General features: G+C 35.5%; 5 protein-coding genes across 6 annotated transcripts in view; 3 read left to right on the top strand and 2 right to left on the bottom strand.

Annotated features, from left to right (window-relative positions):
- Positions 1-11,029: 11,029 nt before the first annotated feature.
- LOC136210790 (ASI1-immunoprecipitated protein 3) lies at positions 11,030-18,433 on the bottom strand. Its single transcript, XM_066002199.1, has 8 exons — positions 17,943-18,433; positions 17,319-17,381; positions 15,544-16,278; positions 15,273-15,407; positions 13,790-13,873; positions 13,607-13,666; positions 13,423-13,509; positions 11,030-11,684 (listed from the first exon to the last, which is right to left on the bottom strand). Exons 1-8 carry the CDS (start codon positions 18,306-18,308, stop codon positions 11,133-11,135), a joined length of 2,082 nt encoding a protein of 693 aa, XP_065858271.1. The 5' UTR covers positions 18,309-18,433; the 3' UTR covers positions 11,030-11,132.
- A 4,386-nt stretch (positions 18,434-22,819) lies between these two features.
- LOC136210792 (malate synthase, glyoxysomal) lies at positions 22,820-25,339 on the bottom strand. Its single transcript, XM_066002200.1, has 4 exons — positions 24,877-25,339; positions 24,472-24,797; positions 23,781-24,111; positions 22,820-23,645 (listed from the first exon to the last, which is right to left on the bottom strand). The coding sequence occupies exons 1-4, from the start codon at positions 25,291-25,293 to the stop codon at positions 22,986-22,988; spliced, it is 1,734 nt and encodes a 577-aa protein (XP_065858272.1). The 5' UTR covers positions 25,294-25,339; the 3' UTR covers positions 22,820-22,985.
- Positions 25,340-32,320: 6,981 nt separating this feature from the next.
- On the top strand, positions 32,321-35,270 carry LOC136210793 (uncharacterized). Of its 2 annotated transcripts, none has more exons than XM_066002202.1 (3): positions 32,321-32,530; positions 33,617-33,982; positions 34,663-35,270. In XM_066002202.1, exons 2-3 carry the CDS (start codon positions 33,705-33,707, stop codon positions 35,213-35,215), a joined length of 831 nt encoding a protein of 276 aa, XP_065858274.1. In that variant the 5' UTR covers positions 32,321-32,530; positions 33,617-33,704; the 3' UTR covers positions 35,216-35,270. The 2 variants fall into 2 exon arrangements, with proteins under 2 accessions (XP_065858274.1, XP_065858273.1); XM_066002201.1 differs by having other exon boundaries at positions 33,693-33,982.
- A 16,319-nt stretch (positions 35,271-51,589) lies between these two features.
- Positions 51,590-53,473, top strand: LOC136210794 (5-amino-6-(5-phospho-D-ribitylamino)uracil phosphatase, chloroplastic). Its single transcript, XM_066002203.1, has 2 exons — positions 51,590-51,715; positions 51,829-53,473. The coding sequence occupies exon 2, from the start codon at positions 52,212-52,214 to the stop codon at positions 53,346-53,348; it is 1,137 nt and encodes a 378-aa protein (XP_065858275.1). The 5' UTR covers positions 51,590-51,715; positions 51,829-52,211; the 3' UTR covers positions 53,349-53,473.
- A 7,541-nt stretch (positions 53,474-61,014) lies between these two features.
- The window catches only part of LOC136210795 (glutamate--cysteine ligase, chloroplastic), an 11,818-nt gene continuing 1,002 nt past the window's right edge, over positions 61,015-71,830 (top strand). The window contains exons 1-15 of the mRNA XM_066002204.1: positions 61,015-61,282; positions 62,106-62,418; positions 62,885-63,035; positions 68,005-68,112; positions 68,364-68,456; positions 68,731-68,814; positions 68,969-69,037; positions 69,115-69,185; positions 69,275-69,343; positions 69,456-69,549; positions 69,636-69,725; positions 69,815-69,895; positions 70,247-70,339; positions 70,893-70,973; positions 71,065-71,134. Coding sequence (XP_065858276.1) covers positions 62,108-62,418; positions 62,885-63,035; positions 68,005-68,112; positions 68,364-68,456; positions 68,731-68,814; positions 68,969-69,037; positions 69,115-69,185; positions 69,275-69,343; positions 69,456-69,549; positions 69,636-69,725; positions 69,815-69,895; positions 70,247-70,339; positions 70,893-70,973; positions 71,065-71,134 — 1,465 coding nt within the window. The 5' untranslated portion in view covers positions 61,015-61,282; positions 62,106-62,107. The remainder of the gene's footprint in view (positions 61,283-62,105; positions 62,419-62,884; positions 63,036-68,004; positions 68,113-68,363; positions 68,457-68,730; positions 68,815-68,968; positions 69,038-69,114; positions 69,186-69,274; positions 69,344-69,455; positions 69,550-69,635; positions 69,726-69,814; positions 69,896-70,246; positions 70,340-70,892; positions 70,974-71,064; positions 71,135-71,830) is intronic.

Genomic DNA, 71,830 nt, shown 5'->3' on the forward strand with positions numbered 1-71,830 from the left:
GCAGGGTTTTATTGCCGGTTTATAAAAGATTTTTCAAATATTGCACTCCCATTGTCAGCCCTACTCCATAAGGAAGCCGAGTTCTCTTTCAATGCAGACTGTTTGAAGGCCTTTGAGCTCTTAAAGACTAAGTTGATCAACTCACATATACTAGCAGGACCAGATTGGGAGCAACCTTTTGAAATAATGTGCGACGCAAGCGATACTTGTGTGGGAGCTGTTCTAGGACAGAGGATTGAGAAGAGGTTTCGACCTATCTACTATGCCAACAAAACATTGAACGTGGCCTAGCAAAACTATACAACTATCGAGAAGGAACTTCTGGCGGTTGTGTATGCTTTCGACAAATTCAGGCCCTACTTGGTTTTATCCAGGGTGATTGTTCACACAGATCACGCAGCGTTGCGATACTTGTTCGCGAAAAAAGATGCTAAGCCAAGGTTGATCCGATGGTTGCTATTACTTCAGGAGTTCGATTTGGAAATTAAGGATAAAAAGGGAACGGAGAATGTTGCTGCAGATCATTTGTCAAGGATAGATCACAAAGGCAGGTTTGAACAAATAGAAATCGTGGAAAGGTTTCCTGACGAGCATCTGTATACGGCACAGTCTGCGCCATGGTTCGCCGATATAGCTAATTACCTTGCAACTTCACTCAAACCACACAACCTATCCACGAATCAAAAAAGGAAGTTTTTCTCCGAAATCAAATATTATTTTTGGGATGACCCTTACCTTTTCAGGTTGTGCGCGGACCAAATCATTCGAAGATGCATATCACAAGAAGAAGGACATGATGTTCCTAGCCACTGTCATAACCGTGAAGCCGGAGGACACCATAGTGCAAGCCGTACCGCGGCAAAGGTTCTCCAATCAGGTTTTTTCTGGCCCACTCTTTTTAAGGATGCTAATGCATTCGTTGGAACTTGCAATGAGTGCCAACGAACTGGAAACATTTCAGCTCGAAATGCTATGCCCCTAAACAACATAATTGTGTGCGAAATTTTTGACATCTGGGGCATAGATTTTATGGGACCATTCCCAACTTCCCAAGGGAATAAATACATCCTAGTAGCTGTGGATTATGTGAGCAAATGGGTCAAATCAATAGTGAGTCCCACCAATGACGCCCGTGTGGTAGTCAAATTTCTGAAAAGACTGTTCGCCAGATTCGGGGTCCCGCGAGCTATCATCAGTGATCAATGGACCCACTTCTGTAATGCAAAATTTGAAAACTTAATGGGAAAACTTGGAGTCTCACACAGGGTTGCCACACCATACCATCCACAAACCAGTGGACATGTGGAGATCTCCAATAGAGAAATAAAAAGAATCTTAGAGAAAACCGTTGGCAACTCTCGGAAGGATTGGGCAAACAAGCTCGATGATGCTCTATGGGCATATCGTACCGCTTATAAAACACCGATTGGAATGTCTCCTTTTCGGTTGTTATACGGGAAATCTTGTCACTTGCCGGTGGAAATGGAACACCGCGCATTTTGGGCGTTAACATTTTTAAATTTTGAGACGCAGGCTGTTGGTGAACAGAGAAGTTTACAACTGAGCGAAATGGAGGAATTCAGGCTGTTCTCATACGAAAATGCGGTGAATTACAAAGCTAGGACCAAGCAGTGGCACGAAAAAAAGCTCATGAACAAGGTGTTTCATGAAGGACAAAACGTCCTTCTTTTCAATTCCCGATTGAGGCTCTTTCCAAGAAATCTCAAGTCAAGATGGTCAGGACCATTCATTGTGAACCGTGTATTTGCACATGGAGCTGTTGAAATTTTCAAATATGGGGGTGATCCTTTTAAGGTGAACGGACAAAGATTAAAACCATATTTAGAGAACGATCACACAAGGAAGATCGATACTGTTCATTTCCAGGATCCCCCAAGTCAGTAAAGGCTAGAGAACAAGGTGTCCGCTGCAAACACCAATTGTAGCATAAGTAACTTTGCATTTTATTGATTTTTATTTTTACTTTCTATTTTTTTTTCTCTTGTGTAAATTGTGTTTGAATTTGACTTCATCCTGAGTAATTTATGCCTAGGCACAATTGTAAAACCTAAAAAAATCCTTCCAAGGGTGAGGTAGTACAATTGTACCTGTTTTGCAGGGAAGGGAAAATCGTAGAAATTTGGGCGGTAGGAATTTGTTTATTAAAGCTAGGAAAAGTGGAACGTCCACTCCTATGCCAAATAGGCAATCATACCGCCTATTTTTCTCCTCGATAAGATTGAACGGTTGGGGGGATATAAATGCTAAAATAAAATCTTGACCGTTCATCAACCCTCATTCTGATTCGAAAATACGCGCCTTTCTGCCGATTTGTCCAGGTGGCCGACTGTGATTCGGCCTCAAACTGACAGATTGGTGAGAAGACGCCTCGTTTCCCCTACTTAAAGATAATTTATCTCAGTTCAGTCCGTCTATCACCATATTTGTTTCTTTTCTTTTAGATTTCTTTTCACAAAGGCAGTTCATGATCTGTGCCCTATACCACTGGAAAACCCTACTTAAACTTGAAAGCGAAATGAGAACCCGAGGCTCGGGTAAAAACATAAAAATAGAGGGTTCTTCCAAGAAAGAAAAAGCAAAGGCAAACATGGCGGAACCGAGCACTGTGGCATTTGTCCCAGATGAGAAGCTGGTCAAGAAACTCTCCCAGTTTAAAGACGCCTCTGTTCAGGCGTACTATAATGAGCTAGCGAAACTTCAGTTCGGACCCATCCGAACAGTTTACTGGGAATCCCTAAAAAGGCTAAAGCTCGAGGATCGTGTACGCACCCTCATGAAGTCTGGTCATTTTGAATGTTTTTTTGAAATGACGGAACCGGCCTATCGGGAACTAACACTCGAGTTCTTGGCAACCTTTAAGCACAACTCTGAGATAACCGAACCTGACGAAGAGGGAAAATTTAGCTTCAGGCTCATGGGTCACTCCCAAAGGCCTTCGCTTAACTTATTCAACCAGATGCTTGGTGCTGCCGACGATGACGATCTAGAATCCGAGAGCTATAAAGAGGCATTCACCACAACGCCTGATGTGTTCGACCATGTGGCCTTCTGGGAGTCACTTTCAGGACAGAAACATTATGACGGCAGTTCGACCAAGGCGTCCAATATCGATGATTACGCTGTTCGGTATTTACACAAGTTGATCTCTGGTACAATCTTCGCCCGGGAAAACCAAGCCACCATGCCACATGCAGATCTCACCGCGTTGTGGAGTATGGCAGTTGGACCGAGAATGAATTTGGGATTCTGGTTCGGAGAGTACATCAGCGCTTTTTCCAAGAAAAACTCGTCGATCATCTGTTGTGGAAGCATTGTCACCAGAATTGCGGAGTCAATCGGGGTTTTTAAACCTGAAGACCACTCTCGTCTCACGATTGTGAATCACCCTGACCCAATTGATCTCAAGAGCCTCCAAAAGATGTTATTCGGAAAAATTGTGAACGGGAAGTGGGTCTGGATGTCTGATTTTGTTACATCTCGGCAGACTGAGAGCCGGAAAAGGAAAAGCGAGCCTACTGTATCAGTGTCGTCAGATTCCGAGCAAGTCGAGAAGCCGAAAGACTTGGACTTTTATAAGAAATGTGCAAAGATGACCTGCGAGGATGTAATGGATCGATTCAATGCCCTGTTTGCCCAGAATCTGGCAAACTGCGAAATGATATTCGCCATGGAGCAAAAGTACGCATCGCAACAGGGCGAGATCGATATGCTCAAGAGCCTTTGCATTGAGGAGCATGCCAAAGAAAGTCCTTCTGGTTTCTCTGTAAAAAGTCCGGTAAGACAAGTGCCCGAAACACCTGCCAGTGCCAATGTTAAGGTTAACGCTGCTGCCTCCTCGAAGGAGGAGGGTATTCCTGCCCCTGTGGATAGAGAGGTTAACTCCTCTCTTTCCCATCACGCCTGATCTGTCCCAATATTCGCTGTCCTAGCATCTGGTAACCTCTAACACCCTTACTCTATCATGTTTTGGTCCGCCTATTTTGTAGTCACCTTATCTACAATCTGCTGCCGTAATTAATAACATTGAGGACAATGTTTTGTTTTCTTTTGGGGGTGGGGATTGTGTGCACCACAATTTATGCGGAAATAACATGATAAATGCTGTTAATCGGTTTGTTTAATTTAGTGATTTGATGTAGAACAAATACCCCTTGAGAATCCTTGTGCATATCCTTGGTAATTATTGTCTGCTTCCATTGTTTTCTTTCCGCTTATGTTTGTTCCATCTAGAGAATTGCTCGGTGTTATGTAGGAATCATAGAGCAGACTGTGCATGCTATTTGGTGTTAGGTTGTGTTAATTGCTTGTTTGTACTTCGTGTTCTCTAATTCAGGAAGTTCCAAAAAATTTGAAATCTTTAATTCCTCTGTCAAAATTAGTAATCATGGCCTTACTGTAATTTTCCCCGAAAATAGTGAGAACTTGAGCCTTATAATGCATCTATAGTATGCATTGTTTTTTTTGAGTGGGCCAGCACTCACTATCTTTAGGGAGAATTTGCCTTGGTGCCCTGATGAAACGGTGATTGGTTCTGAATTTCATAGGAGGAAAAAGGCATTTAGTTATTCCCTCCGCTACACAAAAGGCACTTGTGCTATGCACCCCAATTATTAGGATAACCAAGTCGAGCCATTACCTGCTCTTTCTGAATAACCACGAATGATAGCCCTCTCCATTCACTTATAACTCTAAAAAAACCCTGAGTTCTGTCTTATGTTTCGAATTGCCAATTGTTTAAAATAAAAATCATGTGCTTAAGTTATGCGAATATAGGCAATTGAGCAAACATCGCTCAAAGAAAAGATTGAATGAACTAGGGAATATAATGTGGGGAGGAAGGAACCTTTATTAAAAGAGTACTGGGTTATGAGGGAACAGGTTGTGTAGATAAAGTGTGTGTAAACTGCAATCATGATAGGCTGCGTATGTTAAATATAGTGCAAAAAGACAGAATTCATACACTGAAATAGCTTTTCACTGTCAAACCAGAGCCCAAGCCTAACATTACAACCTTTATAAAGTCCTTTGGACTATGACTGGAGGAACTTTGACCCTTAGATTCGGGACCAATAGGCAAACTCGCACCCTAAGGGTGTGGTGTCTGAGCTGAGGAGTGAAATCGCATTTGTTTTCCTATGGCAAAAAGATGCCATGCGAGAGTGAGTGAATTATTCCTTTCCTTAGTGAGGCATGTCTGGCTGTTGGTAACTCCTTGTGAAAGAGGAACTCTAAATTTTAAGATTTGAGGAATTTCTTGAGCAAAAAGGACACAACTTTTAAAACAAGCTTTTACTCTTCGATGAAACCTTAGCATGCATCTGTTCATCTCCTAATTGTGCCAAGCGTTCTGTGTTTCTTTATCACTTGTATCTAGTGCACTTGCTAGAGTCTGTTGAGAGGACAACAATTAGCTCACTGGATTGGCTAAAACATATGGGATCAACTGTGTCACTGGGATGAGTGGCAAGAAGAGCCTCAAAGCACCCTCTGGAATATAGTGTGGACTGATGAAGCTGCATGGTATACTGACGAACTAGACCAATCATTGTTGTAGAACTAGACTGTGTACCAATAAGAGGTAGGTGAGTGGATGATGGAGTCGGTACAACTTTATATACCGGAGACTGTGTCGAGTGTCACATGGGCTATTAAAGTTGGCAGGTCTAGTGTAACAGCTAAGTCAGTTGCAGTAGATGTGGTGTTATCCAGAGAGTCGGCATGCGTAGAGACATAGGCCCTGAGACTGACACGTGTGTAGATGGCATAGCAAGTGATGAAGTTCGTGGTTGAATTAGAGGAGCATTGTCCATTTTTCAGAGTTCGAGGTAGCATTTTGAGCAGCAGAACCCAAGGCGGATTGCATAGGTGTAGTGGGTTGTCAAGAAGAAGAATAATTGGAAGAAGAGGGTGTGGGGTTGGGATTAGAGAGATTACCTGGATATGGGCTGAGTAAAGAAGGAATTTGACTAGATGTGCTTTCCACCAGGATGCTAGTAGATGATGTTGATGAGGAAGTTGATGCAGCAGGAAACACATCTTCATTATACTGAACAAATTTGCAAATGTATACTCGACCAGTGGCATAATCAAGATAGAGATCCCCAGAGTGAGTTGCATATGGACCCAGATAGACACACAACCTAGATCTAAAATCAAACTTATACTAATTATATAGGCAAAGTAGAGGATATATTCCACTTCCAAAGATACGTAATGATGAATAATCAGGTTGCTTGTTATAAAATATGAGATATGGGGATTTGTTTTTTAGAACTTTAATAGGTAGACAATTAATTAATCTAATGTTATGATGTATAAGATAGTTCTAAAATTTCAATGGAAGAGATGCATTAGCTAATAGAGTAAGACAAGTCTCAACTACATGTCTGATTTTTCTTTCAGTTCTGCCATTTTGAGCATGTGTGAGGACATGCAATTTTGTGCACAATGCTATGGCTTCTAAGGAAGAGTTGTAATTTTTGGAACCCCCCCCCCCCCCCCAAGCCCCCAAGATCATAATAGAAGCTTTTAACTCTTGCATTATATTGATTAGAAATCATGGCATAGAAATCACAAAAAAATAGAAAACACCTCACTCTTATTTTTCAAACAAAATAACCATTCGAATCTAGTGAATTCATCAATATGATGAGATATGCTCAAAAACTTCTTTATAAGAGTTTTAAAAGCATTGTGATACACATTATCTCATTCCACACTTAGTAATTGAAACCACAAACATCTGGTTTAGACCCACAAACATCTAGTTTAGACTTGAAAGGAGATGAGGAATCTAGGTTATAGCCATTTGAGTTACTCGAACACATTCTTTGATATTGGCCAAAAACCCTTTTACATAGTGATAATAAAGCCCTCTTGAAACCAATTATGCGCCCCATTCTTTGTTTTAACCACAACACAAGCCACAAGTCTCATAAGTACCCTTCACACCCATGGAATTACTATACTTTGTGTGCATAAATTAGTTGTAGTGTGTAAAACCCCCAAAATCTGCCCCAAGTGACTTGAACAAAATGCAGCAAATCTGTTGATATCTGTCATAGCTCGGCGAGCTCACCCTCATAACTCGTCGAGCTACTCACCCTTAATGAAAATTTCCTCTTTCAAATCAAAGCAACTTGGTGAGCTACAAAAGTAGCTCGGTGAGCAAGAAGCTGAATTTCATAAATGAAGGCAAAAAGCACAAAAAAAACAGAAAAAAGGCTTATGCACAAAAATAAAAAATCAAGTGGATTTCTGAAATAAAAAGGGAAAAACACATCTCTCAAAAGCACACTACTATACTCTAAATTATACACAAGGTCATATGTAGTTCCATAGATGCACACATTATTCCCCCATACATACCTCAGCTAAACCCTCATTACAATCCATGTAAAAGACCTTATTGATCAAATCTACAATTAGATTGGTAGAGATTAAAGAATCGAGAACCCAAACATCACATATTGCAATACTTGTAATGAATGTTCAAACACTTTAACTTTGAGTGAAAAGAAATGAATAGGCTATATAAAAACAAAAAATATAAAGCCTTGATAGACCACCTTGTGAGATTCTACATTACATTACAAGAAAAATCAGTATCACTGACGAAAAATTCTATCAGTGATGGCTTAAATTGTGTCGGTAATCATCATCACTGACGGAATTCTGACATATTATGATGTATAGGCGATAACTTCGTAGGTAAGTTGTTGCGACAGTTTTGTACCGACACAAAATATGACCGATACATTTTTCAGTCGGTGATATTGTGTCGGAAACTCCGACTGCTTGTAGTTGGAGAATTCCGTCGGACATTCCGACAATATCACTGACCCATATATGTCGGTGATCTATTTTTTCTGAATACAACAACAATAACAAAGCTTTAGTCCTGAAATGATTCGGAGTCGGCTAACATGAACCATCATATAAAACCGTGAAATCAAGTTGTGTCAGTGACACAAATTCTCTCTCTCCACTCTGTCATATCCACGCCTTCTGAATATTTATTTAAAATATATACCAACAAAAATTGTGTCGAAAATTGTATCGGTAATTATAAATTATTTTTATATTTTATTTTCATTCAATTTATTTGGATTGACGGGAACTCGTATTTATTTCTTCTAATTGTTATTATATTAGTTTTTTTATTAATTTTTTAGTTTTGTTTAATCAGTTTTTATTTCTAGAAACTATATATATATATATATATATATATATATATATATATATATATATAATGATTGTTAAATGAAGGCATTAAATACCTTCCAAGCTTTCTCAAGTTGTCTCAATACTGCAACTGACCCTCGAACTTAAACTTGTGACAACTAACCCCATCAATTTGCTTGTTTGAAACAAATAACCCTTTAAATAGGCTATTTCGGGAGTTTTTTGTCCTTTAATTAATGTATTAGTAGATTAGTTAGATGTAGCAACCAATATTTTGAAATCTTTTATTTCTGATGTAATATTATGTTGAATGTTTTATTGGGCTTAGGATTTATTTGTTCTAAATAAGCAACTTGAGAAGTTATTTGTTCCAATTGAGCAATTTGAGGAATTATTTGTTCCAAATAAGCAAGTTGAGGGGGTTAGTTGTCACAAATCTAAGTTCGAGGGGTCAGTTGCATTATTATGACAACTTGAGGGACTGAAAAGATATTAAGCCTTTTTTTTTAATTCTGAAATTCCATATGTTGAATTAAATCTAGACGTTCTTCATGTCTGAAAATTCCAGACGTGAAGAACGTCTCCAACGTCTGGAATTTCCAGACTTTAAAATGAAAAAAAAGAAACCAAACCACAAGGTAGATATTTATAATTAACCCCAAATAATATTATACTATCTCATGAATTTTCTACCAGTTCTATTTCTTAGAGTGTTAATAAGAGGATTTACTAATAATTTAGCTATAACATGATGTGTTTACTAATGTGAATTGATAAATTCGGACGGGTTTTAAAAAGTTTGTTAGGGGGTAGTAACCTAATTAAAATGTCTAACAACCTCTTTTTCATCTAACCTCTAACTTGTAATAATAATAAAAAGCTCAATACATATCTACATCTTTAAACTTGACAAGTTTTACCTATCGACACTCTAAACTTTTAAAATAACATATCACACACCTATAGTTAGTTTTAAAATATATCACACGCCTATAGTGTTCATTCAAACCTCTTGCACACAAGCGCTTATATATCATCTTTAACAAATGAGATGGCATGTGCATGCTACATAAAATAAAATAGAAGTGTTTAATTTTATTATGTATATGTTATAATGTTAAAAAATCACATTTATAAAAGAAGAAAAAGAAGACTAATTATTGTTATAAAAGTCTAATTTTTTACTGTTAGAATGCATAGAAAACGAAATTACGTGCTTTTCTTTCTTTTCTATAGCACGCACATGTCACATCGTCTGTTAAAGATGGCATATCAGTGATTTTTTATGGAAGAGATCCAACTGAACCAACTATAAGTGTATAACAAATTTTTAAAACCAACTAGGTGTGATATATTATTTTAAAAATCCAGAATGCCAATAGACAAAATTTACCAAGTTTAAAAATGTAAATATACATTAAGCCAAAAAAAGAAAATAGGACCCATTTCACCCCGAACCTTTAAAAAGAAAGTTAGGAACGGTACTAACCTTATCTCTAAAAAATAGAGCCTAAAACCTTAATTAAGATGTATATATGAAAGACCTAAATTTGTCATCTCATCTGGTCTAGACCACCAGGGCTAAAAAATATTGAGCCTAAAACCTTACTTTAAGGGGGTGTTTGGTTATGTTAAAAGATACTATGGAATGAGAATGGGAATGAGATAATCCCGTTCTTAATGTTTGATTTACTAATTTTATTCATGGAATGGGAGTGTGATTCTAATAAATCATGGAATCACCATTCCCCCTATTACCCATGTTTATCAAATTGATTCCTGCGGTTTATTTTCTATTTGTTGGTTTTTTACACTCCACGTTTTTATCCACTATGTTGTTGATGGAACTAATTTTTTTTTTTTAGAAAATAGTATAATCGTCTTCTTATACTAGCTTCCATATATTTATGAATTTTATATTACTGTGTTTAAAGGTAAGTTGATATGAGCAATATATTTTTAATTAACTTTTTTGTATTACAAATTTTCAATATTCCTGATAATTAAATTGATTTTTATTTTTTGATTTATTTATCATAAATGGCATTTCTTTTTTTAGAAAATAAATGACATTTCTAATTTATTTGTTAAATATATTATTATTATTATTTAATAAAGTTTTATCTCGTCTCATTTCGATTCCGATATCGAAATTTGAACCAAAAGTTTTTGATAATTGGATTCCGATTCCGGATCAAACCAAACAAAATAAATAAATAGTCATTCCGATTCCAATTCCGTAACATTCCGATTCCGATTCCAATTCCGATTCCGGAATTTGAAACAAACGCTCCCTAATAGCTTTATAGTGAAACCTTACTTTACTAACTTTATGGTGAAACCTATCCTCCATGAATGCTAAATTTACTTTACTCCCTCGGATAACAAAAAGCTAAATTTGCACCCTTATCCCCAAATGTATTAGGGACTTTGAGATCATAATGAAATTTAATATTGATTTGGCCTAATATCTTATGTATCCTATCCGGAATTGGCTAGAGATCCTCTAGAGTTAAAATCCTCTAGAGTTAGTGGAGTTGTATGCATCTCAACCATTAATTGCAAAATGAATGGATGAGATTTAATTGATCAATAAATGACTAATTAAATATTAAAATTTATCAATTAAATCTCATCCATTAATGTTGCAATTAATGGTTAAGATTACAACTCCACCAACTCTAGAGGAATCCTACACCCGGAATTGTATTTGGGTATTGGAAACACCCGGTTCAGATTGCACACGTGGCACAATCCCAGGGGTGTTAGCCACCTGTGTTGGAAATAGCTTCCCATCCTATCCCTGCTTTTCATCTGAGCCAGCTAAACAAACTGCAGCTACCTACTATTACCCGTGAATAACCAACCCAGCATATTTAATTCTGTACAAAACAGGGAATTGCTTTACAGTATGTACAATACTAGTACTAGGCCCGCTTCACACTTTCAGAATTCTCTTCACTCTTAGGCTTCACGATGGGTCTCTGTGAGTCGGAGTTCTCTTCACTCTTAGGCTTCATAATCGGTCTCTGTGAGTCGGAATTCTCTTCACTCTTAGCCTTCAGAATCGGTCTCTGGGTGTCGGGATTCTCTTCACTCTTAGGCTTCATAACCGGTCTTTGGGAGTCGGAATTCTCTTGACTCTTAGGCTTCATGACCGGTCTCTTGGAGTCGGAATTCTCTTCACTCTTGGGTTTCACAAATGGTCTCTGGGAATCAGAATTTTCTTCACTCTTGGGCTTCACAAATGGTCTTTGGGAGTCAACAACTGGGATAATAGGTTCGGTAGCCTTCTTGGCTACCTCCATTGTCTTCTCAGGTTCGCGGGGACTAACTAGCTTCTTCTCCACTTCTTCAAATTTGACTGTTGCCCAGGGAGCAGTGCCGACACTTTTGGCGGAATTTGGCCCATCTATTGTAAGCATGGATGCTTCATCCCTCGATGCATACCAGGAATAGCCACAGGCAATACATTCCAACTGAAAAGGTTGAAGGTAAATCATGAGTCAAACATATGCATATGCTGTAATTCACACAAGTGGACAACAAACCAACTTAAGCTCCTTAAGTGCAGCAGCGGTACCATGGGACGAACATATGATATGATTCACACAATGGACAATCACCGATAATTTAAGCCCCTTAATTGAAATGTGCTCCTCATAGACCCAAAACACATATCTATTAATTTAATCTATTTTTCCAATTATTATTCTTGATTCCCTAGAATGCAAAATGCAATTCGAAGGTTCAATGCTTCGTCATCTTCATACATCAGCAGAATTTTGGCAGACCATAGCATATGGCATAATTTGTACAAGTGAACAAACAGCAACAATTTGAAGTCCTTGGAACTGTGCTCCTCATAGACACAAAACACATCTATGAATTGCAAAGTTAAGGATTTATAAAAGTCGCCATTTTCAGATACAGGACCGGAGCCCTGAGCAATAAAGAACTTCACAAAGTGAAAAAAAAAAAAAAAAAACATGTCTCAAGAAACATTAACCTTTTCTATTTTTCCAATTACTTCTGTTGATTCTCTAGAATGCCTTAGTCCTTGAAAATTCGTTTTTTTGGGATCAAGGCCCTATCATCTTTATATATCAGCAGAATTTTAGGAGACTACTTATATACAGAAGATGCATTTTCCCATTACATTTCAATGTGCATAGGCATATCAGTAATATAACTGCTATAAATGAGATTATGGGCAAGAAATAACCCCGTACCAAACAGGACTTTCAGCAACTTAAATTAGGAAGACAAAAAAAGAGTAAACAGCTTCTAAAGCCAAACCTAAGGTAAATAATAGAAACCAAACACAAACTGAGGTATGAAACTCAAAATTTTTAAACTGATTCTCCTTCCCAATCACTGAGCAGCAAATTACAAGAGAAACCAGGAAAGAAAATGAACAGAGAAGTAGATAGAAACTTCTGCTCACACAGGGCGTGCCCCTTCTCGAAGCTACAAGCTGAATTCCTGAATACCAGTAATTCTAAAGCTACCCCTCTACTAGCTAGAATACCCCTTTATATATAACTACCACTGTACTGTCTCACCTTAGTTCCCGTTCCAACTCCAAGGCATAACTAACTCACCTTATCCCTTAGGTGCACGTGGACTCTCCTATCCTTTTAGGATATTGCTTCCCTATGTTGGGTCATGGGCAGTAGGTCCAACAAGTGGCCCCTGATCTCCTGTTCTCTCTGTCTATCTGATGTCTTCATTGCAATTATATTGTGAAAAGGACCTTCTTGCATTTTCTAATTAAATATTCGGGGTTTGAGACCAGAGCAAACAGAAACTGAGTCAAAAGTAAGTGCGTAACAGTGCACAGTTTAATTGTGATGCCATTAATCTGTTTTCCAATTTCATACTAAAACCGTTTATCAAGAATAGAAGGGGTTATCAAAAGTAGTCAGTTTCGAGTTAGCACGGGACATTTCCCATCAATTCATAACAGCAAAAAATTACAACAGCAGACCTCAATATACACTTACTTTGCTGCTTATGCATGGACTGCCTATGTGATTATGCAAGCTCAAATGCATCTCACTTGGGATATCCATTGCACGTTAATTCATAAATATTATGTTTCCACTTTGTGCTGCAGCTAATTTAAGTTGTCAATAAATAATTATGTCAAGATGGCAATCTCAGCTCATTTATGCATAGAATGTAGTACATATGCATGAAAAAATGAGAAAGAACCTGATAGCGATCTGCATGCCCTGCTTGGATGATGTCCCTAATACCTACTTTTGACTCGTTGCACCTTGAGCAAGAAGCATCTGTCATCTGCATGCAACAACAGTCAGAAAGTCAGCACAATATCTAAATGAATAACAAAGAAGGCGGCCAAAATGTGAAAGCAAAACCGAAAGTCATAATCGACCTGCATGCGCGCGGACTCATCAGGCTCCTTTGTTGTCGTCTCCTCAGCTGTCAATCCCTCCTGAAGGTATATTGATTTTAGGTATTTTCCGCATATGGAAATTGGACTACAAGTCTCCAATAGTACATCCCAGAAAAATAAAAATAAAAAGAAACCATACAGAAGGGAAAAAACAAATCATACCTTCAATTCATTGGGTGACATGTTTAATATTTTTGAAGGTTTTAACTCTCCATTGAGTAGTCGTCGGGCCAGCACTGGATTATTCTGCAAAAAGCAGAGGAAAATTTTACAGGAGTAACAACCGGAAAAAATCAGCAGCTTCAGCAACAGATTATAGCGTTCCCAGCAAGCATATCAACAGCTGTTCTACTTTTTGTTCTTATAAGGATAGAACACACTTTTTTTTTCACACCAACTGATAGAAAACAACCCAATATCAATACCCAAGTTTTAGCCCAGCAACAGATTATAGCGTTCCCAGCAAGCATATCAACAGCTGTTCTACTTTTTGTTCTTATAAGGATAGAACACACTTATTTTTTCACACCAACTGATAGAAAACAACCCAATATCAATACCCAAGTTTTAGCCCATGTTCCCAATAGCCCAAGAGTGCTCCAGGTTTATTCTAGGAGAAAGAAGAAGCCAGCTGTGAATGTATGAGGTGGCATATTCTGTTAGGAATCTTGGAATAGGGCTGTGGTTAGTTATAAGAGGGACTGAGGTGTGAGGGGAAGGTAGGAAGAATCATTATAGTAATTTGGCTCCTAGTGAGAGAGGGACCATTCCCTGGAAGGTGCACTTGTGGATCCTTTCCTTTATCTGTTTTAATTCGTTTGCCTTTCCAAGAATACAGAACAGTTCATATTCATCAATATACAGAATCCTTTGTTCTTTATCTTCTATTTTGTTACATTATTTGCTGTGTTATTTCTGGTTTCTATCACCAACCAACACCTAAAACAAAGAGCGTGTCTATACACACAGGCAAACTAGGAAGGAGACAAGCATCCAGCACCTAATGGACAAACCATAACACACAACTTACTCCAAAATACTGAAATTCTCTTTAAAAAGGGTATACTAAAATCAAGCACAACTCCTCAGCCCATATTTGAAACAAAAACCAGATTTTTAACTCTAAGAATGCTGCAGAATTATTTCCGCATGTTAAATGCACAACAACTAATGGTATGCCATCCTCCGCCAGCACAGTTATGATTCCACTATGAATCAATCTTTATTTATTTATTTTAAAAATCTCTATAAAAGTTTCTATCAATTTTTTTTTTAAATTCATTTTTTCTAGTAAAGAGTTAAATTGTCCACATTTTATATTTATAATTCACCTGTTTCCCTTTCAATTTACAAATTTAATGCAAGGTGTTGTATCAAGATTATAAACAGTGAATCATTTCTGAGTCTTCTACAGCATTAAAGCCTTTACCACTAGACAAGATGAAACAGAAGAGAACAATCTTATACAAAAGCCAAAAATTTGGCATTGACAAAACAAGTAGAAAAGAGAAATGTTAAAGTAAACAGAAAAGTCATGTCATGTGTGCATCAGCCATACATTTTGGTATTATGAAAGCAAAACAAACAGAAAAATGAATATTGAAGAAATGAAAATGAAAAATCATGTATGCATCAGCATACTGACCTTGAGATTGAAAAGAAGTTGACGCATCTTCTGGTTATATTTCTGAAAATCCGAGGAAAGAGTTTCATGAGAAGCCTTCTCAAGAGCACTTATAGCAGGAACAACAGCATCTGGCCAGCAAAAAGCCTTGTTGCTCTGCCAAAAGCAACAAAGGGAAACATCAAAATTAAGGAATTTCATACTCAATTTTGGTTTCTGCATTAACAATCACAATACAAAAATCATGAATCTTAGAGAACACACAAAGCCTAGGTATATACTCGCTACTTACTTTATGCTTCTTTTGTTGAGATCCATTTGCAGAGTCCTTGGCGTCCTTTTCATGGTCAACGCCATCAGAACCAGCTTTAACTTTGTCATCATCATCAAGAGAACTGCACATGTATCGAACACAATGAAGAAGCCTCTCCAACCATTTGTCGCGATGGGCATCTCCAGTCAGTGCATCAGACTTCTCCAATATTGCATAGTACTCTGAAGCATTGCCACAGCTTCCTGGCGTCTCAGCTCTTAAACTATCAGGTCTGCCAGTTGCTTCTTCCTCCCTTGAAACATCCAGTGGAGTGATGTTCTTTTTCCTAAAAATTCTTTTGAATTTTGATGGGTCTTCTGGTTCAGCAGGATTTTCTTCAATTTCTAAGTCAGGAAGGTCTACCAAACGTGATAGAGTTTTCTGGACAAGAAGATCAATTTCATGCTGCTTATTGTCTTCATAATCTTTATCAGTTAACTTCCAAAGCTTACGTTCTACAGTGTCATATACTTTCTGGACAATGAAACCAGGATGCTGTTTACGACTTGGAAGTTGCTTGTGAATTGGGACAAAATGCACTACACACTTGTGCATCACAGACTCAGCTGGAACCTCATCGCGATGGAAACTATAAAATAGCTCTCTAGTATCACGTGATTGCCAGCTTCCACCACCTTTTCTCTCAGCCTCTTCAGGGCGATAAAACCACTGTCCAGTGACCATCATTGCACCTTTTTTGGTCTGAGCAATGTCCTATCAGAAGAATATCATTTCGATCATATGCATGTTAACATATTGTAAATATTAATTTGTAGACTATGATGAAGAGAGTTTTTGGTTTCAACCACATATCAAATATATTTTTATATTTTTCCTATTTTTGAAGACAAGAAACTAATGGAACACAGACTAAATATAGGACCAAAAAATCAAACTATTTTAAACAAGCAGGTTGCAAGTAGCTTAAAAGAGTCACAAGTGTGCGCCAGCAGCAATAGAAGAGAGCTGAGTCCCCTGAAAATTCAATATAAACTAGCTTACATATTCAAATTAATTGGAAGTGTTTAGTAGAATTGTGGGTGCGCAATTTTTGCACTATTTCGTACCTGTTTTGCACGGAAACTCCTCTTCAGTAGCGTTTCCACATTTCGTGTCCGTTTCTGTTTTTTTGTTTTTTTAGAAATAAGGTTTCCCGGTGTCCGTTTCAATTTCAGTTTCCATGAGATATAGCAATTTACCATATGCTTTAAATGGTGTAGTTATCCTCTTGTCAACACTATGAAACCTACTGTTAAAGGACACCACACACACACACACACACAAAAAGTACTGACTCGTAACTAGAAAAGACTCCAACCTAGATCACTGATTTCCAAAATAACCTTCTTATCAACTTATCAAGATAAGATCATAGCATCATGGACCATCTAATAACTGTTAAATGACAAATAAATATTAACTTGATTTCTGATTTCCAAAAAACACTTTTATCAGATTATCAAGATAAGACCATAGCATTATACGCCACTTATCATAAAATAAGATTATGCACTACTTAAAACAAATATTTATCATGCAAATATACAGCAAATAATTAGTCAGCTCAACAACAGAGACAGGCAATGACAAATAGAATAATGCCAAAAAAGTGTAACAAAACTGCAAAGGAGATTGGCCAATCCACTCTCTTTTAGGGTGAAATAGGATAAGTTGAAAGTCTGTTATACAGAACAGTACAAAATAAAAGAAACATAAATTATTTTGAGGACTGTAAAGAAGTTCCACACAGTTACCTTGATAATTGCCACATAAGGTTTTTGTTTTTTATCCTCAGGAACTAGAAGTACAGGATCTTCCTGCAGAATGACAAAAGCAGATAATGAAGATTGTGGTTCAATAACGGAAACATTAGAGTTTCAACCTCATACTCTAGAAACAACTATTTTATGCAGTGTTAGCCACCTTGACGTACCAAATTCAACTGTAAGATACAGTGAAGCACACCACAAATCAAAGTCCGTTCAATTAATTGTTTGTTTAGTGAATTTTAGATTATTACTTCTTTGGATGGCTAATTAAGGGTTTTGTGCTGGTAGCCACCTGCTCTAGTGTCTCTTGGAAGAAAAAGGATCATTCAAAGACAATAAGAAAAGAAAACACCGTAAACGATCAATCAAGAAAAGCATTCATCGACAAAGAAATCAATAATAAAAACTTTTAAAACTCGAGTTCAAATTCTCGCCAGCAAGCGCCCACAGTTCAAAAACTTGTACGAAAAAATGTATTATTAGAAGAATGAAACAATACAGAAACAAAAACCTAATTTCCTCTCAAACGCAACCAAAATCCACAAAACCCTCAAAATTCAACCAAGCGCATACACTGATAGCACCAATCAAATTGAAAATCGAACTTACTAGTTCATACACATTTCCGTCGTACTCAAATGATTCGTAGTGACTTCTCCGTCCTCTTCCCTTCCCGGAAAACTTAACTGCTTCACCAATCGGCTTCGCGTCCTCCTGCGGTGAATCTTCTTCTTCCTCTTCGGGATCTTCATCTTCCGACTCCACCTGTTTCCCTCCCCGTCCTTTCTTCTTAGCTTTCGCTCCTCTCATGTCATCCTCTAACTCGTCGTCTTCATCATCTTCCGGAAGCTTAATTCTCTTTCTCCTCCTCTCGTTTTCTTGCGACCTGGACGAGGTTCGCGTCTTCGGTAGAGAAGGCAGAGCTTCGTCTTCCTCATCGCTAGTAGAGACCTGAGCAAATCTCCGGTTTCCCATTTTGTTTGATAATTCTTACTGTTATTGCTAGCAAACGACACTGGTGTCAAAATTAGAGGAAATTTGGCGGTGCACTTGTAGGAGAAATGACATAAAATGGGCCTTGAAATATAACTAAGTTACCAAAATAGACCTTGTGTGTATCTCTTTCTTGTTATGAGTATCTCTTTCCTTTTTTGTTATGTAAATAAAACATTTTGTTAGGTATCGATTAGAGGTCTGTAAAATACGTATTTTAATACCTTATTCCTATAGATAAATATATACTTAAAAGAAAATAATACCTTATCCCTATAATTAAATTAGAGATATGTCTTTATAAAAAAAAAATTTAGAGCCTATCATCACCTACAAAAAAAAAAAAATCTGTTACTGAAGTGATGGGCTTCTCAGAGCCCTCCACGTCAGAGCTACCCCGATATTAGAGGGCTGTTCAAGTTCCATCCATTAGGTTCTTCGATTTGTTCAGAAAAAAAAACGAGAAAGAATAAAACATATTTGATTACGATTAAAAGGAACAATCTCAAATAGACCAAGATCAAATTTCGGGTTATTTCTTGGGACTAAAATCGAAACATTAAGCTACTCTCTTTAGGGGTTTTAAACTAGAGAAATTCTACTATGGTCTCAGTCCATTGGACCTTGACAATAGAAATATGATAATTGTGTACTTTCTTTCCTTACACCAATTATCTTCTAATGAAGTAGCATATTTCTCTCTTTTCATTGGTTGGGTCTATTGCACCCGGTCCACCATATAAGTTCTTTTTAAACTATTGGTTCAGTTTAAAAACCAAATCTAATCAAATAATAACAATGGATGGTTTGATTTTCAACAAATATTTTTTAAACAGTTAAAATAAAAATATGAATATTAATTTAGTTTAATTTATAAAAATCATTTTATGAAATACATTTATCTTAGAACTAAGACCGGTTTGAATTGAATGAAAGTTTGAAACCATGGTTTTCCTAGAAAAGAGTTTGAAACCATGGTTGATTTTACACTTAAATTATGTCATTGATTTATATTTAAGAATGGCTTAATATATCATTTGTTCTGAATTTGTCCAAAAAGATTTATTGACTCCCTAAATTTTTAATGTGTTCTGATAGCTTTCTGAATTTGCGTAAAATGTAATTAGTTAATCACTCGATTGTAAAAAGTAAGTTAAATGTAGAAAATATGTTGCACGTGCCTTAAAATGTTATTACATAATCCACAAAATATATTAGAAAAAAGAAGTTCTTACTTATTCAACTATAAAACTTTTTCTTCTCTAATATTATAATCGCATATATCCGACCTTGGTCGTTTTACTTTTTTAAGATGTGATTAATTTTTTTTCGAGTTGTTAACATAAATAACTTATAAATAATTAAACTTTATTCCGATCGTTTTTTGGTTAATTTGGTAATTTTGCTATAAACACTAAGCCGGCTAAAATTACCGATATATTTTGTAGATTAAAACTGAAACCGGACCAAATAGACCGAATAACTGAACTAAAAACCGAATCCATTGGTTTGATCGGTTATTTTAGTCTAGTTCAGTTTTTAAATACATGTAACTCTCTCAACTACTTGCATGTTCTTAGATCTCGAATAAATTGTACTTGTTCACAGATTGGGTTGTGTTGAGCTCAGAGCTAATTAGATTTGATACCGGTCTTGTCCAATCCAACTTAGTTTGTATTGTATTTACATTTGGCTCAAGTGAGTCGGTCTAGATTAGACTAGAGGAGCTAATTTTGAAACTCAATCCACCAACTAATATATTTATATTAGCAATTAAAATTAAATAATATTAACAATAAAAATATAGCAAATTAAAATTACATTAATTAATTTAATGAAACTCAATAAATATAATTTTAAATATAATTTGGATTTATCATCCATTGGATGGTTTATCCTCTTAAGATTCTCTTCTCCGCTTTCATTATGTTTTTTAAGAAAAAGTAAAACTATCATAATCGTATTGGAATTTCTCAATGATTCATTTTATTTATTTATTTTCAATTCCACGATGTTAATTACAGCTGTGAGTTTGAAACAAAATAAAGAGCTCTCTAGCTCAAAAAGAAAGGGGAAGGCAACTTGATATGGATCAAACACGAAATAATAATTTTAATCATGAACTAACAAAAATTCAAACTCTTTTCAATCTAAACTTAAAGGAAATAATCTCAAATGAGTGTTTTTTATTTCAATTGATTAAAAATACATTTAATATAAAAAAAAGGATTATATACGTTCCAAACCCTAAGCTAGAAAAGATATAAAAATCCCTTAGTCACAACTAACATAACCTAAGCTACTAAGGGTAAAATGGCTACAATATAAATTAATGGCAGAATAGTAAATAGACTAATGATAGAAATTGTAAATAAGTAGTGGCAGATTTGTAAGTAAGACAAAAACACAAAGAGAAAAGCTTATTGGTTAAGTCAGCTCACACACCGCGTGGGAAAGTGACACGTTGTGTGGCCTGGAAATCCAAGAACCTAGACGACGTGTTACAAATTCCACAAGCCATGTGAATTAATGGGAAAGAAACAAAATCTCACTTTTCTGGCTACACGTCGTGTGGGTGCCTTGGCTGCGATTTCTGTGGCTACTCTTGGACCACACAGTGTGTTGTTGGCTCACACGCTGCATGAGTCCTGTTTCATTGATTCCTCCTTCTTTAGAGTGATGCCCTCATCATTCTCTCCTTCTCGAAAGAGTTAGACCTGTAATCTTTGATAGTGTATTCAAGAAACGCATCCAGTTTGAAAGGACTCAAATCTTGCACATTAAATGATGGAGACGTCCTTCCCAACAAATTCAGGAGTGCTATGTGATAAGCATTTGCATCGACTTTCTTGGTGATCTTGTATGTGCCATATCTCTTAGGTTGAAGCTTGCTACTCGGACATTGACAAAACGTTCTTGGCTCAAGTACACCATTATATTCATCCCTGATTTCAAATTACATCCCTTAGTTAAGCATAAAAAAGAATAAGAATTAGTTAAAACAATATTAAATATTAAAGTTAAATTAATACGCAATTCAACATTACAACAAGTAAAAATCACACATTTCTTCCTTAATTCTATAAATTTTCATCATCAACCGTGAAGAGGCGAAGAATTATATCAAAATGATTGGTGTGACTATTTATTTTAGAAGGAAGTGATTCAAAACAAATATAAGGACAAGTTTATAAAGGGCTAATTACAAATCTAGTCCAATTAAGAGGGGCCTTTTACATATCTAATCCACTTTGCTTCCATCTTACCAAATTAGACACTTTCAACCATTTTGGACAAAATCACCCTTAGTTCTATTCAATCATCGATCTATTTCTTCCGCTTCTTCTTCTTCTTCTGCTTCTTCTTCTTCTTCAGTTCATCTTCTTCAATTTCTAATACCAATCATTAGCGATTTTTGAGATTATTGACGTATTATGTTCAATTTCCCGTAGAAATGGTATGTTTTTAGCTTATACGCTTGCTTTTCTCGTTGGTCTTGCCTCTTTCTTCATCTGTAATGGTATCGTTTCAATTTCCTATATTTTCCACAATTATTCTCAATTTTCCTCCATTGCTGTCGCATTTGTGATGAAATTTGTCGCATTTGTGATATTTCGTCACAAATGCGACAAGAGTTATCGCATTTGTGACGAAATGCGGCCACAAATGCGGCCACAATTGTCGCATTTGTGATAAAATGCGACAAATTTCGTCACAAATGCGACAGAAATGGAGGAAAATTGAGAAAAATTGTGGTAAATATAGGAAATTGAAACGATACCATTACAGATGAAGAAAGAGGCAAGACCAACGAGAAAAGCAAGCGTATAAGATAAAAACATACCATTTCTACGGGAAATTGAATATAATACGTCAGTAATCTAAAAAATCGTTAATGATTGGTATCAGAAATTGAAGAAGATGAACCGAAGAAGAAGTTGAAACGAAGAAGAAGAAGAAGAAGAAGAAGAAGAAGAAGAAAACCAAAAGAAGAAGAAGAAGTAGATCGATGATTTAATAGAACTAAGGGTAATTTTGTCCAAAATGATTGAAAGCGTCTAATTTAGTAAGATGGAAGCAAAGTGAGTTAGATATGTAAAAGGCCCCTCTTAATTGAGCTAGATTTGTAATTAGACCTTATAAATTAACTAAACCCCAATTAATTTTTGACAGAACAGATTGACTCCCATATGGAGAGCATGGTATAATTTTCTTCTTCTATAGCCAATTTGCATGGCTGGGGAGAAAAACTAGCATACTTTTTTGGTGTAAAAGACTAGCGTTCTCTCCCTGAGGCGGTTTGAAGGCGCTGCTCAAGTGTGCAAGGTGATGGTTGGGTCCGGATGTCCCGTGTTGAGTTTTAAATGAATAATTCCATATCGCCTGAATTGATGAAATTAATACAGGAAAAAGGGAAATCAAATCTCTAATACATTAAACTAGAAATTAATCTAATTAATCGACTCAAGAATCGTGACATACTTCAAAACGGATACCAAAATACTACATAGGCAATCAATCTTATTTATGCTCTTCACTAATATCCGTAAAACCATACAAGTTCCATTCAAAAGCAGAAGGGATCATTATTCACTTATAGGCTTATAGCATATAATACCACAAAAGGAAAACCCCCAGAAAAGGGCAATAAAAACTTGTTCAAAGCCTAGAAGATAGCATAACAGGATAATGGACTACAATATTATTATAAGCATCTAAGGTGAGAAAATCATCCAGTGTTTGTGCTGTGCATTGCCTGGTGAACATCTTAGCAGCCTCTTTATACATTCCCTTCTTGAATTTTGCTTTCCCTACTTCTCTTTCAATCCTTGCCATCTCTTCTTCCACCACTCTACCAAACAGATCATAGTTCACTTTCACTCCGAGTCCATCTCCGTCGAGCTCCACGCCATACTTGAGCCATTGCCAGTTCTGAACTCGGCTAATTTCAGCTGTTGCTGCATCTTCCATCAGGTTGTAAAGAGGAACTGAACCTGTTCCGGTGAGCCATGCTTCCAAATATTGAATTCCAACTCGGGTGTTTAGGCGCAGACCTTCCATGCTTCGTGATCCTCGAGGGCGCTGTAAGAGGTCTTCCTCGGTTATGTTAGCAGCATCTTCTCTTTTGATTGTCTTAATCTGGTTTGGGGTGTTTCCCATATTGTTTGTGAAGACTTCCATGCAGGATGGGATGAGTCCTGGGTGAGCTGCCCATGTTCCATCATGCCCTGCTCTTACCTCTCTTAGCTTGTCTTTCCGAACAAGCTCCAATGCTGCCTCGTTCGCCTCTTTATCATCCCTGATCGGAATTTGAGCTGCCTGTTCAAGAATTCAAGAATTTCAGCTCTCTCCAAACTCATACTATTTAGGAAGATGAGGTCTAGAAAAGCCGTTAGGAGCAAATTTGTATTTTAACCCTATTTACAATTTCAGAAGCTTACAAGACTAACTTACCATGCCTCCCATGGCGTGCACACCACGCCTGTGGCATGTCATTATCAGAAGATCGGAGTAACTTTTCATGAAGTGCTGAGCCATGCCAACCTGAACCCTATCAGGCAGCAGGCGATCAGGGTGAGACTGGAATGTCTTGACATAGCTGAATATATAATCCCATCTTCCACAGTTCAACCCAACAGAATGATCCCTTAGTTCATAAAGAATTTCATTCATTTGGAAGACTGCAGGAAGTGTTTCAATAAGTACAGTAGCTCGAATGCTTCCTCTTTCAATTCCTGCCATCTTTTCTGCCTTCTCAAACACACAGTTCCATATCTTAGCTTCCCTGTCAATAAAACATATCAGAAATTTGGAATCTTAAATGGCCTAATACATTCCTAGCAGCACTCTGTAGTTGTACTTTATCCCCGAACTTAAGTGACCTATTGACCCTTTAAATTCAAGTGCCAGAGACAAGTTAAGTGTGTTTTACTTTAAATAAACTCAATACCAACAGATACTATAAGCGAGTTCATGGACCATTAAATATAAAAGTTCAGGAGTCAATAATTCACTATATCAAAGTTCAGGAAGTCAATAATATCAAAGGTCAGTACAGTGAGTCGATTTTAGTTCACTTACAGCTTAGAGATGTATTAAGCCAATCTTAAATTGAATTGATTAATGTTTTCAATCAAAGTATTACCTTGAATGCTCCATTTTAGGGAGGTAGAAGAAAGGACCATAACCAGCACCTTGGTTCCGCCTGAAAGCCGCGTAATTGTGGAAAAAATACAGGCCAAAGTCCACTAAGCAACCAGTTGCAGGCTCACCGTCGATGAGAATGTGAGCCTCAGGCAGATGCCAACCCCTTGGACGCACAAACAGTTTCGCCGTCTGATCATTGAGCTTGTAAACCCTGTTCCTGGCCTTATCATGGAAGGTTATAGTCCCGTTAACAGCATCCTTCAGATTAATTTGGCCTTTCATCAGATTCTCCCAATTAGGCGAGAGCGCATCTTCAAAATCAGCCTGTAAAAAATCACAATATATAGCTTAATTGCATCACAATTAAACTGAAATAAAATCTAGATTAGTAAATTGTAATCACCATGAACACTTTAGCTCCAGAATTGAGTGCATTAATGATCATTTTCCGTTCAACAGGGCCAGTAATTTCCACCTTCCGATCAGCCACAGAAGGAGGAACAGGTGCGCAATTCCAATCACCTTCCCTTATATACTTACTAGCAGGATCAAATCCAGGTAAACCTCCATTGTTATACCTCCTCTTAGCTTCTCTGCGACATTCCATCGCATACTTGATACGCGTTCTGAATTCTCGCTGCAAATCAGCAACAAATTGCAAAGCATCTCTAGTAAGTATCTTGGCAAACTCCTGATCGTAGCGACCACGGATTTCCACTCCTTGAGGAACATCGTAGACAGAACCACCACCAGAAGCACCGCCGCCTATCTTAGGGGCCGGCGGTGAGTAGTAGCCACCGGTGGTTAACGCATTTTCCATGTTTGAGTTTTGTTTAATTTGGAATTGGTTATGTTTAAGAGGTGGGATTTGGTTGGAATATATATAAAGGGAAAGGAGATGAGGAAGACATGGATTGATTCATTGAAGGTTATCGGTTTAGAGCTGAAATTCATAGAAGTGTGACGCAATTTGATGATAAAGAGAAATGGTGAAGATTGATTTTGAGTTATGTGCCTGTCTTGGAAGTTGTGATTTCTTGTTTATCTTCAACAACTTTTGTTCGTGCTATTCCAAGTTATTAGTATATTGTTGTAGGGTAAATTAATATATGGTCCCTCAATTTTATTTTAAATTCTTTATAATCTTAAAAAAAAGGACAATGGTTAAAGTAGGGGTGTCAATATGGGTTCGTGGGTTGTAAACGTATCGTGTCGACCTACTCAGGTGGTCCATTTATCCCAACCCTGACCCAACCCATTTAATAAATGGGTCGACTCGGCACGATTCGTTTAAGAAACGGGTTGAACGTGTCAACCTGGCTAACCCATTTAATTTTGCAACTCCATACTAAAAAAAAATATTCAACTAAACAAAATGAAAAAGGAAATAAAAACATGCATAATTGCATATGAAAAAATAAAATTCAATACAAACTAACAAAACAAAGTGTAAAAACAATGAGAAACTAAAAAAAAAAACAAATAAATTTAGTATCTAATTTGATTAAAGCTAGCCAAATAAATAATAGGAGCCACGATAAAAATAAAAAAAAAAAGCAAAACAACAACCTAGGTTACCAATTTGATTACTATTAATTCAATTGATTATGAAATTCATGCCTTTGATATCGAAACAAGAACAAATAGAAGTCAGGTTCAAGCTTTTGGATTTTTTTTAGCATAGATGGTCTTTGATTATTAATATTTATTTTGTTGGGTAATCCATGAATTTGTTGCGTAGCTATAGCCTACTACACTATATCATCACCAATCTAATTTTAATATAAAGAAAAGTTTAAAAATTTTTATAATAAGAAATAAAAATTTAGAGACCATAATTAACCGGGTTTAGATTGATAGCCTATTATTTATTCTTTTATATACCAAATGAATAAAGCATATTAAAAGCAACTACCTTGGTTCTAGATTAAAGGAGAGCATCACTATCCTAGAAAAAAGAACTACTAACAGTCTACCAGAGTACAAAAGTCGTCGAATCTCATGGTCTCTCAAAATCAATACCTAATTTCCTAGAATTTCTTAGGCTCACAATTTTGGATAAATGAGTGTAACCGACTGAAGCTGAATCTCATGGTCAGAAACAAGAGGCAAAAGACAATTTAAGTCGAAAATTAAATCAACAAAAGACTTACTTGTGGCTGGAGACTGAAGCGTTCACCGAATGTCAATGAAGAGAGACAGATAGCATAAATTGTTAGGGAAAGAAAGTTGGAAACCTAAAGTGTTCTGTAATGTACTGATATGTAATATATATATTAGGGTTAAAAATTAAAATTACTTTAATATCCATAAAACTTTTTTATATTTACATGATATATGGATTAGATGTGCTATATGGGCCGGGTTATATGGATTCACGGGTTGGGTTGACACGACCCATAGACTCGTTAAATTATACGGGTTACAACGAATTCGCGAGTCAACCCACGACCCGACCCGTTTATTTTACGGGTTAGGCGTGTCGACCCATTTATGACCCAAACTCATTTATCTCAACCCTAATTCGTTTAATTTCCCTGTTACGCGAATCGTGTTATCGTGTTGTGACCCATATTGACAGCCCTAATTTTAAGGGGTAAATTACACCCATGGCCATTGAACATTACCCATTTTCATATTATGGCCATTGAACTTCATTTATTCTCGGTGTAGCCACTCTACTTTATAATTTTTAACATCAGTGGCCACTCAACTCCTCAAAACGACCGTTGACGGCTAAAAATAAAAAATTCAAAGCGTTAATAATATTCTAAAGAACTTTAATTCTTGAAAATTTTTGTTTTGAGGTCATTTAAGTTTGTTTGGCTAGGGGAGAGAAAGTGAATTTTTAGAGAGAGAAATCTCCAAAAAATATGATTTTTCGAAAATAAAAAATATGGTTTCATGGTAAATATCGTTCTGAACAACTTTAATTCTTGAATATTTTCATTTTGAGGTTGTTAACGGTCATTTTGAGAAGTTAGTTAAAATTGAGTGGCACCGGTGTTAAACAGTGTAAAGTTCAATGGCCATACCGGAAAGAAATGAAGTTTAGTGGCCATAATGTGAAAATAGGTAAAGTTCAGTAGCCATGGGTGTAATTTACCCACGTTTTAAGTAAAGTACATATTTAGCATTATCATATAAAATATAAATTTAATTCTAACGTTTCCAAACAAGATCAATTTTAGACATACGTTATCGAAAATTTGAAAAGATTGGTCTGACTGTTATTTAACTGTTACATTGAGGGCCTGTTTAGTTCAGCTGTTAGCTAATAGATGTTGCGGTTGTTGTTAGCTGTTTGCAGTTGCAGTAAGCTGTTAGCAGTTGTTGTTAGCGGTTTGTTATTAGCTGTTTAATTACTAGTGTTTGGTAAAATTATATCGAACTGTTGCTGTTCGAATTTAAAATGTCTAAAATGGACATGTTTTAAATTAATCAAGATGAAATTATAAAAGGAAAAATGTGAAAAAATACTCATAACGTTTACAACTAGAAATAATTTTACTCTTAATATCTAAAATGGTGCAATTTTACCCATAATGCTGGTAGTTAATATCAATTTTATTCCTAACATTGGCAAGTTGGATCGATTTCAGATATTATTGGAAAACATAAATATTTTATTTCTTATTCTACACCAATTGCACATACAAGTAGTTCTAAAAAAAGAGATTTCATATTTTTTTGATCTAATAATAAAATTGAAAATTAATATTTATAAGTTCGATGAAATATTTGAATTTTTGTTGTCCAACTCATACAAAAAAAACAATATGTTTTTTTATTTTCTTAAAAAAAATAACATATAATCATATGTTTGTGACGATAATAAAATGGTGCACATGCGAAATGTAGGTGACAATATTCATGACCAAGAAGACAGTTTGATAAATTATTTCTCAAATTGACCTAACTTGTCAATGTTATGGGTAAAATTGCTTTTGGCTGCCAAAATTAGGGTATAATTGCACCATTTTAGACGTTAAGGATAAAATTGCTCCTAGCTATAAATGTTGGGGGTATTTTTGCACTTTATCCTATTATAAAATAAAAAATGTGTTACACAAATTAATAAAAATAATTTATATAAAAAATTCATTGAACGCAACAGAACTTTATTTTTCCGGTAATTATGTAACACCCTGGTCCTATACCATGCAGATATGGGTAAATTGCATCAATGGTGTACAACGTTTGTCCAATTTCACACTTTGGTGTACAACCTTCAATTTGTCTCATTAATATATACGAACTTATAGGTAACCTCCTACTTTAGTGTATAGCAGGTAAAAATGACCGGTCAACGCGAAGTCAACGTGCCACGTCAGCAATTTGACCAGTCAAAAAGTCAAAATTTGACAATCTAATATAAAATTACTTATTTACCCTCTTCTTCCCCATTCATCCTTCCTCCTCCATTTCTCTCTCTAACACCACTCTTTACCTTGTTTCTCTCTCTACGAAAATCAGAATTAATATTTGTCTACCAAAAACCATTATACATTCGGTTATTAGCTATAAAAGATTTATAAATCCAAATACAAGATTAGCTACTATCATAATGTTTTTCTGGACACCTTGTTTTTCATTGTGATAAACCATTTGAGAGCAGAAATATAGTTTGTATATAATCATTCCAACATCTCCTAATTCTTAATAATCCATTACAACATCTATCATTTCCTATAGCTTTCACAACCCAATTCTGATTGAATCATTCAATCCTTCAACAAAGATGAAGCCAGACCATTCAAGATAGGTTTTAATCAGTTTGCTGATTTTATTAATGAAGAATTCATCAGGACCTCAAGAAACAGATTCGTATCACCAAGTCTGCTCTTTCCGATTTGTCTTTTCTGATTGGCTGTTGCATATTTGGCGTCTTCTTATGGATACAATGGACACCGTCAATTCCTTGCAGAACCTAATCTTTCTCCTCCCAAGTCTTGTGATAGAATTATGTGGATGCCGCTGTTTTTTTATTTTCTATTGTTTTAATCTCTTTCTTTCATTGTTCAATTTATAACTTTCAAGTGTTCATAACTTCTACTTGCGGATTCTATAGTTTGATGTCATCAATTTCATGCCAATTTTCACAATTTCAACCATTACTTCGGGAATCTTACTAACCATTTCCACGAGCTCTTTCTGGCCTTTAGCAATTGTTTGAGCTCTGGAATATGGGTAATGGTTTCTGGGTCTGGGTGCAGAAAATAAAGAAGGTTGTTGAATGGTGCAGAAAACATTCCGGCGATATCCGAAATAAAGAAGAACACAGGGAATGGATGAGGTTTATTATATTCTGAATGCTTCCAATTATTTTTGAGGGGCTGAATTCTCAAAATTATCTTAAATATCAAAGAAGAAAGTCTGAATGCTTCCAATTATTTTTTGGGGGCTGAATTCTCAAAATTACCTTAAACAGCAGAGAAGAAAGAGAAAGAGATTGAGGTAAAAGGTAAAAAAAAGAAATAGATAAAATTAATTTTTTATAATTTGTGGGTCCAACTTTTATTAATTAATATGAAGAAAAATGTTGATGTGGCGCGTTGACTTCGAGTTGACCGGTCAAACAGGTCATTTTTACCTGTTGTACACTAAAGTGGGAGGTCACCCCTAAGTTCGTATATATTAATGAGACAAATTGAAGGTTGTACACCAGAGTGTGATTTAGGGTAAAGGTTGTACACCATTGATGAAATTTACCCTGCAGATATTGTCCGCTCTGGCCCAATTCCAACACATTGGGCCTCACGGCTTTAAAACGCGTCTACATGTATTGGATTTACATCTTACTAATAAGCCTCAATCACTTCCTTTCCATTTTCGATGTGGGATTCAGTTCATTCCTGCCCCCATCGCCATCCCTTAGGGCCGCTCCTTGCTCAGGCCTTCTTACCCCGGCGCCACCCACTCCGGACCGGGTCGTTACAGGCCCACCAGCTTCCGCCTGGTTCATCCCCGAACCACACATCGTACGTGGAGAGTCGGCTCTGATACCAATTGTAACATCCTGGTCCTATACCATGTAGATATTGTCCGCTCTGGCCCAATTCCAACACATTGGGCCTCACGGCTTTAAAACGCGTCTACATGTATTGGATTTACATCTTACTAATAAGCCTCAATCACTTCCTCTCCATTTCCGATGTGGGATTCAATTCATTCCTGCCCCCATCGCCATCCCTTAGGGCCGCTCCTTGCTCAGACCTTCTTACCCCGGCCCCACCCACTCCGGACCGGGTCGTTACAAATTATATTGTAGAAATATAAATAATGTTAAATAATAAACATATTTTTTATGAAAATAAGAAGGATAATTCTATCAATAATAACTAACTACAAACAATTGTTTATGAAAAGCTCCAAATAGGAGCTTTTCGTGAAACGCTCCAAAACGCTGCAGTTTCCAGAGAAAATGCTAAACGCTGCGGTTATATAAACCTAACCAAACGCTATATTTTCTGTGGTTTGGAGTGAAACGCTAAACGCTCATCCGAAAAGCTGAAACAAACACGCTCTGAATCTTGCAAACAAGTTTGTCGGTAAATTGAAACAGTTTCGTACAATTATTTTTTTTTATAACACAGTAAATATTTTAGACAGTTAGAAGAAAAAAAAATTGTGATTAACTTATAGAGAATATTAAAAAATAAATATTGTGGTTTGACTAGTTTCTAAAGAAAGTCTCGTGGTTTAAAAATTTGCAAATAAAGATTTTATACTTTCTGCCGTTTATAAATTCAATTATTTTGTCAAAAATTATTATCACGACTATTTATTCCAAACGATTTAGAGCGGTTAAAAAAATTAAAATTTGCAAACAATATATACATTACATCAAAATCAAAGAAATTTAAAAATTAAAATTATCTAGCTCTGTAATGAAAGATTAATTTAATTCGTTCTCATTCTTCTCTTCCTAAATCAAGGTGGATCTATTTTAAGGACTCCCACCGAATTAGATTGTGTGTTCTTTTTATTGTTTTTTTTATTTAGTGTTCATATATTTTGCAGATCTCTATATCTGTCTGAATTGTATCTGCTCTCAATTATTCTTTTATTTATATCTTTTTCGGATTTAACAAGTGCGGAAACGATTTATTTTATACGTGGGTCAATAGATCTATGTGGTTGTAATAAAAGAAAGGATTCTAATCTGAATATTTGAAAGGGTTTGAATGATGAAGATCAGATTGCAGTAATTCTTCTGCGGATTTTGATTTCCAAGAAGTATATGTTTCATTCTTTTTTCATGTTTTTTATACCTTTTATGGGTTTTTCATACTTTTTATAGTCTTTTCACCCTTTTATGATTTTGTTAGGATTTTATTCTTTATGATTTTTTTAGTGTATTTGTACTCTTTTCATCTAATGAAAATAAGTATGTTCATAAAAAAAAATTAACTGTAAAAATAGCCATATTTTAGTGAATTCTAAAGTTTAAGGACTTTAACGGAAGTAAGGACAAAGTTACGGGTCATATGGGTAATTTTGTCTATATTTATTTGCTAATACTGGCCCACTGGGTCGGGTTAAATAATTGACTCACCGCTTTCTTGAGTTAATGAACTGGTAATTTTAAATTGGGAAAATTACACAGAAATTCATATTCTAATTATTTATAACTATGTTAAATCATAATTTTGGATTATGTCAAACTAGTAAATTCAATACTTTTAATATATTTTAAAAATTAGAATTTATAAATTAAAAGTCTAAAAGAATTAAATTTGATGATTTAACTTAGTTGTAATTTTGTACTTAGTTATGATATTCATTGACTCTTTTAAATTTGCTTTCTTTGCTTTTTTATTGTCTATCAAACGAGGTCAATTCAAACTTGAGTTTTCTTGTGGGCTTGGACTTGATGAAGCTGTGATGCAGCAGCCCAGAAAAAATTCCTAAATCCTAATTGCCTAAAATTTCTGAAATCCCTAGAAGTAAAACGGCCGATCATCACATCGCTCACCTCCGGTCGTCCCTGCGTTTCCGTCCGTCCGTCCGTCCTTCGAAGTTCGATTTTAAAGTCTGCTTTTCTTCCCCATAAGGTAATTTCTCTTCACAGCTTCACTCGTCTGCTTTTTTCGATTTTTTTCTTTCTTTCTTAATTGTTAATTGTGATTCCTTTTTAGTGTGTAAGTGTTAATTGAAACTCTTGTGTTGCGTTAATTGATTATATGTTTTAATTGAATTTCTTGTGTCAATTGATGCTTCTGCTTCATTTTTTGCTCATTGATGCTTGAGCCTTTATGCTTCGTCAGTTCTGCCTCTGCTTCATTTTTTGCTGCTTGATTAGCTGCTGTGAGTGACTGTGTAGGAAGGAGAGGGTTTAATTGGGAACGAGAGTTTCAATGGGAGAGGGTTTAATTGAGAAGTTTGGTCTTAAAAGAACTTTGCAATTGATTAAAATATTAATTGCTTAAAGAAGAATCTTGTAAATTTGTAATTGCTCTATGAATCCTCCTGGTATGAACCTTGTAATTGCTTAAATCATTAACTTGTAAAATTTTGATTTTCTGATTAGTATTATTTAATTAAATGCGTGTGTGTGATATATATTAATGCTTAAAATACATAGTTAATTAGAAGGGGACTATGAAATGAGTCAGATGGACTATGAAATTAGTTGACCATAGAATGAGTCAGATGATGCATAGTTAACATACTTAGAGTTGGATTCTTAAAATACATAGTTAATTGCTTAGAGTTGGATGCATTAGTTGACCACAAAATGAGTAAGATGGACTATGAAACTGATGCAAAAATGGGAGACACGACATGACCGCATCTTTAAACAACTTAACAACTGTTAGTAACAGAAATTTACAAAACATTACCCTCTATGATTATAAATAATTTCAATAATCAATTCTGCGAATAAGGGAGAAAAAGGAGAGCAATGTTTTCACATAATGAAATTTCCATTTATTTGGCAGGAAACATAAACCCATGAAATGAAGTCTGAAATTCTCCTGTGATTATTTGTTTGACTATATTGTTTGTCCCTAATTAAAAAATTCTGGATCCGTCTCTGCATACGAGGCTGCAATAAATCTTCTTCAACAGAATATTTCTATATTACTTGATTTTTGTGGCTCTATTATATCTCATGCTGCTTAGTCTTTGGCATATAGCTTTGTCTACTCTGTGATATCTGCCCTTTTTTCTTTCTTCGGCTAACACTTTCATCCACCAACTGTTTGTCCGAAGTTCTAAGAGAAAATGGGCAAGAAAGGAGGTGGTAAAAAGCTACAGAACGCGCCCAATCTGCCTCGCAATTCAATTACATTAAGGCAAGAAACAACAGGCAGAATACCAACTAAAGGGGCTGCTCGCGATTCAAAGTCCTTCTTCAAATTGGATCACTTGCAAAAGCTAGCAGTATGGGCCAGCGGAGAAGCTTCAATCCCCTCTCTCACTGCCTTTTTCGGGCGCCAATATGCAGCTGCTGGGGAAGTTTCGGGAATCCCACCTGATCCTTCGTTATTTTCTTGCCAGAGGTTGGTATGCCAAAACTTCCGTGTATGCCTATTTACTGTTGCTTTAACAATCATTGTTGAAATGGGATGTAACCAGGTTTAGAGTTATATGCTTCACTTATTAATAACTATTTGGTGGATAACTAGAGCAGTTTAGATAATATATTGCTTATCATTTTACCTTGGGGAGGAAAGGAGCTGCCTTTTCGTTTCTGTGGTAAATGCTAGTGCTAGCTAGTAGCCAGGTAGCTTGGGAATGTAAATTATATGGGTTTCTCTGCATAGCTTTCATGCCTTATTCAATAGGTTTAAAATTTGACGAGTAATATGTAATTTGTTTTCCAGTATCTTGACGTTCTCATTGATAATCTGGTTTTGTACACTTTAAGTACATGGCCTGAAACAACTTCTTTCCGAGTGCATGGACTTAGAAGAACCCATATCCTTGAATATATTAGCTTTGTTAGCTTTGCAATTCATGCTTAACTACCAAGGTCCTTGAGGTTATGATGATCATATAACCATTGCACGCTGAAGTTATAATATGAAGTATGCTTCAGCTTCGAACACATAGATGTGTTGCTTTGGTTTCAAACGCTAGTAGCAGTTTCTTTTGAACTTGTAGTTCTTTGAATTGAGCTTAAGATGTTCCACTTCTAGTTGATTGCAATACTTAGCTTCATGTACATCCTTTTTGGCAGATGTGAGACAATTCTTCAGCCCGGTTTCAACTGCACTGTGCGAATTGAGAGAACTTCTGCAAAGGCGAGACATAGACGCAAGAAACCTAGTATCTCCGTGCAGAATAATGTGGTATACAACTGCCACTTCTGTTCCCACAAGAACCTGAAGAGAGGAACTCCAAAAGGTCATATGAAAGAAATATGTCCTGCTAAAGCCAAGCAAAAACCAGCTGCCAAGTCAAAACCTTCAATGCCCCTACATCAGAAGTCTGCCAGCAAGGAAGCAGCTTTGCCCCCTGTAACTGCAGAAACTTCCATTACAGACGGTCCGACAACTCCATCTGTAACAAGTTGTACAACATTATTGGATGCGAAGAAAAGAAAGAGAAATAGATCAGGATCGAAAAGATCAGAAGGATCCGAAAGCAGTAACGCTGCAAACAAGGATGAAAGAACTGCTGGTGCATCAAGTAAAAGAAGAAAATCATGGATGAGCCTTAAGGAAATCACCGAGAGTAATGAACATGGCAGCAGTCGGAATTTTAGTAATTCAATCCCATTTTTAATATAAGTTAGCCAGGCATTAAGGTGTTTATTTAAGTGAACATTTATTGTCAATTTTTTTATTGATAATCGATCTCAAATCTAAATTTAGTTTATTTAAAGAAATTATTTATTATCTTCATAATAGGAAGTCTTTGTTTTATATATATAATTAATTTAATTAACAATGGTAAAAATACCATATAAATAAGGAAAAAATGTACAAATTTGTTTCTATCACTTCTTTAAAAATGTAAATACAAAATGATAAAAATTTATCTATAACATTTTCAAACGATATTAAATTTTTTAAGTTATTAGCAATATTATATTCGTTACGTCTGGTTCGCCGTGGCTGTGTCGGACTCGCTGGACTCGCCGGGACACGGCGGCAACATGGGACACAGATAGGACTCGACAGTGACACGGTAGGGACTCAGCGGGACACGGCGGGGACTCGGCTAATGGTGAAAATATCTAAAAGTTTAGGGTTTTTTTTAAAATCTTTTAAAACCTATGGTCCAATTACAAAATTTGACAAAAAAAAAAAACCTAAACTACATCTAATTCTCATTTGTGTATCGCGATTATAAACGCTTAGAGCTTCTTTCTCTTCCTTCTTCGATTTGTTTTGTGATTTAGCAAGTTTTTTTATATATTTTATATCTAATATATATATATATATATAATTAATTATATAGAATTTGTCGTGTCCTGCCGCACCCGTGTCTCATATTTTCTAAAGCTGCCGTTTGTCGTGTCCGCACCCGAGTCTCTGCTTCATATGTCTATTTATATGTCTAACCCACTTTGCTTTCATCTCACCAAATTAGACACTTTCATCCCTTTTGGACAAGAATACCCTTATTTCAATTCATCTTCTTCCTCAAACTCTCAACGTCTTCTTCGTCATCCCAATCCGACGAAAAGACGGTGGTTTATAGAGAGAAGAGATTATGTTTTGTTCAACCTTTGAAGAATTAATGTCTGCGGAAGAGGATTAGGATGGAAAGCTCAAAAAATGAGAAAGAAAAAAAAATCTAACAATTGAACTGCTGCGATGTCGTATTTGTAACGAATTCGTTTCAAATGCGACAAGAGTTGTCGCATCTGCGACGAAATGCGATAACTGTTGCCGCATTTGTGACGAGATGCGACAACTGTTGTCGCATTTGTGATGAAATGGATCAATCGAAAAGAATTAAGAAGAAGAAGAAGAAGAAGAAGCGGGAGCAGATGGATCGATCGAAAAGAATTAAGGGTAATTTTGTCCAAAGTAGATGAAAGTATCTAATTTGATGATATGAAAGCAAAGTGGGTAAATATGTAAATGAACCCTTTAGTTGGGCTAGATTTGTAATTAGCCCTTATAATTATCATGCTATTTTGGTTGCTTTTGATTCTGCTTCAGCTATCCAATTGCTTAAAGGTGATCTAGTTTTTTCAAACTGCTTGGGTGTTGTTATAGGTAACATTAATAAGGTGGCCCGTGACTTTGAATCAATTGAGTTCGTGCATGAGAGGCATCAAGCGAACATTATTGCTCATACTTAACTGCTTTGGCACGATCTCTTTCTCACATGAAATTTCTTATTGAAGATCTCTCATTTTGTGTTTTTTCATGTATTCAAAATGATGTTAATTCGTTTGCTTCGTAATATAATGTTATTGTTTATAAAAAATTAATTTAACTCCTACCTAACAAAAACTATAAAAAAAATTATCGATAAATTGAAACAGGTTCGTACTTTTTGGTAAATTATTTATAATTATGTTTATAATATAGTAAATATTTAGACTATTTTTTATGATTGACTATGTTAATAATATAATAATATGATAAATATTTTAAAAATAATTGATGTTTGGAAAGGTATTAAAAAATTATTAAATAATGTTAATTTTTTTTTTTTTTACAACAGCAGGGAAAAAAAACAAAAAATCAACTAAACAAAAATCATCCTAAAAGTGTCATCGAAAGGTTGCAAATCTGATATACATGCACTACTATATAAGCTGACTCAAACTTTCCCGTATCTCTTTGGATACACTTCATAAGAGTATTGTGATTGTTGGAAGGCGAGTTGGTACATAAAATACTTCTCATTAACGTCGAACGCAAGATATAGATTGGGATTAAAATTTAAATAATTCTTTTATCACATTTAATAAAGAAAATAAAATATATTATATTATTAATAATATATTAAAATAGAGAACATCATTCTTTCAAATCACAAAAATCATCGGTAATTAAATTTATACTGAAACTATCAGCATCTCCTTCTTAATATACAATATTAAAAAAATTGAGAGGTAATCATCTTCTATTAAATTTTGAACTTAAATTTGATTGAAACATGGTTAAATTCAAATTTATTTGGCACAATTAAATAGCAATTTTAAAATAAGAGGTATAATCTGACTTTTACTTGTTCAAAAATCGTTTATATGTTGATTGTGGGAGGAGTTGAGAGAATGGATTGTTAATTTCAAAATAATAAGAGGTAAAATATAGTGTGTTGATAAAAAAAAACTGAAGGTGGTTTTTTTAAGGAGGAGCAAAATTAAGGAAGGAGATGAAAAGACGGAAGGAGTCACGCATGTGGCTGCACTTTGTGTAGTTGAATTCTAAATCTTGACTTTTGAGATTTCTAATTTTTAGAAAAACGTTTGTTTGACAATTAAAAGTCCAACTAATGGTGGTCGAAGTAGAGTAATCCTTCTATTTATTTTGTCTTTTGTTTGTGCAATTGTACTTATTATATTTCTTTTAAGTTTCAAACCTTTCGTTCAAATTTGAAGAAATTTCAAATAACCCATCACTTTTTTTTTCTTTTTTGCAGATTGGTACCTTTGGTCGGTAAAATTTTCATTTCTCCAAATTTAGCTTATAAAACCTTAAATTGAAAATTTTCAAGAATTAAAATAGTATTTTAAGCAACTTTAATTTTTCAAGTTTTTAGGTTTGGGGTCATTTAGGTTTACTTTTTTTTATGAGAGAAAAAGTTAATATTTAGAGAGAGAAAACTTCAAAAATGATGATTTTGAAAAATAAAAAATGTGGTTCTATAGTAAATATGATACTAAACAACTTTAATTCTTGAAAATTTTCATTTTGAGATCATTATCGGCCAAATTTGAAAAAATAAAATTTTTGCCCCAACCAGAAGTATCAATTTGTAAAAAAAAATGTTATTTGAAATTAACCCAAAACATTAATATAATTCAACTTTAAGTAAAAAAATAGAAATAGAAATCCATTATTAAATTTTATTTATTTATTTTTTTTGGTTAAATCATCCGGTACTCCGAACCACATTGGCCGACTAATCCGGATTCGGGGCGGGTCCAAGGATTACGGTATTTAAACCCCTCCCAATCGCCGTTGTGGGGGATCAATCCTGAGACCGCCCTACCAAGCGCAACCCCATGCTACCACTGCGCCAACCAACGATTGGTATTTTATTTATTTATTTGAATCACTAAATTTAATAATTAGTATATGTATGTAAAAATAAAAATAATATGAGAAAAAGAAACTATTGGGTTCGACTTTGTATAATTTTTTTCGGTTCCGACTTGCCAATAAGATAAAATAATAATCTCGCTAAATACATAAGATAATAATTTAAAAAAAATCCCTTGAAGCCTACTGAAAATATAAAATAATAATCCATTAAATACGTATGAAAATTAGGTATATAATTCATAAAATAAAAAAAAAATCTAAACAATTTTGTAAGTACAAAAGAAGGAACAGAATAGCTTATCGGAATGTAAACGTTGTGTCGTGGACAGAATCACTGCGTTGAAAACGATTACGGCAGACTCTGGTGCAATCTGGAAGTCCGATCGTCAACCAAGGTTTACACAGCAAGCGCCGACCTAGTGCACTCTAGGGCGAAGCTTTGGAACAACAAGAATTTTAATGCACAGAGAAGAAATTAATGTTTGAGATGAAAATCGTAATTGAAAATATTATTTTTGCAGAACTGCTAAGAGTTCGTTTTTATTTAGGTTGAAAATCGAATGTTGCAGTGGACAACGTTTGTGGAGAGAAAAACGTAATGGTTGAGTAAAATTAGGGATAGTGGAGATAGGCTTTTAACTTCTTAAGAAATAGTAAAAAAGGTTTAAAATATTTAATGGCCAAATAAAAATCGGGTCCAGTCTAGTCGGGACGGGCGGGCGTCGCGCGAACGAACGAGCAAGCGCGCGCGTGTGGTTTATTTTGTAAAACTCACTAAACACAATTTAATAACTCATTTGGCTCAACCCAATATAAACCTTTCAACCAACTCATAAGTTTCCCATGTAGGATACATAGAGTTACAAAACAAAAGCAATGGCTAAAGAGTCATTTTACCTAAAATCTCCAACAATTATTTCAAATTGTACGTTTTCCTAAAATATGTATCTATAGTCAATTGTTTCTTCTTTCCATGCGAACTGAACTTAATTTCATCTTTAACTTTTTAGAGCATAAACTACATTCGACATATTCTTTTCATTTTGAAGCAAGTAATATTTCAAAATCTCTACGGCAAAAAAAGCTTCTTTTGGAGAAACATGTGGTACAGCGTTACTATCATATGGATTTTGATTGTCATCATCTTCCATACTCATTACTCCTTCAATAATTGTTAAGTTGAGAAATATAATGTAGAAAATAAAAATTATTCTATAAATTAATAAATATTATCGATAAATTAATAAAATATTCATTAATTGATAAATTAATAACTCCGTATAAGATAATAATTTTTCAAGTCCCAAGAATATTTATTTATAGAGGTTTTACTGTAGTAACATGGAGCCGGGTAAGCTTTAGTTGCTCCGCAAATATTCCAAGAAATAAAATCCATAAAACAAGCAATTGAAAGGAAGCGAACTTCGACGATTAATGACGTTATCTCACGCATCCATCAGATTTTATATCACACACTCACTTACCACTCTCGTATCGAAAAAGAAAGATGGCGACGTGTCATCTTTTAGACACAAATCAAGAAAGACCGAAGGGTACTTTCAATCTTGACTTAACCAAGCTCAAGATGAAGAAAAATCCAACCTTGAGTCGAATAATAAAATGAAACTCTAAAGCATTTCAAATTTTAAGCTTCAAAGGAGGATATTTGATATTAGAATACCAATGTTATTAGAACTGGACCAGACATCAAACCGGATTTATAGCTGGGTCATGGTCATTTGATTGGACCCAATAATATAATAAATAAATAAATAATATTTTTATATATTAAATATATATAATTAATTTGAAATTATAAATTAAACTTCTCCACTCCACAAAAAAAAAAAAAAAAAAAATCACTGAAATACTGCACCGAATGATCCATTTACTATTTCATAATGTCTTGCAAGAATCTCACTTGAAAGGTCAGTTAGTGAATTATCGACATCAAATATCAATAAAAATGACAATGAAACAAAGAGATTAGTATTGATCATAGATAAATGAATTTTCATGTAAAATATGGAAACACGCACGCAAGAGACCAAATAATCAATTAAAATTGTTCCTAAAAATTCAATTAAAATTGTCGAGGCCCAACCGACATATACTTATTTCATCGTCCTCTTTTATGGGATCCAATTTTTCAACTATCATTTTTGGGAATATTACAAGATTAAATGGGAGGCCTATTTATATATTTAACCCATTTACACAACCTACTACATATCTAAACTGATTTTATGTGACTTTTCATAATACCCCTAACCTTTCCACTTCCCCTTACGCGAACGTTCTCTCCCCTCTTCTCCTTGGGTGCGCGAACGGCTGTTGGCTCCTCCATTAATGATTCGAAGACGTTTGATCTTCCTATCTTCCTTTAAATTGCACGAAATCTGCACCATTTCGCCAAATCACAATGAATTTCTCCTTTTCCTCTCTTCATCTCTTGATTCTGCAACTTCCTAATCCTAGAAAACGAAGTCATGGTTCTTCATCTTCCTGTTCCTGCTCGTTACTTGGTTTCTTTCTTCTTGTTACCATCAAAGAAATTGTTATTCTACGTTATTTCAATCGTTTTTCCCAGTTTATCATATTGTTATTGTCGCTTTTAAGGGTGAAAGGCGTGAAAAATGTAAGTATCTGCTATTTTTTCTGCTTTTTTCATGAATACATTTCGCGTAGTCGATGATTTCGCGAAGATCTGTGAAGAGAAAGAGCTTGAAACGTGACGATCATGTGCAGGGAAAGAGGTGATTTTACTTCGCTAATCGATGTTTTCGCGAGGTATGCGAGGTCTGAAACGTGACGATCTACGTCGTGAATCAATTAGTTCGCAAAGTCTGCGAGTAGAAAAGTTCATGATTTCTCTCGCAGACTTCGCGAAAGCATCGATATGCGACGTAGATCGTCACGTTTCAGACCTCGCATACCTCGCGAAAACATCGATTAGCGAAGTAAAATCACCTCTTTCCCTGCACATTTACATTCGCATGCTTCGCTAATCCTCATTTCGCGAAGCCAAAATCGTCTTTTTCCCTGTCTAACACGATTAATTTTTCCTGAAGGTGGTTGATTACATAACATCCCTTTCTAGAAGGCGGCGTCCTCGGATGCAGGGGAGATGACCTTCCTTCCTGTATAGGGAGAAATTTCCCTCAAGATTGGCACATTCACTTTAAAATGATTGGTTAGGAGAGATTGTGCCAATCTTGGTGTGCACCATGGGACATGTCCATCCCAAAAGGTCTGGACTTCCTGTAGAGAGATAAATTTCCGTCCAGATTAGTCAGGTTCACTCTGAAGAATTTGTTAGGAGTTTATTGTGGCAATCTTGTTGTAAATTTTGATAATGTTATGATTTTAATGTTGTTATTGTGACAATCTTGTTGTAAATTTTGATAATGCTATGATTTTAATGTTAGAATCCGTTATTCTTTGGCAGTTTTTGTTATATACCACTTCGTGAATTAGCTTCAAAACACATCAAGCCTTCGCATATGCTAATTAAATTCACCAAGTAAACCAAACATTAGGTTCGCAGGCTTTGCATATGCTAATTAAATTCATCAAGTAAACCCAAACATTAGCTTCGCATGCTTCACATAATATCGAATCTGTGAAGTCAGATGGGAGGGAGGGAGACGCGCGTAAATATTGAGGGTATTATGGGAAAGTCACACAAAATCAGTCTAGATATATAGTAGGTTGAGTAAATGAGTTAAATATGTAAATGGGCCTTTCATTTAACATAGTTTTGTAATTTTCCCATCATTTTTTACTTGTTAGTTAATTAGATGTAATAATTTAAAATTAGGTGAAATTTGAATCATTGGTTCTCATAATTTTGAAGTCGCTATCAAATTTTATTTTGTATTATTTCTCTGAATTATATTTTAAATTTAATATATCTTTGAGGTTTTATGTTTGAATATAGTTAATTTATCTTGTTTAAGGAAACTTAGAATATAGCTATAACAGTACATTTCATTTTTCATGTATTGATGTATAACAATGAAGTATTCAATGATTTTGGTAAAAAGCATCACGAGGCTTCCCATTTTTATGCATTTACTTCCTAATTTTTTTATTTCAACATATTAAGTAGTCGATATTTTTTTGAAAAAGAGGTATTCTTTTATCGCATTAAATTCATGTCTGTCAAATTAGTTAGTTGTGACTACGTGAATATTAAAAAAAACCATAACACATAAAAAAAATGCTTTCAAAATGTTAAAAATATAAATTTCGAATGAAGATAAAATAAATAATATTCTGTTAACCAAAGTTTCAAAAACTGACTTTACTTATTATCACGGGCTTAATAGAATAAAAATAAAAGATCATCGACCTTTATTTTTTTAAAGAAAAAAGATCATAGACTTCATATATTGAAATAACAATAAAGAGTTCAATGCACCAAAATCAAAATGATTAAAAGCCTCGTAATAAGGGGACAGCCTCAAAGCAAGGAGATAAGAAGGATAGCCTTGTTGTAATGGAGTCAAAGAGGAGAAGAAAAGAGGAGGTGATTGAGGATAAAACCTCTGATATGGTGGTGGATACAACACCAATAGTGTCTGGATCAAAAAACTTACAGCAGGCGGGCTCTGGAGACCAGACCCGCCGAGGAGAATGAGTACGTTAAGCTGGAACTGTCGAGGTATGGGCAACCCTCGAACAGTTCGTATGTTAAAGAACCTAGTTGCTAGGTTCAAGCCTGACTTTATTTTTCTGATGGAGGTGAAATGTAACCGCGAGAAAGTTGAGGTAATAAAGCGTAGTCTTTCTTATTCTGGTCTCTTTTTCATTGATCCTATTAACCAAGGTGGAGGTTTGGCTTTACTTTGGAAAATTAATGGATCAGTCAGTTTGTTACGGGCTTCTAGAAATTTTATTGATGTCAAAGTCTCTTTACTGGGTTTGTCGGAGTATCGATTAACCGGTTTTTATGGTTTTCCTGAGTGTTCTAGAAGGTCAGCTTCTTGGGAGATGATCCGGGATCTGTGTAGTAATCATTCTTTGCCTTGGGTAATTATTGGAGATTTTAATGACATGGCTTTACAGAGTGAGAAGAGTGGTGGGCGCAGACATCCACCTTATTTGGTTAATGGTTTTTCTGATGTGATTGAGCATTGTAATCTGTTCGAGGTCCTTATGATTGGGCATGCGTTTACTTGGGAAAAGAGCAGAGGCTATCATAATTTTGTTGAAGAGAAGTTGGATCGGGGTTTAGCGTCATCCAGCTGGTTTCAATTGTTTCCTTCGGCCAAAGTTATTAACGAGGAAGCTCCGGTCTCTGACCATTCAGCTCTTGTGCTGTGTCTGACCCCTAGTGAATGGATGTTTGTTCGTCGGTTCCGTTTCGAAGCTGCCTGGACTCAAGAACCGGATTGTCGTGAACGGATTGTAAGCTCTTGGAATGTGAATGCCTCGGCTGACATTTTGGTTTGGCAGGAGCAGTGCGGGCAGGCGCTGTATCAGTGGGGAGCCGAGTTACGCAGTCGGTTTTCTTCCAAACTTGTGGAGTGTCGAGCTGAGATTAAAAGACTGCAGAATCGCGTCGATGAGGCAGGTCAGGTGTTACTCTTAGAAGCTCGGGAAAAGCTAGAAAATATCCTGTACCAACAGGAATTGTATTGGAAGCAAAGAGCAAAAAAATTGTGGCTGGCTGGCGGTGATATGAATTCAAAATTTTTTCATGCAGCTGCTAATAATAGGAGGAAAAAGAATAGCTTTGTGAGGCTTCGTGATGCAGATGGCGAATGGCGCAGCTGGGGTGCAGGTTTGGATTCTGTTATTCTTTCTTACTTTACTCAGGTTTTTACCTCGAATGATTGTGTTTTGGGGCCTATTATTGAAAATGTGATGCTGAAGTTGTCTGTGGAAAATTGTGATATGCTCTGTGGTGAGTTTAATGCTTTGGAAATTAAAGAAGCCTTGTTTTCAATGCACCCTGATAAAAGCCCTGGACCTGATGGTTTTAACCCTGATTTTTATCAGAAATTTTGGGATGTAGTAGGAGGTCATGTTACTGAAGCTTGTTTGTTATGGTTAAAGTCTGGAGTGTTTCCTGATGAGATTCATGAAACCAATATTGTATTAATCCCTAATAAATCGAAGCCTGAGATGGTTTCTGATCTGAGACCGATAGCTCTTTGTAATGTGATCTACAAAATTGTTTCTAAAGTTTTAGCTAATCGGTTAAAGAAAGTCCTTCATGTTCTTATATCTCCGTCCCAGAGTGCCTTTATCCCTGGCAGACTAATCACTGATAATGTTATGCTGGCATTTGAGGTGAATCACTATCTCCATCAGAGGACTAGAAGGGTTTCAAGTGGTATGGCTGCTCTTAAGCTTGATATGTCTAAAGCATATGACAGGATGGAATGGATATTTCTTCAGGAGATGTTATTGAAACTTGGTTTCCCATCAAGCTTTGTTAATCTATTAATGCAGTGCGTTACAAAGGTTAAATATAGGGTTGTCCATGGGAAGCATGTAGTGGGCCCTATTGTTCCACAAAGGGGACTCCGTCAAGGGGATCCGCTGTCACCATATCTTTTTATTATCTGTGCGGAGGGTCTTTCCCTCTACTTATCTCGGCTAGAGTCAGAGGGTCGGATTCGGGGTTGTGTTGTTGCGGACCAAGCGCCAACAATCTCTCATCTGTTCTTCGCTGATGATAGTTACTTCTTTTTCGGAGCCAATCGATCAGAAGCTTCAGCAATTAAACAAGCTCTAAATGACTATGAGTGTGCTTCTGGTCAGAAAATAAATTTATCCAAATCATCTATATCTTTCAGTCGAAACTGCCCAGATGGTGTGTGTGCAGAAACTAGTAATATCTTGGGGGTTTCCACTGTAGCCCTCCTGGAAAAGTACCTGGGTCTACCTTCGGTGGTGGGAAGGAATAGGTCTCAAGTTTTTGGCTTTGCTGAGGACATGGTGCGGTCTAGATTGAAGAGTTGGAAAGCCAGATTTCTATCAAGAGCAGGAAAGGAGATTATGATCAAATCAGTGGTGCAAGTGCTTCCTACTTATGCTATGAGTCTCTTCCTTTTTCCTATGAATATTTGTGATGATCTAGAGAAGTTGATGAATTATTTTTGGTGGGGATCAGATGGTTCGGGTAAAGGTAGTTTACATTGGAAATCGTGGGATAAGATGTGCTGCCCTAAAAAAGTTGGTGGAATGGGCTTCAGAAAATTGCATAATTTCAACTTAGCTTTATTGGCTAAACAAGGTTGGCGACTTAGCTCAAATCCTGAATCTCTTGTGGCTCGTGTTTTTAAGGCTCTTTATTATCCGAATAGTTCTTTTATTGATGCATCGTTATCTGATGGGCCTAGCTTCATCTGGCGTAGTATTATGGGTGCTCAAGAGTTATTAAGGTCAGGTATTCGTAGGTTTGTAGGGGCGGGTGGTGAGGTCCGGATTTGGGATGACCCGTGGCTCCCTGACGATCACTTTCCATATATTGAAAGTGAAAAATTGGATGGTTTATGGGTGGAAGTGGCGGCTGATCTTATGGAGGAGGCTCGGCGGTCATGGGATGTTGGGTTAGTTTCGGGCATTTTTGCTCCTCGGGATGCAGAACTTATTCTCCGTATCCCCTTATCTAATCGGGTTGATCATGATGTGTGGTATTGGAAGGATGACCGACGGGGCAATTATACAGTTAAAAGTGGATACCGAAAGCTTATGTCTGGAGCTGGAACAAGTTGGTTTATTGATTCTCCAGTATGGAATAAAATTTGGAATCTTAAAGTGCCCCCTAAAGTTAAGAACCTTCTTTGGCGGGTTCTTGCTAACTGTTTCCCTTCTAAAGTCGCGCTGAAAGCCCGAAGGGTTCCTATCTCAGATTTATGTGAGCTCTGTCATGGGGCGGTGGAAGATTCTTTTCATATTTTTCTCAAATGTACTATGGCTCGAGCTATTTGGACTATTTCGCCTATTGGGGATGTGGGAACCCAATTTCATAACATTTTTTATTATTGGAGCTGGATTTTTTCTAAACCGATGGAGCTTGTTGAGCTTGTAGCGGTTTTATGGTGGATTATTTGGTGCTATAGAAATGACATTGTGTGGAATCGGAAGGATTCACAAGCCTCGATCCTGTACCATTCGGTCGGTTCCTTTCTACAGGCCTGGAAGAAAGCGTAGGCGCCGGTTTCTCCTTCAGGCAGTCCGGTTGTGCCAAGCCCGACGGTGTGGCAGAGTCCTCCAACAGGCTTCCTAAAACTGAATGTGGATGGTGCGTCTTTTGCAGACGAGAATGTGGCTGGATTTGGGTGTATTGTTCGGGACGAGTTAGGCCGGTTTGTTGCAGCTAAAAATGGAACCTTGCAGAATTATCAAGATGCATCGTTCATTGAAGCGCTATCGGTCCGTGAAGCTCTCAGTTGGATCAAAGACCGCGGATGGAAGGATATAATCATTGAATCAGTTTCTTTAATTGTGGTACAGTCTATGGCCCGCCCGTTAGAGGTTTCATCTCCTTTTAACGCCTTAGCCAATGATTGTCATTTTTTATTGAACGAGTCATTTAATTGCTCTATTCGTTTTGTCTGTCGTTCTGCAAACTCGGTTGCTCATTTGTTAGCTAGAAGTAGTATTTTACCTTTAAATCGGGGTGAGTGGTTTTCTGTACCCCCTGATTTTATTTGTAATATGCTTCTTCTTGATTATTAATATATGCTTCATTGGTTGTCAAAAAAAAAAAAGCCTCGTAATGACATTTGCTTATGATTTTTAATACTTCATGATATCATACAAGTAATTGTGTATATGAATACACGTGGACTAATGAGATAACTCCTCTCTCATTAGTAACCGATAGAGCCATGCAGACCTGTCAAACGGGGATTAATGTCAAAGCACAATCTTACCTGCGTACAACGTCGTGATTGCCGAAAGTTGCAGTCATTGTAATCGTTTCTGACCTTACCATTGATTGGCAGCCCCGTGGCTCCCTGCTCACGTTTAGGGTGTACAAATTAGCAATCCTATAAATATAAAGTACACAATACATGAGAGATACTCAATTTTGCTCACTTAAGCTTTTATACTATTTAGTAGCTATTCTCATCACTAATAAGGTATACAATATATCAGTGAATTGGGCTTACACCATGGGCCCACACCAAATCAAGCTAAGAAGCCATAACACGTGTTAACGATTGGGAGCTTTAGTAGAAAGTTTAATCAGCTTAACTAACTGGACACGTGGACCAATGGACAATTTAGATCTCAAAGATACGCTCTCTTTCCCTAGAACATATTGTACATTACAGAAGGGTTAAAAGGGAAAGGGGGCCGAATCCAATCAGAAGCCTACATGTGGAAAGGTACATTACACTGTAAGTACATAAGCAAATCTCTATAAATAGCTTCACAGATATGTCGCAACGTACGTACACATTCTTTCTCTCACTTACACATTGCTTTCAAGCTATTACTTTCTCCAAAGTACTTTACTAACTTAAGCATCAGAGAAGGAACGTCGGATTACGACCCTTCCCTGGCCGTTTTTTATTGATTCAAGTCTTCTCAAGGTTGATTGGAAGTATTATTCGTAATTAAAGACATCGTCGTATAAGAAAGTCAATGGTTTATTTGATCAGTTTGCTGCCTTGCAGAGTCCTATGACAGTAGAATTTTTCTTTAATTGTATCACGACAGGTCTAGGATCTTCATATCATTCGTTTGTTTGAGCTTTGGAAGCTCCTCTTAAATCATGGGATAGTATGGTGAAGTGAGGCATCATTTTCTCTTTCTTCAGGCCAAGGTCGTTTTCTATTTCTTTGGACGAAGGGTCATTTTCTGTTTTTTAGAGACAAGCTTGCAGCAGGACAGCTCCAGTATTTTAGAGGCTCTAGGCAGCTCCCATACTCCATTTTTTATAAATTTAAATTTAATATATATGAAATATAATTAATTCCAACTCAATAAGAAGAACAATTGAAGATCAAACTTTTTAGCAATTTGTAGAGAACGAAACAATTAATTAATATATTATTGTTAGATTATGTACAAATTTATTCTTATGGTTATTGGGTGAAAATTGATTTACCCTTATGTACAAAACAATCAAATTTTAAGCATCATTAATGAAAGATGACTTTTTGTTTTTTTTTGTGCAATTTTATGTTCTGTCTATCCTTCAACTTCTAGCATTATGACCACCCAATAAGGTTTTTCTGTTACAGAAAAAAAAACTCATCATCCGTTAATGACGTTGAAATAGTATCATATGGTGAATCTTAGCCTTAAAATTGTATTATTTCGTACGTAAATGCTAAAATTTGCTTTCCCTCAATAACCATATAGCTAAAGAACTCATCCATATTATTATTAAGTGTAAAGTCGTGAAATAAATTTTGAAGCCCCTTGTTGTGTCATTGTTGTTAAAAGACAATGACTAACAAAAAAACATGAGACAATTTATATTATTGTTGTTGATTTTCGTTTTCATTTAATGGAGTGTATTCTTGTTTTTCTTTATATCATTACTATTAAAATTCAGATATGATATAATAATTATTTACAGGGGATAATTTTTCAACAATTGAAATCTCAATAATTATTTATTATAATTGAAATGAGTTTTGAGTTTTATATAAAAAAAAACTTCTTTAGATCGGAGGCCCTGGACGACCGCCTATACCACCTTCCCCTGGAGCCTCCCATGGCTGGCAGTTTGTACACACATGTTCAGTTTGAGGGGGAGTATAAAGAAAGTAATGACACATATAAATTATTGTCGAGGTAAGCTTTCTATTCTATTTATAAACAAGATTACTACTTTAGCAATATTTTCCTATTTATATTATTCCTAATTAGATACAAATACAATGCTAATCTCTATATATTGAAGTATATGATTCACTATTGAATATAGAAGAATGAGATGCTTTTATAAACCTTAACAGTCAAATAAGCTTGTGCCGCCATCGACGCCCCCTCTCAACTGTTCGTTTTTAGTTTGTGGATTATCTTTTCTTCTCCTGATTAGTGCAATTGGTTCATGATCGGTATTTAGCAATTAAAACAATTGTGATTTTGTTATTTCGCTACAATCATCTCAATGAGTTTTATATACTTTAAGAGGTAACCAAAAAATTCTTTTGTATTCTGTTTATATTTGTTATAATCCAACCTATGCATTAATCAAAAAAAATGTTAATGAAAATTAATTTTTAATTAGTGAATTTTTATTTATGCAATCTATAATAATATATACGATGTTTGATCATGATCAACACATTATAAAAAAAAACAGATTTATTTAGTGAATTGCTCAATACCGCTCTCAAATTACCTCTTACCGCCCCATTTGGACTTTTTTGCCCTTCTCATAATTTTGATAAAAAACTAAAAATTCTTTCTCTAAAATTACAAACTCGAACAATAATAATTGAAATTATGAAAATAATTGATATGCGACAATCTGAATCCCAAAAATGGATGATTATGAGTCGGAAACAATAAAATTTATATTTTTTTTCTCAAAAAAATCATGAACATAATAATGCATATTTTTTGTGACGATTAGCATTTTTCGTCACAAAAAATTAAAGAATTTTGTATTTTCCGTCGCTAAAAAATCTACGATTGTGCCTAGGCCCAATTTTGGTCTAGGTGGGTGCCAGATCCGCCCAACCAATGAGCTGGACGGATCCAACACCCGTTCCACCACTGGGCTGGACAGATCCAGCATCCGCTCGGCCAATGGCTTGGGCGGATATAATTATAGAGATAAAATTAAGTTGTAAGTGATGTTTTACAATGATAAATTTATGAAATATGATGTAATCTAATTTGAAATTTATTTTATGTTATTCTCTTTTGAATTTCTTTTCATATTTACAAAGGTTTCCCTCTATTTGTTGGGTAAGGAATTATTTTCTATAAGTGCCATATTTAAAAAAAAAAAAATCTTAACTTATGCAAATTTAAAGTTCAATTATGACTTTTCAAAAAAAAAAAAAAAGTTCAATTATGATTAAATCTTAGGCCTAATGCATACCCAGCCCCTTAAAGTTGTCCGTTTTGTTCATTTAACCCCCTCACCTTACGGGACAATCCTTTAACCCCATAAACTCCATAAAAATGGTATTTCTCACCCCATTAACTTGTCCATTTATCCCCCAACTCATAGAATGTTCTATTTACCCTCTTAACTCCATAAAAGTGGTATTTTTCACCCATTACAATCCGTTATCGAAGCCTAAATTGATAACTTTTTTTAAACGTTAAACCTATATTTATGTTTTCCATAAAAGTGGAACCTAAATTGATACTTCCCCAAAAATCATAGGCCCATTTCGGTACATTATCCCTACATATAATGTATTTAACTTGTTTATATTAATATTCTTGTTATTTGTATTTTTTATTCGTTCTTTCTCCATTCAACTTTTTTTACTACTATAAAGGGATAAGAAATACCATTTTTATGAAATTAAGAGGGTAAATAGGATCATAAGTGGTGAGAAATACCACTTTTATGGAGTTAAGGGGGTAAATAGGATATTCGATGAGTTGAGAAGGGGTAAAATGACAAATTTGGACAAGTTAAGGGGGTGAAAAATACTATTTTTATGGAGTTTAGGGGGTTAAAGGGTTGTCTCGTAAGATGAGGGGATTAAATGAACAAAACGGACAACTTTAGAGGGCTGGGTATGCATTAGGCCTAACTCTTACTAATTATGTTATTTTTCTTATTTATTCTTTCATCTTTACTCGTTAGCAATTGGTAGCAGCTTTTGATTAATTCCTTTATCCAGTTAAAATCATAAAAAGTTGTGAAAGCAAAAGGAAAAGAGAATGGAAACCGGCACGTGTACTTCTAGGCGGTCACTTTCGCCGGCATCACCGGTTTCCTGTTATTAATTATAAACCACAAAACGGAAAACCACCACAAATTTTCTTCTTCGAGAAACAAAATTCACAGAGAGATATTCAGATAATCCCTTTGCGAAGATTCTAGTTTCTCCCTCTCTTTTTTCTTCTTCTCTCATCTCTTATCAACGATTAGTTCTTCCCCAGGTTCTTCATTTCCTTCTCTGTATATACCATATAAAATTTGAACTTCCTTTTTAATGTTTGTTTCTTCAATTTCTTTTCTGTGATTGTGCTTTTCTTGGTGGAATTCGGTGTAGATATATCACTTTTGCTTCAAAGATTGGATTCTTATAGTTTTAAATTGGGATTTAGTTGCTGCTGTTCATAGGTTATGCTTAGTTTGGCTTGAGGGGGAGGGACAATTCGCAATTGTGGTGATTTTGATTTCGAATTTTCAATCAACCTGGGGATTTTGTTGTTGGAAGGCCGTTTTATTCTTTCCCTCTTTTTGGGAATATTCTAGCTTTCTTATAGCTACTTCTTGATATTCGTGATGTGTGCAACTGTGGGATAATTGAAAGTTAGGTAAAGCTTTTTTTAGGGGTTAAATTAGGGGAGATTTTGTCAGAATTGTTGTTGGAGTATTAAAGAACTGTGGAATTAGATTTGTGGTTGTGTTGAGCTGTTTCTGGTAGCAAACATGGCGGATTCAATTGCTGCAGCAACATCTCTTGTTGGGTATGGATCCCTTTGTAGGGGAATTTCTGCCTACAGGAGGAATTCTTCGACTAATTGCCGGGTTTTCGGGTCAGAATTTACGGGGAAGAGGGTACTCTGTTCATCTCCTAAATTGGTGAGATTGAAATTTGATAGGTTAGTGAATACATCAATCAATGCCCTTGCAATGGAATTAACAAAAGAGGCGTCTTCATATAAAGAGAAAGAAAGAATACCAAGGAGTTGGAGCTATGAGGCTGATCCTAGTGTTGATCGGAAAACGGGTCTCTGGCCACCAGAGAATAGAGCAGATAATCCTTCATTGCATAATCCCCTGCTCCGGCAAGAAAGGATGGGCTGTGGCTGGTTAGGTGCCATATTCGAGTGGGACGGTGTCATAATCGATGATAATCCTGATTTTGAGAAGCAAGCTTGGCTTGCTCTTTCTGAAGAAGAAGGAAAATCGCCGCCTCCAGCATTCATTTTGAAACGGATAGAAGGGATGAAGAACGAGCAAGCAATTTCCGAAGTCTTGTGCTGGTCAAGAGACCCTGCAGAAATGAGGAGGATGGCAAATAGGAAGGAAGACATTTATCAAGCTTTGCAAGGTGGGATATACAGATTGAGATCCGGATCTAAAGAGTTTGTTAATGTTTTGATGAACTATAAGATTCCAATGGCATTGACATCTACACGTCCACGAAAAACTCTCGAGTCTGCAATGAGAAGCATCGGGATTGAAGGGTATTTCACCGCTATCATTGCTGCAGAAGATGTTCATAGGGGGAAGCCTGATCCGGAGATGTTTATTTACGCAGCACAGCTTCTACAGTTCATTCCAGAGCGTTGTATTGTATTCGGGAATTCTAATCAGACAGTCGAAGCTGCCCACGATGTTCGAATGAAGTGTGTGGCAGTTGCTAGCAAGCATCCGGTGTATGAGCTAAGTGCTGCAGACATGGTGGTGAGACACCTAGATGAGCTCACAATTGTTGATCTGAAAAACCTTGCTGATATTGAATCACCAGAATTCGGTTCTCTTGAGCCAGAGATGGAGCTGGAGGAAGACGAAAAAGATGATCGGCCAACCGCAACGGGTGTTGATGATATTTTCTGGTAACCCTTTATGAATTTGTACAGAAAAAGAAAGGCAGTCTGAATTGGACTTCCTTGACATTTTATGTAAGTACTCTGTATCATATTATATACATATATAGATAAGTGTCTTCAAAGGTTCTCATAATATGTTTGGTTGTGATTTTATCTGTTTGAACTTCTCATATACAAATATGCTCTATCATTACTTGTAATTCCTAGTTTCTCAAATATCTTGAATGGTTGAAGGTTATATCTGCTTTGAATATTTAAGCACGACGTAAGGGCCGGTTAATAAATTTTTCGGGCCTAATACTCTTGTCTAGGTTGTTAGACGGAGTAGGAAACCGGTGTTCAAAACACCAGTTTCAAATGTAAAGTGTCTGATAATTGAATTGCCGAGTTTAGTGTCAGATGTTGCTGCAACTGAGAAAGTTGCTGCAGCTGTTCTAACATTTGACACGCGTGTTTTAAATATCGTATTATATATCAGTGTTGGATGCTGACATATGACACATAATCCGGTAATTCAGTTATCAAATACTTTGCATTTGAAATCGGTGTTTTGAATGCTGAAATGCCGGTTTCGGACTGTGTCTAACACAGTTAAAATTAACATTAAAGTAGAAGTTATTTTACTAAGCCTACCCTTAGATGGCTTCTCCAATTCCAAAAGAATGGGAAGCAGTATCAGGTTTGTAGATTGGGAGAGTATTAAAATGAATTTTATACGTTTCATTAGGAATATCAATAGGGTGGGTGCACGCAATTTCATTCTTATCCACGATTTTAGTTGGGATTCTCTCTCCCCCGTTCAGGAAAATGATGATCCCAGTGGGAATTTTCACCTCGTTTTTTTCTTCTAAATAATGTTGCAAACCGTGCGGGATTCTCCGCGGGGCAGTGATACTGTCATCCTGGAAGCAGGGATGGGGTGGGGACGGGATCTCCGTATCCGTTCCCGATATTATTCTTATGAGATTTTCCGCAGATTTCTCAATTAATCCACTATTTAATATTATTTTCGGCTTTACGGATTTTTGGTTAATCTAGACGTCTAAAATCGATCGGGATTATGAGCGTTTTTTATCATCTTGGCGTTTTTCGGAAAAACAAAAATCTTTTTTGATTCATTTTTTTAATATTGTCGTATGGTTGGTAAATTGATTATATTGTTTTCGATACTTTTTATGTAATTATGTTCACTACTTGTTTTCATGATATGGTTTAAGACTCTAAGGATATTGTTCATAGTTTTTGGTAGTGGAACCGAAAATAATTAAATAAAAGTTAAATATATTTTAAAAAATAAAATAAACAATATAAAATGTAAATTCTATAATAAATTGCTATTGATATATTATGACAATTTTGGATATAAATAGCCTCAAACCTTTCTCGCCAAATCCAATTGAATTTGGAAAACAAGTGAGCTACCAGCTTATCGGCTAGTACTAAACTCAAATCTGAATGAGTAAGAAAAGATGCAAGAGTTTTAGGTATACATGTAGTCTGTAAGATTCGTATCGACATTGTATTTATAGATTGTTAAACCTTTTGTAAAAGTTTTCTATTAGCGTCTTTTTATGTGCCACTATTGGAGCAGCTAGACCTCCTAATAGAAAGTCAATACGTGTAAAGTTTCTCCATTATTGTGTTCATGCCAAAGACGCAATTGTCCTATAAACCTTTGTCGGATCTTCCCTTGTATAACATTTGGTGGGTTTATAATGGTCTTTTGCTTCCTAAAGAGATATTTGGTCAACTCTCCAGGGGTCGTCTTATAGCTCTAAGTCCACTCGTAAGTAAACACATTTTAATTGGCTGTTATTAAAACCCCTTTTAGCAAGGGTAAGAATGCTTGTTAAAACTGCTTGAAAACTTTTCATTTGATTTCTTAGACGACAAATCAGATTGTCCTTACTATTTTTCGTTTACTTAACCCTATGATGTATATTTTGGACTATCCCTATTGATTTGAATTAGTACTTTTCCCTTATGCATTTCCTTGCTATGCATCTTTTAGTTTGACATTGCAGCTTTCCAAGGCTATAATGATCAAATGGTTTGGAAGTAACAACTTTCCAACACTCTTTTTAGTGGGTTTTTGGCATACCGAATAGTCGACTGGTTGTCCCTAACTTTTCGTGGTTCTGGCCCTGATTATATTACTTACGTACATTATTTTTTACTTGTTTAAATAGTTTCGATAATATTTTTAGTCGCATATTTTTAAAAATATATTATAAATATACATGTTTTTCTATATTAAATCATTCTGTTTTGTTGTTTTGAATAGTATAATATATATTTTAATGAAATTTATATAATAGTTTATTTATTAACAGAAAAAAAAAACAAATCCAACTAATTTTTGACTGGTCCTCGATAAATTCTTGATTAGTCCCTTAAGGTCTTATACGCTTGACTAACACATGACTCGTTTATTATAAGTTATAACCTTGCACAAAATATATACATTGTGACATGCCACATTTTCTCTTTCCATTCTTTATGGGCCAAATTTTAGGAACTTTTCACAACTAATGGAGCAGAGTCCATGAATAGATACTATCCAAGCCATTGACAAGCATTCTTCAATATCTCACTTAACTGATAAAATTTAGTTTTCTTATTGGAAAAGGTTAAAAAAGTAAAACAATTTATATGATTTCTTACAAGGGAATTTGGTAGTTGTTGTAATCGAAACCTTATATTTACACAATTAGCAAAATAAAGAATCTAAAAACCAATATAATTCTTTTTTAACATAACAACAGGTTAATTTTGATGATATGATATGTTGATTTGTTGATTTTACTAGTGTTGTATGTTGAATAATTAATTTTATTAATGTGACGTGTTGACTTGATTATATATCAATGTTCATGCTAGCAAGTAAAACATTGTTAATCAAATTTTTTTCCATTTTTACATTAAGTTTTCTTAAATAAAAAGTCTTATAAATACAAAATATTATAATGATTTTTTTAGTAGTTTTTCTTATGTATTTCCTTGTACATCGTTTTTTTTTTCTGAAAAATCTTTTAATTTGATATTGCTGCTTTACAAGGCTATAATGAACAAGTGGCCTGAAAGTAACAACTTTAGATGAGAACTTACATTAATTAATATATATATCGAAATTGTGGGAATTGAATATATGATTTCTACCTTTATTTGGAAAAATTATGTTGCTCACATCAATTTTTGCAACACTTGATTGGGTTTCAATCTTTGACTAAATATATGATTTCTATGGTAATTGTTTAATAAATATTAATATATACTGAATTTAAAAATATTAGTTATTAATATTCAATTTAAAATAACTTATTAAAATATTTGATTTTTTTTATTTAACTAAAAAATGTAAGCAATATGATTAAATAAGCTAAAAAATTAATAAACAATTAAACACTTAATATATTAAATTTAAATGTTTATTTTGGTTATCAAACAGTTTTTTAATTTCATAAACTCGACAATTTAAAATAATTTTTCTTCAATTACCTCTTCTAAGCAAAGTGTAAAACATTTTAATGTTTCTAAAATTATAAAATGCACCTATTCATTTTAACAGAGTAATTGTTCAAATGAATACAATAAAATACAACAAAAGATACAAAAAATAACAAAAGAGAAAAACTTTTAAAATCATAATTACTTAGTGTGTTTTTTTTTTTTTTTTTTTTTTGGAAGAATTACTATAGTGTATTTCTATTTTATTTATCCGTATAGTATATTTTCTGTAATTTTCCTTCATTGATTGGGCTTAAACACTGAAAGGCCTGGAGATCTAAAAGCCTTTTCTTCCAAATGTTTTTGACATCTATTATGCTCCTTGTATAGACACTCATCGAACTTGTGCAAAATATTAGCCTATGTATGGTAATAAAAAAAAATTAATATATATTAAAAAAGTCACAATATTTTTTTTTATCTTAGTGATATTAGGCAAAATGATATTACACGTGCGATGTCATCACTACTCTTGTTACGGTCCAGGTCCACGTATAACCAAGGCCTAAAACGGCCCCGATAGGGCAGGATCCATTGATGCGGCTCGAGCCCAAGCACGCGGTGGCCCATCACCCATTACCCAAGATTCCAAGCCTCAATACATCAAAGGATCTTTTAGAATCCTAGGCTCCAAGCCTCAATACATCAAAAGATCTTTTAGAATCCTACAAAACAAAGGATTACTCACAAGATGCAGAATCCTTGAGGGAAACAGAAACCTAAGCTGGTAAGGATTCCTAAGGAGGTGACAAACCTTAAACCTAATCATGCACTATAAATACACATGTATAGGCACAAGGTTCGGTATGTTAACTACTATCTCTAGACTAGTCCATTTGCTCTATTCGATCATTGTTAAAGAACTGACTTAGACATCGGAACAGGTTTGTCGGACTTCGGCCGCGTCTGACTTGCTTATTTTATAGGCTCAAATACGACGTCGGAACATCAGCACGGTCGCAGTACGTGACTAAGTTCAGGTAACCAGTTATCATTGATGCGTTGAGCGTGGAACGAGACTATCCACAATCTTTCAGAATATTCAACGATGGCTCATTCCGGCCAAGTCCATACAAAAATCCACCGGAGGAACGAGGAAGAGGTTGACTAGCGTGTAGAACACCAGTCCTAGTTAGATTCGCAATACCAGCTCCTGGCGGAGGAAGTATCCTGCAAATTCACCTAAGATTTAGCGGTCATGCAGAAAAAGATGAATGACGTAAAAGCCACTCATAAGCTGGAAGGCGAATAAGGGGGAGTAAAAGAAGCCTGCTTGAGAGGAAAAATCTGGTGGGGAGTCCCCCGGAACCCCTAAGGTTTTCTCTTGAAGCCCGTCACCTAGGCGCATGTACTCAATATCAAGGAATCCTCGCAGGCACCATTCTGGACGAAGGAATCACCACCGAAGGTTCGAACCTGATCAAACATGAGTTAAAAAGGGCAAGCCTCGCAGGAAATAAGACATCTTAGAGTTCCTCAAGAGGAACTCTTCCCAAAAATCTGGTTCCCGAAACGGATATTCGAACTTAGCACAAACCAACACACCTCTATCAAAAGAGATTCAGAGGCAACCCATGCCTCAGAGATTTCGGGTCCTAACCTTCGTACAATATGGAGGAGTGGGCAACCCTGTTACCCAAGTAAAAAACTTTCGACGAACCATGGAGGAGACTAAGACTACTAACGATGTCTCATACCGCATCTTTCCCACTAATCCGAATGAGTCAACAGCCTTTTAGTACGAGCAACTCCTGTCTGAATCCATTTCTAACTTCAATCAGATGGCAGAGTCCTTTGTAGACCATTTCATCACCTCAGTACCGGAGGAAAAGACCATGTTGGACCTCAATCGAGCGGTTCATGATGAGGGGGAGTCTTTGGCACAGTTCATTGAGAAATTCCAAGCCATGACCATTCAAGTGAAGGAATTTAATATAGACGGGCATGACCACTCAAGTGAAGGAATTTAATGTATACAGGGCTATTGATATCCTGGCCAGCAATTACCGAAGTCGGGCCATTCGGCAAAGCATTATCACTACTCGACCAAAAGATTTATAGGAATTAATAAAGATAGCTAAGGATTACATCCGATGGGATGAGCATAAACCCAATCCGTTATTACGGAGAGAGCAGTCTAGTCACGACAAGCGTCCCAAAAAGGAGAAAAGTAGAAGACGAAGTACGGACCAGCTCGAAAGCAGTGGGATAAACCACCAAACCCCTTTAATGCTCATCGAAAAGAAGTATTCTTTTATGGAAAATATATGATTCACATTTATTTTAGTTTAGATTTTTCATTTATGAATTTTATTGCCGAGTTTGAATTTCCCCCTTCACATTCTTGTTTGTTTTACTATTGTAGTTGTAGAGAAGAGAGATTCCTTGTTTGTTTTACTATTGACACGTGATCTTATTAAAAAAATTTGAAAGATAATATTTGGATATATTATTATGAGAAAATAAAGTACAACTTCATCTAAGCCGAAATCATAATCCGACAATAAAATTTTGATCAAAATATGAAAAAATAACATAAACATGAAATTTAAACTCAATTTGAACCCACTCATTGATTCTAGGAAGGAAGAATATTCAAATGGACTTAATAAGTAGTAAAAGACAACCTTATGGTGTGCTTTCCTAGTAATCAAATAATTATACTTTATCATTCACTCATATTATTTTATTCACATAAATAATATTGACTGTAGATGCATCATCAAATACATCATCTTCCTTAATTATTTCCATTTTGCTACTGTTATTAATCATTTTTAAATTCAATCATGTAATAATATGATTACCAAGTAATTAAAGTTAGCTAAAATATCATTAGAGTATTCGAGTTTTATTATACGCAGTAATTGGAAGTGAATTCACATAAAAAAAACATAGAAAGTCTCAAACTAATTAATCAAATTAACTATACAAAAATTATATGATTATTGAGTATAATAATATATATTTTATATATATTTACCCATTTCTAATTATTAGTATTTTTTTTACTTAATACATAGTTTAATTAAATCATTATAACAGTATAATAAGATTCATTAATAATTATTTAAATTAAATTAACTCTTGTATTGTTAACTAAGCGATTATCAAAATTGATGGCCTTCCAATCTTTAAGAAGGCCGAAGTTAGTTAATATAATCGTTTTTCTACTGAGACTTTTTAGAAATTATTTACCATTGAGACTATAGCAAAACAATTAAAGAGATCATGGGTAAGAAGGTTACTAATCGTGTAACATCTCAATTTTGTGCATTCATGACATTTAGACACATGCATTACACGATATTAATTAGCGAATTTAGAAATAATTTTACATCTTACATGTCATTCACCCCATGATAGATTCAAATAGATAGTAAAATCGGGATAACGTGTAAATGTAGAAAATAAAGGTAAATGTGTATTCAAAGCACATAAACTAGATGAGTAGTTAATAAATATACAATTAGCATGATAAGTGATTAAATAGAGTCTTAGTTAACACTAATAAGAAGTGTAACAATGAAAGGAGATGTAGTTGGAAATACGAAAATTGGTTTGGGTAAATTTGTAACAATGGTAACCTAGATGGATAAGCTAGGGTGTTACAAATGGAATGCTATAAACGTTGAAGTTCTTCTGATTTTCAGACCAAACCAACATAATCCAAAAATCAAGCTAAAATTATGTACAATTTTACTTTCGATTTTGAATTTCAACGCTTTTCTTTTGCTTTTATTCCTTTTTTTGTAATTTTTATTTTATTCAAACAATTAAATTTTCATTCTTGCATTTTTATATTCATGCCTTGTTATAATTATGTGACTTTCTTGTAATTTTTTTAACTAGGTCTTAAGAAATTATTCGTCTATTTTATTTCTAACAATCATTTAAAAGTCAATTTTGGTACATCCCAAAATTCGTAAATACAATAAACCACTAAAACGCTCATAATTTCATTTTCATTTTGAGCCACAATTAAATGTAACTTTCTAGATTAGAGGTTGTGTGTTCTATCATCTAAAAAACTAAAGTATTCAAATAATTTTTAGTTTGTACAATTGTTGAAGTATCCCCAAATATAACAAAGAAAAAGAGTGTAAACCAAAGTGTAAGAAAAAATAAAAAAACGCAAATAAGTGGCACACACAAAATGGAAAAGTGGATGATAATGATGATCATGCCCGGGAATCAAAAAAAGATGCTGACGTGTAAGCAGCCAAGCTCAAGTGGACCATAAAGGAGCAGCACAGAAAACCAGTGCTGCCTATTTAATCCTTCACTTTCACCGGAAAACCAAATCAATTTTCTTCCTCCCTCGCTTCCTCCATAGCCGTATTCTTCTTGTAGGAAGCTGCTCACCGGAATCCTACAAGCTCGTCAACGCCGAATTTGAACTCCATATCTGAACCCTAAGATTAATTTCATTTTCAGGTAAAATTTCCCTTCTCTCTCTGTTTTTGTGCAGTGTATGTCTGTAGATTCCAAGCAATTAAGACGTAAGGCATCGTCAATGGTTGTGTAAATTCTTTTATCATATGCATGCGGATTTCGTGGAATTATATTTAGGTTACTGGAGTTTTTATTTGCTTCGTTTATTTGATTCTGTTCAGTGATTCGTTTTGACGATACCTCGTGTTATTGTTTCTTTGTCTTCAAGAACTATTTCGAAAATTCACGAAGTTTGCTTCGGTGCTTGATGTTTTTGTTATATCTACTGTTAATGTGTTTATGAAGTGTAACATTTCGTTTAATTGATGCGTTGTGAAATGCAACCTCCAATTGAAATGAAATGAGTATATTATTGATTCGTTTCATAAGTTCAAGGTTATTTTGCAATGGTAGGCATTGGGATGCATAATGTCATTTGTTACTGTTTTATTGTATATGAGACTACTTGAAAAATTGATTATTGCGATTAAGTCTATTCTATAGAACTCAATCAGTGCATGGCTGTTCTTTTCAAGGCGATGTATAAACAATTATGTGAAAGGTTTATCTAAGATCAATGTTAGTACTGAACCAAACATGTTGGTCAATTGCTAAAATGTAGAGGAAGAATAATGTTGCTATTTTGAAGTACTGTGTGAACTAGAATGAAATGTTTTTGGATGGCCAGAATAACTTCGAGAATAGCTAATAATCCTTTTAATTTTCTTTTTAAGTTTGCTGCTGGCGGAACCAGCAAATCCATGCTCATACCTCTTCTTAATAAGTTGAAATTTGTAACTGAGTGGATGGTTCTGTATTATGGCAGAGATGGCGCTTGTTTCCCAGGCAGGTCCATCATATTGTGTCCCTGCTGAGATAACATGGGGTAAAGCCAGACAGGCAAGTAGCATAGAAGCTTCTCAGTTGAAGGAAACATGTGTTAGATTCTCTTCATTGTCATGTAATTCTTCCAAGATGCCTAGTATAGAAGGATCATGGTTGAGATCCAGAAGAGGGAATCAAATGATTGTTGCTGCAAGTCCTCCCACAGAGGATGCAGTGATTGCTACTGAACCACTTACTAAAGAGGATCTTGTAGCATACCTTGCTTCTGGCTGCAAGACTAAAGAAAAATGGAGGTACAGACATGAGCAATTAAATACATGCATTTCAGTACGTTAAGATATCAAATGCTTTGCTTTAGTACCTTGATTATCTCATCAATAGCTCATTTCGTGTGTTTCCTTTTACTTGTGACAAAAAATTAATTTCTTGATGGATGACTTACAGTTGTTGCTGGTATAGTAATTGCAATGTAAACAAATTCTTTTTAAAAGTCGTTTGCTTTGGTCATCTGACCTGTACTGTATATGAAGGTTTTTAAAAATATTTTAGTCCTTATGTTCTGTTGTGGCACCTTGCGAATACCTTGCTCCTCATGAGTTTTCAATTCTATTGTAATTACCTTCTATTTACAAGGATTTACCATTGGATGCATCCTTTCAATTTTTGGACTCTAATTTTTAACCCAGAGGATTTTATATTTGATCTGATATTTTTTCTCAAAGTAGTTATTTTCTAATTTAAACCTGTGGTTCTTTGCAGAATAGGTACTGAACATGAGAAGTTTGGATTTGAATTAGGAACCTTACGTCCTATGAAATATGAACAAATTTCAGAATTGCTGTATGGTATTTCTGAGAGATTTGATTGGGAGAAAATAATGGAAGGTGACAACATTATAGGCCTTAAACAGGTAAAATGGTTATCTTCACTCCCTTTCAATGTTAAACTGCACCTTGTAAACATGCGTGTTGTAATATGCGGGTAAATTACATACGTGGTGCACACCTTTACCCGTAATCACACTTTGGTGTACAACCAAAATTTTGTCCCATTAAACTTAAACTGTACAACCTTCTAATGACCTCCCACTAAAGTGTATAGCCGGTAAAAATGACCGGTCAACGCAAGTCAATGTTGCCACATCAGCATTATGACCACTTTAAAAGTAAAAAATTCACATCCCTAATATAGAATTACTAAAATACCCTCGTCCCTTTCAAATTGAAAAAAATAGAACCCACTCCATTTCTTTCTTTAACTTGTCAGGATTAGGATTTCTGACCCTAAGATTAGGGCAGAAAGATCTTAGAAGAAGAGAAGAAATAGAGAAAGAAGAGAGGAGTTTAGAGAGAGATTGAGATAAACAGAGAATAGAGAGAAGAATTTAGAAGAAGGAAATAAGATTTCATTAATCAATTTGCATAATGAATTGGTACAGTACAATTCTCTTAAATAGGAAAAATGGGAAAAAGAAAGTATACTAGTCTTCCTAAATTCATGGCCCTAATAATTCTAACTTATCTTAAATCACCCTATCAATTCTAACCTACCTTAAATAAGAATAGGAAATATAACCTCCCTTAAATAAGAATAGGAAATATAGCAATTCGCTCTAAACTATGAAGCACCGATACTTCCCGGAGGTCACCGTACGCGTATCCGATACTCCGGGTGCGGGGATTCGCGGGGATACGTACGGGATTCGCCTGGGAAGTATCCCCTTTTTTCTTTTTCTTTTTAAATGAGGGGATACGCGGGGACACGCCGGGGACACTTCGGGGACACGTCGGGGATACTTCGGGGATACTTTAGGGGTTTTTTTAAAAAAACTTTGAAAGTATAAGGGTTTTTTTTTAAAAACACAGTAAATAGAAGGATTAAAATGAAATAATCCAAGATTACTGGTATTTGTGGTTTATAATGACTTGAGACTATTATTTGTGTTTTTATAATGACTTCATGAATATGATTTGTGATTTATATATTTATGTATCTTTTGAATTTTCATTATAAATGATATATATATTATTAATTATATATAAAATTTGCCGTATCCCCGCCGTACCCGTATCTCATATTTTTTAGAAATGCCGTTTGCCGTACGCGTACCCGCACCCGTATGCGTACCCGTATCGGTGCTTCATAGGCTCTAAATAGGCATAATTTGAATAATTGTGACAATACTTCCCCCTTTAGAGCATTCTTGTCCCCAAGAATGTATGAAGTTTGGAATTCAGTGAACTTGAAACGGCTCCGGGACAGAAACAACCCATTGAATTGTAGGGGAACAATAGTGAACTTGAAAGGGCTTTGTGGCCGTGGCTCAAACAGGCCATCCTTAGTGAGCCATCTTATTGGTTCATACTTGTGAGCATCAACACTCCATAGGATTTTCATTCTTTCCAATGCATATGGTTGATAAGCTACCACATCTCCTTGCATTTCATCTTTTGCTATTTGTCTTCAGCTCGATTTATGAATGTAGCAAATCCACAATTTCTCTCTCGCCATCGTTCTATAGTTGCTCCAGGCCACTTCATCTTCACTCTAGCAACAGACTCAACTCTTCCAAATGTCCGTAGAAGAAAATTCTCATCAACAATACCATTTATTGATAAATTCATGCCAATTAAAACAGCTGATAAATCTATAGACTCATTTATGCCAAAAGAAACGCCCGTGATTAGCTGTGAGTCATTAAAACCTCCTTTTTCAGAAGCATAAGGTCTCCCTAGTCTAATGGAAGTAGTGCAAGGGCTCAGAGCCTTAGCATCAAGTTGAGCATTAGGAGTCGCACTCCTTGGTAAGGAAGAACCAATAAAAGCATAACTATGAGAGTAAGGAAACCTAATTGTTTGGCCAACCGATGGGCTCACGTTTGCTCCAAATAGTGTAGTGTCCAGAGTTTTCGGGTTGGCCACTGGTATCAGATTGGTTTCAGGCAGAAGTTGCAGTTTGATTGGGGTGTTTTGGGTGTAAGGTGAAGTAGTTAATGGAGGTGTGAATGTAGGGTTAGGTTTCTGAGTTGATACAGGTGTTGGATTTACTTCAGCAGAGGTTATGGTGTAGGAATGGTTAGTTTGGATCCATTGCTGTTCTACAACATCACTGGTGTCATTTTCTTGGAACGTTTTGCTAATTTCTTCCACAAAGATCTCCCAATTAACAACTGGTTGGATTTTGATCCAATTTTTAAACCACTTCTCAGCCCTTCCGTGCAAATACAAATCAACGAGATCCAACCTTCTTTCTTCCACCACTTCAAATAATTGGAAATATTTCTCACATTTACTTAACCAATTATCCACATCAATCCCCTCGAAATAAGGCAGAGCACACTTAGGTAGCATCTTACTGAAATAAGGGTTTGAATTTGAGGAATCAGTTTTGTTTTGATGATGGTAATCACCTAAAATGCCCTTTCCCGAATTACCCATGATAAAGGAGGAATTTCCGTTTTCCTTATGAGGATGCGTTTCAGGTTGGGGTGTTTTAGGAGGCTGGGAATGACTTTGGTTGTTTTGAATCATTAAGGTGAGAGAAGTTAGAGATCTAACTACCTCTTCAATGGAAGACTGAGCTTTGTTTTGATCTTTCTCGATTGAGTCCAGACGCAGGTTTTGAGCGGCGTGAACATCAGCGAACTCAGCTTTCAGGATTCCTATGTTGGTGGCAGTGAGCTCTTCATGTTCCTTCAATTTGGCATTTAAGGCCTGAATTTGTCTTTCAATGGCTTCCATGGATTTTGTATAGTTGGTCCTTACTGTTCATACAATTTAAAATAATGGCGGAGGATCGTAGTAGCTGATACCAATGTCAGGATTAGGATTTCTGACAGTAAGATTAGGGCAGAAAGATCTTAGAAGAAGAGAAGAAATAGAGAAAGAAGAGAGGAGTTTAGAGAGAGATTGAGATAAACAGAGAATAGAGAGAAGAATTTAGAAGAAGGAAATAAGATTTCATTAATCAATTTGCATAATGAATTGGTACAGTACAATTCTCTTAAATAGGAAAAATGGGAAAAAGAAAGTATACTAGTCTTCCTAAATTCATGGCCCTAATAATTCTAACTTACCTTAAATCACCCTATCAATTCTAACCTACCTTAAATAAGAATAGGAAATATAACCTCCCTTAAATAAGAATAGGAAATATAGCAATTCGCTCTAAATAGGCATAATTTGAATAATTGTGACATAACTCTTCTCTCTCTCTCGAAAAGCTTTCAATCTCTCTATCTTTCCCTTCCTCTCTCTCTAATTTTTCCAAATTGTCCTTACTGTTACTCCTCTTACTCTTTCTTCTTTGCACCGTTTCTTCCTTCTATTTATTTCTCTTACAATTTCACCAAACCCAAAAGCTGTCTCCTCCTCCAACACCACCACCGCCTCCTCCTCAGCCGCTGCCAAACCAGAGAGCTTCTTATAATGAGATATGGTGGGTTTAAGCATAGTTTTAGAAGCACGAAATTGCAGTAGTTTCGAAAAAGAGTTAAGAGTGCCTGATTTGAGATCGGAGAAAGCACCATCTGTTTTAGGCGGACTATTACAAGGGGAATTGAGAAAAGAGATGGAGGAGGCAGTCATTAGGTGGCATATGCAGTTTTAGTTACAAATTAATTAATTGTAATAAGGTGGATAAAAATAGTAGTTTTCTTGGAAATTCCGAAAACATGGATTTGCAAAACAAATAAGGATAGTGCATGATTTTTGAAAATGATGGCTTTCTACATCAAACAGAAAACTAGATTGATGTTTTAGCTGAAGGAAAAGCAAGTTTCACTTCGGTGCTAATGTCTGATTCGCTACAAGTAATTTCAAGAGTAATTTAAGGTATCAAGTTCCTTAATTTGACTCTTTGTTATTATTGGTTCAAGCTCGAATCTCTGCAGTTCTATCAAATGCTTCTGCAATTCACTATATTATGGAGAGAGAGGTTAGAGAGAGAAAGAAATTTGAAGTTTCCTACAAAGATTTGATGGTATTGATTTTATGGAGAGAGGTTAGAGAGAGAGAAATTCAAAGAGAGAGAGAGGTTAGAGAGAGAAAGAAATTTGAAGAGAGAGAAATAGAGGGAAGAAGATGAAGATATGGAGAGATAGGGGTATAGAAGTAATTTTATATTAAGTGGTTGAATTTTTTTTTACTTTTTGACCGGTCAAAGCTGAGGTGGTGCGTTGACTGAGCATTGACCTGTCATTTTTACCTGCTTTAGAGCATCTCCAACACTAACTAGCTATTTGACTCTCTAAAATAATATAAAATATTAGGTTAGCCAAATTTATGTTTTGCTCCAACCATGCTAGCTATTTGACTCTCTATTTGATTATTTTATCATTAAAAGTGATTAAATTTAAAGAAAAAAAGAAAAAGTAGAAAAAAAAATACAAAGAGGAAAGAGAAAGAATGAATAAAAAATAGAAATAGCTAGCCAAAGAGACTAGCCAAATTTAGCTAGTGAAAATGGCTATCTATTTATTTTAGAGAGCCATGTCACCTTGTTGGAGTGATCACTCTCTAAATGGCTAGCTAAATTTGACAATTTAGAGAGCCATGTCACCCTATTGGAGATGCTCTTACACTTTAGTGGGAGGTCTCTAAAAGGTTGTACAGTTTAGTGTAACAAAATTTTGGTTATACACCAAAGTGTGATTACGGGTAAAGGTTGTACATCACGTATGTAATTTACCCTGTAATATGTTGCACTACTTTGCATCTTTTGTTATGTTATTTGGTCGTGTTTAATATTCTATTAAGAGAATTAGCATGTTATATTATTAGTTCCTCAATAGTGCATGTGTTGCATTTATTAACAAGAAAATTAAATCCATTTTTCATTGGCGAGAATGTTCATGGAAACTTTATGTTGTTTTGAACCAGGGAAAGCAAAGCATATCACTTGAGCCTGGTGGTCAATTTGAGCTTAGTGGTGCACCACTTGAAACTTTGCATCAAACTTGTGCTGAAGTTAATTCACATCTTTATCAGGTGGGCATTTTCTTGTATAAACAATTGTATTTTGGGTAGTCTTCATCATATCTTGCTTAATTTAAACCATTTTTTTTCATGGGACAGTGGATTATATTGATTTTCTTCATCTTATTATTAGTTGGTTATTTGGTCTTTTTAATTTCACCATATCTTTATTTTGGCATCATCTTTGTCATTGCAGTAAATGCCAGTCAGCTTCTTCTGTTCATATTTTTTGTTTGTGGTCACGGTTTGTTGTCTTGTACCAGGTTAAAGCCGTCACAGAGGAAATGGGAATTGGATTCTTAGGAATCGGATTCCAACCTAAATGGGGACTCAAAGATATACCTATTATGCCCAAGGTATCATTTATTCCAGTCTTGACATTCAGATTATGGAAGCTACTTGTGTTGTTATGTAAAATATAGACTCTTCAAATCTAATAGTTAATACTTTCTGATCTTGAAAACCATCAACTGTCCTAAGGCGTTTAAAGTGAAAATTTGCTAAAATAATTAGGATCAAGGATTTAACTATTGTGTTTCAGTTTCAGCTATTATAAAAACCTTTTTCCTCAAATTATGATTTACTTCTGGAAAGGTGATTACTATTGAGTTGATGCTTATTTTTTCTCAGGGAAGATATGAGATCATGAGGAATTACATGCCTAAAGTTGGCTCATTAGGCCTTGATATGATGTTTAGGACATGCACTGTTCAGGTTAGATCTGTATTTTCTTGAACTTGGCCATTCTGATGCAAACTCTTCTATTTTGGCTAATTTTGCAATTCATCTTGAATCGTTTTCTTGGAAGAGCCAAAGAGTACTTCTAATATACTATTTGTAATGTGTACACCAAAACTATTTCTCATAGGTAAATCTGGACTTCAGTTCTGAAGCTGACATGATAAGGAAATTTCGTGCTGGACTTGCTTTGCAGCCGGTGAGAAATTTTGCAGATTCTATTTTTAACATGAAGTTTTTACAATTTCACTATATCTAACTTATTCAGATTAACAGATAGCAACAGCTCTATTTGCAAATTCACCTTTCACCGAAGGAAAGCCAAATGGTTATCTCAGCATGAGAAGGTTTATGAACATAGTAATTTAGTAGTTGTACATACTATTTTTCTAAAATTCTTCCGTGAACTTTGTATTGATTCTTCTTTACTAAACAGCCAAATTTGGACTGATACTGATAATAATCGTGCTGGCATGCTGCCTTTTGTTTTTGATGACTCATTTGGGTGAGTTCTTTTATTATTATTATTATTATTCTTTTTTCAGGTTTGCCATATTCTCACTCTCACTCTCATACATTTGATTATTTGGACGAAATTTGTTTCTTCCCTTTTTCAGGTTTGAGCAGTATGTTGATTATGCCCTTGATGTTCCAATGTACTTTGTTTATCGGAAGAAAAAGTATATTGACTGCACTGGAATGTCATTCAGGGTTTCTATCTAATCTTCATAGTTTTGTACTTTGAGCCTTTCTTTTGACAATGTCATCTTATTGCGTTAGTCTATATTGATTCTCAGGACTTTTTGGCTGGAAAACTTCCTTCGATTCCAGGCGAATTTCCAACCCTTAATGATTGGGAGAATCACTTGACAACAATTTTCCCTGAGGTTTATATAATATGTTTTTTGGTCCATCTATTAAAATATGTGATCTTAGTTCTCTAGCTTATTTAATCCATGCAACTCTTTTCATTTAGGTTAGACTGAAGCGGTACTTGGAAATGAGGGGTGCTGATGGAGGGCCTTGGAGGAGGTTGTGTGCATTGCCAGCATTTTGGGTATTGGCCTCCCTAATCTGTTTATGTGCAATCTTCCTGCTTGTTTGCATGACCTAGTAGTATCTATCTATTTATTTTTTGAAGTGGAAACAAACTTTATCTTTTTCTTTTTTGAGAAAAAGCATCTTGTGAATTCTTGAGGATATCAAAAGTTAGGTAGTTGTAGATGTCCATTTCTAAAACAGAAAAGCTATGTTGACTCTTTTCTAATATTCACTTGTAGATCTTCATAATACATTAAGTATGTCTGATGTCCTATTTACCAGATTTGTTTTTCCTGACTTGAACTTGCCATGCTTTTACTGCACTATTGAACTATGTCAACTCATATTGATTTCTTTCACATGTCAGGTAGGAATACTATATGATGATATCTCACTTCAAAGTGTTCTTGACATGGTAGCTGATTGGACTCCTGAAGAAAGACAAATGCTAAGGAATAAGGTAACCTGCAGATGTTTCACTGGCTGGTTAACTCTAAAATCTCCAATGCACAAGCAATGAACTGAAATATGTTAGATGTAGAGATCACAGATGTTATATTATCCAGCATATCTTCTTTTTGTCAACAAAAACGTATATTTTCTCATGCATCTTTTGAGGGTATTAACGAGGTGCCAAATGTCCAGCTAATGATAGTTGTGCTTTCTGGTGTTCAATTTGGTCTCTGGGTATTGGAATCTGACAGATTGAAACAAAAAGGATCCCTAATATAGTGAACTAGTAGAAAATGTGAAGTTGAACCTTTAAGAATGCTTCATATCACGATTCCAGACATTCCATTTGCAACTAATCATAAAATCTATTGTTAGATGTAAGTATTGTGCTTACTGTTTCATGCTCAGGAATGAGCATAAAGCGCACCAGGTGTCTTGTATTTCTTTAATGCCATTTGACGAGCTTCCTACTTGTTTTTTCGGAAAACAAAGATGAGTTCTAATTTTATGTTACATATTGTAATGAAGGCAGTATCTGATATTGAAATTGCAATTAGTAGGTTCCAAAGACTGGTCTGAAGACACCATTTCGGGATGGATTACTGAGGCATGTTGCTGAAGATGTTCTGCAGTTGGCCAAGGTAACTTGGCTACTTCTATGGTTTATTTTAAGCTAATGTTGTACTTGAAAAATGCATTCACCCGTGTTTATGTATCTCTTTGGTTCTGCAGGATGGGTTAGAAAGGAGAGGCTTCAAGGAAATTGGATTCTTGAATGCGGTGGCCGAGGTGGTTAGAACAGGTTATTAACTCTATCTAATGCATCTAGGTTATGAACTCTATTGAATTCATCTAGGTTATGAACTCTATTGAATGCATCTAGGTTATGAACTCTGTTGAATGCATCTATCTATTTACAATTCTCTCTCTGGATGTCTGGGCGTGTAAAAATAATATGCCAAATATGTCCTTCACAGAAAACTTCTGTAAGTATATACGTCTGCTTATTGCTTGGCATTCTACCTGCTCAATATGCTTCTCTTAGTGCCATTCTATTGTTACACATGTTATCTGATAAGTGTCATGGGGCCAAACTTGGGCTAAGCCAATGTCCCAGTGTGGTGCCGAGACTTCTCCAAGCCATCGGCCAAGTGAAGACTCCTTTTCTATGGAGACATCCCGCTCTCTTTCCCAAGGCAAGATGCCCCCCTCCTAGTCCACGATGGACTAAGGTGGATCACTTGAGCCAAGTGCCTCTTCACTGCCCAGGGGTGCGGAGATCCTATGCTGAAATAACCTTGTTCTTTATAGTAGGCCTTATAATACCAAGTTGGGGTCTGGGAGGGACAACCATTGATATGCTCCATTCAACACTCTCTGTTGAAGCTTCCTCGAAGCTGTGCTAATGCTTGGACCAGTTGGCCTACGGGCCAACAACCTCCCCCTTACAATAAGCAGATTCATTCTGGTACTTCTCCCTGCGAGAAATGGACTTCAT

The sequence above is a fragment of the Euphorbia lathyris genome, chromosome 1, assembly GCF_963576675.1.
Source record: "Euphorbia lathyris chromosome 1, ddEupLath1.1, whole genome shotgun sequence".
Classification (NCBI taxonomy): Eukaryota; Viridiplantae; Streptophyta; class Magnoliopsida; order Malpighiales; family Euphorbiaceae; genus Euphorbia; species Euphorbia lathyris.

Coding starts and splice junctions, on each gene's coding strand:
- LOC136210794 (XM_066002203.1), top strand. CDS start 52,212: ATGGCGGATTCAATTGCTGCAGCAACATCTCTTGTTGGGTATGGATCC.
- LOC136210790 (XM_066002199.1), bottom strand. CDS start 18,308: ATGGGAAACCGGAGATTTGCTCAGGTCTCTACTAGCGATGAGGAAGAC. Junction 16,279..17,318: donor CTTATGTGGCAATTATCAAG/GTAACTGTGTGG, acceptor TTCTTCTGATAG/GACATTGCTCAGACCAAAAA. Junction 15,408..15,543: donor CTCAACAAAAGAAGCATAAA/GTAAGTAGCGAG, acceptor TGCTTTTGGCAG/AGCAACAAGGCTTTTTGCTG.
- LOC136210793 (XM_066002202.1), top strand. CDS start 33,705: ATGGGCAAGAAAGGAGGTGGTAAAAAGCTACAGAACGCGCCCAATCTG. Junction 33,983..34,662: donor TCGTTATTTTCTTGCCAGAG/GTTGGTATGCCA, acceptor CCTTTTTGGCAG/ATGTGAGACAATTCTTCAGC.
- LOC136210792 (XM_066002200.1), bottom strand. CDS start 25,293: ATGGAAAATGCGTTAACCACCGGTGGCTACTACTCACCGCCGGCCCCT. Junction 24,798..24,876: donor CTGGAGCTAAAGTGTTCATG/GTGATTACAATT, acceptor GATTTTTTACAG/GCTGATTTTGAAGATGCGCT. Junction 23,646..23,780: donor TGCACGCCATGGGAGGCATG/GTAAGTTAGTCT, acceptor ATTCTTGAACAG/GCAGCTCAAATTCCGATCAG.